The 54,885-nt window shown below is 33.9% G+C and overlaps 3 protein-coding genes across 4 annotated transcripts; 2 read left to right on the top strand and 1 right to left on the bottom strand.

The window, feature by feature from the left end:
* Positions 1-4,061: 4,061 nt before the first annotated feature.
* On the top strand, positions 4,062-7,594 carry LOC110095155 (probable glycosyltransferase At3g07620). Of its 2 annotated transcripts, XM_020820571.2 has the most exons (5): positions 4,062-4,229; positions 5,060-5,920; positions 6,017-6,147; positions 6,270-6,618; positions 6,805-7,594. In XM_020820571.2, the coding sequence occupies exons 2-5, from the start codon at positions 5,123-5,125 to the stop codon at positions 7,474-7,476; spliced, it is 1,950 nt and encodes a 649-aa protein (XP_020676230.1). In that variant the 5' UTR covers positions 4,062-4,229; positions 5,060-5,122; the 3' UTR covers positions 7,477-7,594. The 2 variants fall into 2 exon arrangements, with proteins under 2 accessions (XP_020676230.1, XP_028554147.1); XM_028698314.1 differs by lacking the exon at positions 4,062-4,229 and having other exon boundaries at positions 4,237-5,920.
* Positions 7,595-10,871: 3,277 nt separating this feature from the next.
* LOC110095187 (60S ribosomal protein L27-3) lies at positions 10,872-11,562 on the top strand. Its single transcript, XM_020820618.2, has one exon. It carries the CDS (start codon positions 10,937-10,939, stop codon positions 11,342-11,344), a length of 408 nt encoding a protein of 135 aa, XP_020676277.1. The 5' UTR covers positions 10,872-10,936; the 3' UTR covers positions 11,345-11,562.
* A 6,983-nt stretch (positions 11,563-18,545) lies between these two features.
* On the bottom strand, positions 18,546-42,853 carry LOC110095169 (glycosyltransferase-like At2g41451). The gene is made up of 12 exons (XM_020820589.2): positions 42,340-42,853; positions 41,791-41,940; positions 41,564-41,616; positions 39,420-39,528; positions 39,014-39,148; positions 38,892-38,936; positions 31,835-32,022; positions 23,288-23,429; positions 19,850-19,896; positions 19,394-19,481; positions 19,051-19,300; positions 18,546-18,957 (listed from the first exon to the last, which is right to left on the bottom strand). Exons 1-12 carry the CDS (start codon positions 42,706-42,708, stop codon positions 18,920-18,922), a joined length of 1,614 nt encoding a protein of 537 aa, XP_020676248.1. The 5' UTR covers positions 42,709-42,853; the 3' UTR covers positions 18,546-18,919.
* Positions 42,854-54,885: the final 12,032 nt, after the last annotated feature.

The following is a 54,885-nucleotide window of genomic DNA, read 5'->3' as shown; positions in this document are numbered from 1 at the left end:
CTAGGAAGCCGCTTTAAGAAGCGGGAAGAAAGCTGTCTCGAACGAAGCCTTATAGTAATAAGAAATCCATTTTAAGACTGTTGTTAGTATCAATGGACTTGCATTGGTCTTCAGCAAATATGCTTCATAAGTCTCTCATTATTCTCAAGTTCATGTGTCATTTGCTTTGTGTGCTACATAGTGCAAGCCTTCTAAGGCTTTGGTATCTTAAAAATGTGGCTTGGAGAGAAAATGTTATATTTGAATCAAGTTCTATTTTAAAGCCATATAAATAAGAGATGTAAGAAAACCATGAAGAATATTTTTTGTTCTTTGTTTTTTTATTTTTATAAAATGATAAAAATATTTTCTAGTTCAAAATTTTACTTATTTAAAGTTTAAATTACACACCAATTCATTACCATCTTATAGCTACATAAATAAGTGATGGAAGAAAGTAATGAAGATTAATTTTTATTCGTTGTTTTTAATATTATAGAAAAATAAAAATATTTTCTAGTACAAAATTTTACCTATTTAGAGTTTAAATTACAAACCAACAAATACATAACTTTAACATACATAAATACATTTTATATTTTCATATTTATGAGGAATACTCATTTATTTCTTATTTTTTAATTAGAAAATTATATTTTAAAATTTAATTAAATAATTAATATTTTTATTTCTATTATACAATAAAATTCATATAATACCTCTCCTCCATTCATATTATATATAGCATTCATCTCAATATAAATTCAGAAGCTTTAATCGATATTTCTACCGTGAGTTTAGAATGCCACAGAAATCCGTTCGAATTTCCGTTACTCTTATCCTCTTTCGCCGCAATTCCCGCTGTTCTCCTCACTCGCATAAACCATAAAATGAGATTCTTTTCTCATTTCCGCAGCTCCTCCAACAAACCGCCTCGCCGGAGAAGACTTCGCCGCCGGCCGACACTCCATCACTATTCCGCTGAGTACCGCGGTCACAATGCCGTCGCCAACAGATATCGCTTTCACCTTCCACACTTTTCCGAAGCCGGCTCGGGCCCTCACCGTTCATTCGAAGACGACACCTCTTGCAAAGCCAGCGCCGCCGCCGGATTACTTCGTCGTCAACATTCTCGCGCTGCTGAAGCTCATCGCCGGCCTCAAGCTGACGGAAACCGCCGTCACCTCGCCTGCGCCGTCAAAGGCTGTCAAAACCTCGCCCGCTCCGGCCCCGCCGGAATTCTCAGTCGTCGAAATTCCTAATTGGGAAATCTCTGCCACCACGTCAGCCGTGCCGGAGGTTTCCGCAACCACCCTTGTACCGTCGGAAGTTATCATCACCACCGCCCCGCCGCCGGCAAAAACTACAGATTCACTCAACGTCAGGAAACACTCAATGCGCGTAGTGCAGATTATTGTACGGAATCTCGCCGCCATGGCCACCCTCACCGCATCCATTATCATGCTCTTCAACGAAGAGCAGATCCATCTCTCTGGCTTTCAACTCACTGCAAATTACAAATTCTCACCAGCTTTCAAGTACCCTTTTTCTTTTATCAATTTCTTTTTACCCCAAAAAAAAACATAATATTATCAAATTCAAAATTATAAAATAAATACTCATAATTAAAATTCATTTAATTTTTTTATCAATCTAAAAATTGATACAAAATAAGTATATATGTGAAAAGGTAGGAGTAGCGCCAATGGCATATAATATTAGGAAGAGTCATAGTTGTCAAAAATCGACACGACACGATAATACGATCTGAACCTGATCAGAAATTTTCGAATTAGACCCGACCCGATTTTGAAACAAGTCGGGTTCTGGTCTACAAATCTAACCTGTTTGAAGTTTCGGGTCGGGTCCGGGTTAACCCTAGAACCCAGTATATGACCCGAACCCGACCCGTGACCTGATTTTGACAGATGTAATAGTAGATGCATTAGATTTGACATATGTTAATAAAGGTCGAAGTAGACCTAAAATGACTCCATAAAAGTATTAGAAATGATTTGATAAAATTCTTGATAATTAAAATTTATTTGCTATGATTTAATTATGTATTAATTTCAGGTTCTTTGTGATCGGCAATGGATTTGCGTGCATTTACGCCTTTGCTTCAATGATCATTATCATTTGCTACGGATCAAACCTCGCTATGCATTTCTTAGATACGGTAAGATTTAAGATTAATTAATTTCTTAATTACAAAGTTAATTAATAATTATTTGAATTATTTCTTTAGAATATCTTAATTGGAAATTTTTGAATTTGTGCAATGCAATATATTTACGGTTAATTATTGTAATTAGACCATATCAAAGATAATTAAGGTAGCGAAACTAAATTTATTACTTTATGGATTACTTAATTTCACATCATTTCTTTGATTTTTTTTTCTAATTTGATTAGGTTAGTAATAATAATATAATACAATTTGTATAATCATAATAGTAAAAAATAATACATGACATATATCATAAAAAATTTTATGTAAGAATATCCGTATCAGAAATTATTCTGTGCGGAGTCCGAACGTAAAATTTCGTCTGAAAACCAACCAAAATGTGCCACATTAGCGGTATCGAGCCGTAGTACCGAATGAAGAGGTGACGTGACATATTCTGATTGGTCTTCGAATGACGTTCGAAAACCGTTCGATTTGCATTGAGATTACTTCTAAACTAAGTGCAAATCGATGGTGAGCGTTGAAGCTCATGGTGATGTATTTTGTATGATGATATCATGATAAGCTCTTTCGTACGAAATATATTAAGATATTCTGATATAATTTATTTTATTTATGTGCAGTTAGTGATGGGATTGGTCATAGCGGCGGCGGCGGCGACGGCGGTGAGCTATATTGGAAATAAAGGGAATGCAAATGCATCTTGGCAGCCTGTTTGTAACCATGCTGAGGATTACTGCTATCACTCAACTGTCTCTATTGCCTGCTCCTACTTAGGGTTTCTTCTGCTGCTTTTGGTTTTCACTTTGACATTTATGAGCAAGTTATCAATATACAATCTGTCTATGGAGTAGATGTTTAATTTGTATTGAACATTTTATCTTAGGATGTCGAGCTATTTAGGCTTCCTCTGAGATGGTTTCTTACTGCTTTTTAAAGCTGTTTTTTAGTATAAAATTTTTAAAATTAAAAATATTTGTACTAAAAAAGTACTTTAAAAAGCAATAAAAAAGCTATTCCAAACAAACAAAGCCATAGTTTCTTTTTCTTTTTTTTTATTTTATTGAAATTGCAATGAAGCCTTGAAATTTTGGAATTGGATGAATAAATATAGTGCTTTCTTTTTAGGGATTTGTTGGTGTATGAAATATAAAGTCATTTGATTTGAATAAAAATTTGTAGTGCCTATTTTTTATATGATTTTATTTTGCTTTAAAATATATAAGAGAGAATATACTAAACAAATAAATAGAGAGATAATTTCTAAGTCATCTAACAAGTAAATATATATAACTTTTGATAGCACTGAAATTAAATAATTATTTTCATTATAAATTATGACATTTGACACTCATTCACTCTTTAAAATATTATTTTTTTATTACTCATTAGGGGGGTGTCAATAAATGGCCTGATCCATCAACCCAATCAGACCCAAAAATCAAATTCAGGTTGACCACAAATATATTTAATATATCTTTTCTTGAATTTTTTTACATGTAAGTATAATCATATTATTTTTTTATTAAATATCTTAAATTTTATAATTAATCATTTATAAAAAAATTAAATCAAAATGGATTAATGAATTGGGTTCAAGTAATTTGGGTTCTTCGCAGATTAGATTTGGATTGATATTTTTGAATAAACAGGTTGAATTCAAATCAAATCAATTTCAGGTCAGCTACAATCCAACCTATCAATCTATTTTTATAAGGAGAAACTATTCTGTGCGGACACCGGACAGTCCGGAGATCAACCAAAACGCGTCACATCATCTGATACATAGTGATGTGGAGAGTTCCCATTGATCTCTGGATAAGTTCGGACCCACAAAGAATAATTTTTATTTTACAAGCTACTATTCCTTTGTTTTTAGCGCTTGGACGTCTCCAATTTGCGTCAATGCATTTCCCTGTAATAATAATCCTGCCGTCTTTATTGTTGTCCTCACTTGAGTAGGACTAGTAGAAGCGATGTTGAAGAAAACCCCAAATCAAAACTTTTTCTTCAGATCCCAATGATTTTGTAGGCCTATATCGTTATTTCAAGCATGCCAGTAAGGATTTCTAGCTTCAAAAGCTCTGACTTTTTTCTTTTTATGTAATAAAGAGCCTGTGTTGCGGATGAAATTCTGTTCTAATCATGTTTTGATGGCATACAAAGCTCGATCGATTCTGTTAATAATTTCAAAATCGAAACCCTAGAAGTCCGATATTATTGTAGTTTGTGATTGCTAAACAAACCGTTCCGTTTCTTTTGAGGTCAATTTTATAGTTTCTGTTGCAAATTTCTTCAGTTTTTTAAGGTCCTGTCTCGGTTTTATGTTTGTGTTTCATTTCTCCATGTTTAGAAATTTTCAGTTATATATCTCGGTGAATTTCTTTGTTGTTTGCTCTTTAGTGGAAGAGCTTTAAGGGGGTGTTTGGTATAGGATTGGATTCAATTTTAGTAGGATTTACTAAATCCTGTAAATCCGGATTTAGTAAATCCTAAGCTCATAAATCCTAAAAAATGTTTGGTATGACAAATTTTAAATCTTGTTAAATCCAGAGAAGTTGTTTGGCAACACATCGCGACACGGGTGCCGCAGGAAGAAATTCCGCAACTGTAAGTCGCGTTAAATCCGAATAGGAATGAGATTAGGATTTAGACAGATTTACTGGATTTATGCCGTAAATCCAAAAATCCTGGATTATTTACTGGATTTATGCCGTAAATCCGTAAATCCTGGATTTACTGATTTGCCGGATTTACAACGGCCCGGATTGAGTTTGGCTGGATTTACGCTAAATCCTACTAAAAACGACGGACAAATCCTATACCAAACACCCCCTAAGAATCAATGGTATAATTTTTTTATTTTATTTTTTTTTTCTGCTGGCAAAGCATGTTCCAAGTTCCAACTAGGCTTTCTTGAGGGGAGAATTTTAAAGTTTCAGAGAATTGAATATGGAAGGTTGTATTGTTCAGTTTCAAAGGCTGTGTCAGAGCAGAAGTAGAAGGCTAGTTTCAGTTATGGCTTTGATACTGTCTGTTCTTTTGGTATTTCAAGCCTTCACACTTCCCTCTAAAAGAATTTATTCAACTCAATATCCTTCTTCAAAGCTACCAAAAGCTTTTGATGGGGGTTCGCTAAACAAAGAATTTTCCTCCCAATCCCAAAGAGTTGGAAAGCCATCTCTTTTCAGTAACTCGCATGGGTCTGTGAACTTTTTGCAGCTTTCTAAGAAACCAGATCTTGATTCAAGTGTCAGTGAAATAGATGGAGAGTTGCAGAACAATGACTCTGATGATGGTAACTGGCTGGATGATGATGAGAACCCTGATACCGAATTTTCCGGCGATCTTCGCAACGAAACCATACTAAAGAAGGATTTGGATAATGGCTTTCTTTTCATGGAAGATGGAAATAGCAAAGGAAATTCTCATTTAGCTGTTGAGAAAACAAGAATTCTAGATAATGAATTGATGAGCATGCAAGGAGTATCAAGTGTGAATTCAAGCAAGAATGCCATACTTTCAGAAGAAACAGAAGCAGATATTGCAACTTTACTAAATCAGCAGGGAAAACAAGAACTTAGTGATAATGAAAGCTTTCTGTCATCTGAGAGTTTCCTGGCCCAAGTAAATGTTAGTGCAAGCAATGTAACTATCTTGAACAAGAAGAATATATTGATGAAGCTTCCTCTATCCATGTCTGAAATGAATAGCCTCTTTTTCAAAAACCGTGCTTCGCGCCGCTCAATGGTATTCACATTCTACTAAAAAAATCTCAACTTTGGATAATGTATGGTTTCTATCTACTAGAACTTTGCATTCAAGTGAACTTTTCTTCAATTGCAGAGACCTAGATGGTCATCAGCACATGACAGGCAGATATTAGCTGCTAAAACAGAAATTGAGAATGTTCACATTTCAGAAAATGATCGGCAACTTTTTGCGCCATTGTACCGAAACATTTCAAAGTTTAAAAGGTTATCTGACCAGTTTTATGGAGATATCCTTGTGATGAATCACTTCCATTGCATGGAGATGCACTAATCTTCAACAGTTTTGGATGAGAGCATTATATTTAACAAACTCTCTCTTGATGCAGAAGCTACAAACTGATGGAAAAGACTCTTAAGATCTACATCTATCAAGAAGGAGAAAAACCCATATTCCATCAGCCAATTCTCAAAGGTATTTATGCAGCTGAAGGATGGTTCATGAAACTGATGGAGAGCAACAAGCACTACCTGGTGAAAGATCCAAGTCAGGCTCATCTCTTCTACATGCCATTCAGCTCTCGTCTCTTACAATTGGCACTTTATGTTCCTGATTCCCATAATCGAACTAACATGAGAAGGCATCTCCAGAACTATTTACACATGATTGCAGCAAAATATCCTTTCTGGAATAGAACAGGCGGCGCTGACCACTTTCTTGTTGCTTGCCATGACTGGGTATTCCAAGGCTTCGTTTGGGACGGCTTTTTTCTTGCTTTCCAAAACAGCTATCTTGTACAAAAATTTCAAATAGAAAGTCGTTTTAAAAAGCAGTACAAAAGCTGTCCGAAACAAAGCCCAAATCTTCATACAAAATGAAATATGCTTCTGAACTTCTTACTTAACAACTATCACTTGTTTCAGGCACTTAATGTAACAAAGATAATGGACCACAGCATTCGTGCCCTCTGTGTTGCTGATATAAGCATAGGATTTGAGCTTGGCAGGGATGTCTGTCTTCCTGAAACCAATGTTCGTTCACTGAAGAATCCTCTCAAAGATCTCGGCGGAAGGCCTTGGAACCGAAGGCCGACTCTCGCTTTCTTCGCCGGAAACTTACATGGCGGCTTTCGCAGTATTCTTCTGAAGCACTGGGAGAACAAGGACCCTGACATGAAGATTTTCGGCCCATCGACATTTCGTGTGGGGAGGAGGAAGATGACTTACATTCAGTACATGAAGAGCAGCAAGTACTGCATCTGCCCCAGGGGATATGAGGTCAACAGCCCAAGAATAGTAGAGTCTATTTTCTTTGAGTGTGTTCCTGTGATCATAGCTGACAATTATGTGCCACCATTCTTTGAGATTTTGAACTGGGAGAAGTTCTCTGTTATTGTTCCAGAGAAGGATTTGCGAAGACTGAAAGAAATACTGCTATCCATCACTGAGTCTGAGTATAGGGAGTTGCAGATGGGGGTAAAGAAGGTGCAGAGGCATTTTTTGTGGAGCAACAAGCCTGTGAAGTATGATTTGTTTCATATGATACTTCATTCTATTTGGTTGAATAGAGTTTACAACATAGAGTCAGATGATTGATTGTTGCTCATGTAATTGAACATCTTTTGCAGAGCTCTGAGCAGTTCTTCTGGCTAGATAGATCAAATATAAATATTGGTATATTTACTGAGAGGGATCAAACAGGGTTTTTTTTTTTTTTCAAGAAAAGCTGGAAAATGTACCAATGTACATTTGTATTGTTTTTAGATGGCAGATGCTTTGTTTGACTTCGATTAATTATTCTATGCAGATGCTGAACGTCATCCAAAGACCAACCAGAATGTGCCACGTCACCCCTTGCTTGGTATTGCTGACATGGCACATTCTGATTGGTCTCCTAATGACGTTCTGCGTCCAGTCTCCACACAGAATAATTTCTCCTGAACTTCAGAAGTATCTAAGTATTCTGACAAAAAAATTTCAAAATTCATTTTGTGATCACTTGAATTTTATTTTAGTAAAGTTATAGTGACAATGAGTGCTTCTATAAGATAAGCTCAATGATACTAAGGATTTCTTGATCTAAGTCCAAATAAGCTTAAATTAAGTACTCAAAGTTTAATTAAAATTTAATGAGATCATTAGGACAAAACTACTCTTGAATTTCGTATGTTTATTAGTCAAAATGAATGTCTGATTGAGATGAATTTTACAGCTTTATGATAACTTGTTTTTGATGTTATTTGGACATTTTGAGTCTCAAAATATTGGATGATTAAAGGGGGTATTCTGATGTATGATTGAAGCTTCATTTCATACAGCTTTTTTATTGTTTTTAAAAATAATTTTTTAATGCAAATATTTTTTGAACTAAAAATTTTTACACTAAAATATTGATTTAGAAAGTAATAAAAAAGCTGTCTTAAACGAAGTTTGAAATGATCCTAGTGCTCTTTCAAAAATAACACTGAGGGGCTATTTGGTAGCAAGATTTAGGCTGAATTTGAGGTTGATTTGAGAGAAATCCAGTCAAACCGCTTAACATGCAAAACTAAATCTCATAGCAAATGAAAGCCGCCGTAGACAGAAAATTCTCCTTTTTGTGCTAAATCCCGGAATTCCGAAATCCTCTTTTTTGTCGAATTTAAAGTTTTATGAGCGCAAGAGGGAGGACGCTCGTTAAATCTGCTCACCGGATTTAATCCGCTCTATACCAAACAATTTTCAGTATTTAGGCCTCCTAGGATTTTTGAAATTCAGATTTAGAGGATTTACGAAATCCTACTTAAATCAAATCCTAAGTGCTATCAAACAGCCCAAAATATCGATTTTAAAAAATGAAATATATTTTATCCCATAACATTTTTTTTAGATATAGATATTAAATTATTATTTAATTTAATATGAAATTTAGATCATCACGGGGAATTTCTTAAATATAAAAACAATATAATGCCCTCCTTAAACCCTCATTTCTCCGTACGAAAATCCTATCCAACGAATTCGCAGAGTCAGAGTGAGAGCGATAGCTACCCGTCCATAAGAAAAATGATGTTGCGGAACGCTACAATGGCAATGGATTCTGCGCATTCTCTTCTTTTGAACGCTGAATAAAATTTTCAATTATTTTACGTTAGATTTGTACATTTCTAAATTAACTATACATTCTCTATGGTTGGCACTGCTACTAATCAGAGCCCTGTATTGATTACCCATATTCACACCCAGCTATGTACCCATTCATACCCAATGGGTATAGGTGGATATGGGTATGCCCATGACCTTGTGGGTGGATATTGATGGGTACTAAACATCGAGGGGCTAAATCGCTTTTTATTGCTAATTATTGTATATCTTATATTACTGTAATCCTCACTATGTAGTGTGCCGCACTTAACCACGCTACGACTATGATAAATTCTTATATGCAGTTTGAAAGTTTGCAATCAAAGCAAAGGAAAACAAGCCTCAAGGCCATCAGTCGGTGGCAGGCTGTGTTCAAAAAGCATGAAAAGTTGGTAGGTATGGGTGGACCCGTCATCTCGAAAGTCACCATGGGTGGGCGTGCATGGGTATTGGGTACCCAACCAGGACCTCAATGTAAGGCTTTGCTACTAACTACTGCTTGCTGTTTTCAGCAATTGCAGCTAGTAATTGTCACCACTATCATCACGATTGTTATGAGTTTTACATTGCATTTATTTTACTTTAAATTAAATAAAAAAAATAAAAACATGTATTTATTTTACATTAATTCAATATATTTAATATACATTTTATTTCCAATAAATTGCACTTAAGTTTACTTAAAAAATTAATCACTTGTTTTTATTTCATTACATTTTATCAACTTTTAAAGACATTTAAGAGAGACAAAATAACTACAATGTGTATAATTAAAAAAAGTTAAGAATCAATTTTTATGGAGCTTTGTGAACACAATTCACATTTTTCAATTGAGTAAATGCCATAATGACCTTTACATTTTAATAAAATAAAGACAAATGAAACTTCTTCCTATGCCTTCATTATGAGGAGAAATTATTCTTTGCATTCACCAGATCATTTAGAGGTAAATCAGAGCGTGCCATGTCACCCGGCGCACATCGATACATAACACTGATACACAGCAAAAAAATGATGTGGCACTCTCTGATTTCCCTCCAGACGTCATCTGGTGAACGGACAGAATAAATTTTCTTCTAGGAGGCCTTAGTCAAATTTGTTAGTCTTATCACACGCATCTCCCATCACTACGTGTCTTTTGTTGCCTCCCCTTAGTAATTGCTCATCTTTTAATACATCAAAATCAAGAGTTCTATCATACAAAAAATAATAATGTAATCCCCGTCTAAACTCCTTATGCCTTGTTAGAGAAAATATTATTCACTTTGATACATCTTAGTTTGGTATTAGCCTATATAGAACTAATTCTACATTGTAAAATTATGGAGTGAAAAAAAAATTGTTTTTTTGAAAGTTTATACATATTCATATAAGTTTTTTTTTTTCATATTTAACATTTAAGTAAAATAAAAAAAATAATTTATATATTTATACATATCAAATTATTAAGAAATTAATAAATAAAAACAGGGTTATAATTTTTTTTATATTATCATAAAAAAATAATTTATATATTTATACATATCAAATTATTAAGAAATTAATAAATAAAAACAGGGTTATAAATTTTTTTTATATTATCATAAAAAAATAATTGAGCATTGGTAATATAAACAACTAATAAATTGAAGAACCAACACAAACTATGTCATAAATGCCTAAGTTTTATTTAATTTTTTATAATAATAAGAAAATAATAAAGAGAAATATGCCTTTGTTCTATTTTTCTTAAGTGAAATCAGACAATCAGAATACACTTAGGATAAGATTTTATGGGCTGGGCCTTCGTGGGCTTTTCACAACGAGGACAAATTCGTAATCTCGCTACATTCACCTGACCTCACCGCTATATATTCTCGATTAGGGTTTTCAATCGCTCCGGCTAGGAGAAGCAGCGAGCAGCGAGGCGCCGTCGAAGGTAGAAAACTCAAAGATGGTGAAGTTTCTGAAGCCTGGCAAGGCCGTAATTCTTCTCAACGGTCGATTCGCCGGCCGCAAGGCGGTTATCATCCGGTCCTTTGACGATGGCACACGCGATCGCCCTTACGGCCACTGCCTCGTCGCCGGAATCGCCAAATACCCCAAGAAAGTCATCCGAAAAGACTCCGCGAAGAAGACGGCGAAGAAATCGAGGGTTAAGGCCTTCCTCAAGGTTGTCAATTACACCCATATCATGCCAACCCGATACACCCTCGACGTCGATCTGAAGGACATCGTCACCCTTGACTCTCTTCATTCTCGGGACAAGAAGGTCACGGCCTGTAAGGAGACCAAGGCGCGGTTGGAGGAGCGCTTCAAGACAGGGAAGAACAGGTGGTTCTTCACCAAGCTGAGGTTCTAGGTAAAATGGAAGAGTCTTTAATGCTAGGGATTTGCTCTTGTAGTAATCCATCGGTACGCTTTTCGATTTTGTTTTTTTGTGTCAGTGTTATGGATCTGGTGCTGGTTGCCTTACATGATTTTATATTTTCTGTTCCGAATTCTTAATGATGTTGTGAGACAAATACTCTATGTTGTTTAATTTAGCTGTTGTTTAAATGCATTGAATGTTTCCTTACATTGGATGTTTTGTTTCATCGAGCTTTCTTTGAGCTTTGATTGTCATTTCTATACTTTATATGATTCGTTGAATATATCATCATTATTGCTGGAGGAAATACATGTCTCAATCGTTATGCTTATTAATCATAATGTCAGACTACTGAAGGAAAGTTCCATGTTTCATGCAGCTTATGCAATATAAGTTTATTTAAATCATGCTATTTTTGCAGTTTTCTGTAGATTAGGGCATCTCCAACCAAAAAACCCTTTTTCCACTCCAAAAATCCAGTCATTCTTCTCCAATCGAACGCCATTTATTCTTCTTGTGCGCTTGCAATCATCTTTGGTGCGTTTTTCTCTTTCGCGCGCTTCTTTAGCAAATCCCGCAACAAATTTTTGTGGCGTCAGTGAATAGCATCGCACTGTTCACCTACCGGAATTTGGTGTGCGATTTGGAGTTCGAATGGAGCAAATAACGGATGGCATACAGTGGTATGGAGTTTGGTTGGAGATGGTCTTAGGGAAAAAATGCAACTTGTGTAGTAACCATCTGTGATTGAAGGTATTTCTTTACAATAAACTTCATGCCTAATATATAAGATTTCCTGGTTATATATAGTTTTATTGCAGTTCCATGTTTAAATTTAAATATAAGGTCATCAATCATAATGCATATTAGTTGATTTCATTGAAATCAACTAGCATAATAGAATAGCTGTAGTTAATTGCTTGAAATTGATCATAATCTGATTGGACCTCGATGGACGAAAAGTTCTTGATTATATGGATTCATTTAAATGGGTTTTCTTTAAGTAATGCCTGTTTATTTTGTTTTTAATCATGCTGCTATGCTTGAGAAAGCAAGTACTTGAAAGTAATATGGGTGGAAGGATTTGGAAAGTTATTTACAACCACCATTATCATTGCTCTCACCTCAACTACCATGAATCTATTTTATGAATTCTCATTTGCAGTTCATTCCTTTTGAATGTTATCACTATTAATGTTATTTTGTGCGTCTTTCGCACAACTTATAGCCCTTAAGTATTTGTTCCACCATTTTCTTTCTTTCTAATTCTTTTATTTTTTTCCTTAACATCAATAGGCGTTAGGATTACTATCTATTTAATTTAATTATTTCTCATTTTATGCTTCTTAATTTTATCATACATTCATCTTAACCTTCTCATTTTTTCCACTCTTCTTAGTTATTGATGGTTGTTTAGCACTCAAATCCATATAACATAGTTGATCTGATTATAACTTTATAAATCTGGCTTAAGTTATCCTATCATATAACTCTCCTATACACTTTTTGGTTTAATCACTAAGCCTCTTAACGTTAGAAGTTCTATCCTCTTTTATATATATTCTTCTACAACATGCATATAAGATACTTAAAAATTATCACATTTAGGTATAATTATTCTTCTAACAATTTTGAATAATAATTATGTTTCATTATTATGAAAATTGTATGTTACAAACAAGGGCAGAACTGTGTAGTGTTGAGGGAGCGCAATTGCCAACCAACCTTTTTTTCACACAATTTGCGCTCCAAAAATCAGAGTCTCTTGGCCTCCCGTTATTTTCATCCAATTATGTTGAACTTTTCTAGCACTAACAAACAAGTCTGTGAAAAAACGATGATATGCAAAATAAATTATTTTTGCACCCTTATATTTATATTTTTATTTTTACAAGTTTGTCATTTGCCCTCTTTGAGAACTAGGCTGATTCAGCTTTTACAAACTCATTTTTTTTGCTCTGCTAACTTGAAGCTTCATATCCATTAAAATATTTTTATTCATTGTTTTCATTTTTCATTTTTTTTCCGACCATAGTTTACAAGTATTAGAACTATCTTATTTACAAATAGCATGCAGCAAGGCACCCTACTTTGAATATTTCATATTTGCTCCATAATCCATATACAAATATGAACTCAATTTTGTTCCCTGAGCTAGCTTAAATCGGGTTATGAACTCTTTGTTCACTCCACAACCGTTTATAATGATATCGAACTATTTTTGAAGCTTTTTGGCTGCTTCCTAAAGTAGTTTTTTAGTATAATTTTTTTTAAAAAAAAATTTAATAGAAAATTATTTAAAGAAATAATAAAAAAGTCATCTCAAACGAAGCCTCAATCACTCGTTATAGCATTTGATCGTATACTTTCATTCATTCATTCTCAATGGATATTAACATCGCCTGTTTGGATCAATATTTGATTTTGTTCATAATGTTCTCCTAAAGTGTTTCTTCATTTATTATCATATTTATTAATTTTTTAGAATATTTTTATATCTTTTTTGTGGTAATTAACTTGAATAGAGGCCATTTTTTTCTAACTTTTAATATAGATAACTTTATTAAATGTTGAATGTGACTTCCTTTGCCTTGGAAATCATATAAATCTAATTTTAGACTTTCTCTATATTTTATAAATCATTAGAAGTTGCTGTTTTTGCTTTAGTTTCTAGCATTTTAATGCAGTACCAGACATTGATGTAAATCCAGCAATTTTTTGTTAGGACAATTCTTTTTTAATTGTTTTTTTTTTTATACTTTAAGAAATGTATTTATTATTATTAATCTATGTTGTGTGATCAAAAAGATTTCTTTATTTCTTAAAATAAAGTTCGATTTTAATTTGGTAGTGCTATTTTTATATTGGAAATGATGGAGATAAAGAATTTATGTAGTTGATCTCATGTTGTTATATTAACTTTTTTTTACAAATTTTTAAAATGAATTTGCTATCATAAGATCACTATAAAATCAAATGGAAGTTGATCATATTCCTATCTCGTTTTTAATGAATTCTCTAATAATATTTGCTTATTTTAGTCAAACACTAATAATTATCTTCTTCTCTCAAGTATATAGTGTTGTCAATAAATGGAGAAATTATTACGTGCCAAGTTTGTACTGGAAGAGTCGTTTGAATTTGTTAAGTATTTATTGAATAAATATTTAGTAAATTTGGATGGTTCTTATTGTCCGAATTCAGCACGTAATAATTTTTCTAATAAATAACACGAGCCTTGAAAATTTTGAATTTTGGTTGATCTAATTAATTTTTGGGTAAGGATTGGTTGATTTGCAATTGATCTTATTAGAACAACATGATAAAACATCTCATGCTTAAATTCTTTGTTCTGAATTATGTATCGAACTGCTGTTATCTTTTCTTATAAATGGACATGTACACTTATGTACCTACATATCACTTCTCTTAATAAAGTTTTCTTACTAGCTTTTCTTCTTATTATACACTCCTGTATCTCTGGCATGACTTTCTTGAACACCTTGCGTTTCTGCATGGTATCAGACAAGACTCTATGATCCAGGGCTCCGATGGCGAGCTCATCTACCTCTCAGATCGGCGAACAGACGGAGACCACGACCTCAACAACTCTGATTATCTCTTCGTCTCTCAAGTTCGTTCTCTCTAATCTCAAAAACATCGTTCGAAACCCTCTCTCCCAACAATTACCTGTTATTGCGCTCTTAGATATCCAAGATCTGCCAATCAAACGGCTTTGAATCGTTTCTTGATGCAAAATCTTCCATCCCTGATAAATTTCTTACCCAAACTGACAGCACTAACGTTTCCAACTCAAGCTACGCACAATGGCTGCTCATTGATCAAAATCTTGCGGCAGCCATATGCGCCACCATACCTGCTTTGATTATTCCCTATGTTATAAATCTTGAATCCACATCGGCAATCTGGCAAACCCTTGAAATCAGATTTCAGTGTTCCAATAGATCCAAAGTTTATTCAACTTAAAAATTAGCTTCACCACATCTCGCTCAAGAATTCTACCATGATCCAATATCTAAATGAAGTTAAATCTCTTGTGGATCAAATCGTTGTTGCCAGATCGCATATTGTCTATGAAGACATAATTCTTCACATTCTTAATGGTCTTCATCTGGTCTAGCAATCCTTCAAGACATCCATAAGAACCATGGTTCACCCACTCAGTCTTGATCAACTTTACTCACTTCTTATAAGTGAAGAAATCCATATAGCCTTCGATACAGCTCCGATAGACGACCCTCACACGGCTCTATTTGTAAATCATGGGCGCGGTCGCAAGAACATAACCAGATCCTATGCTCCCAACACCTACAACAAAGATTCATCATCCACTGCTCCAACCATATGTCAAAATTGCTTAAAGAAAGGGCACACGATCACAGATTGCTGGCATAGGTTGAACACGTATTACGTGCCAAGATTCGCAAAAGCTCCGTCCAAAGCTCTTGTCGCTAACTCCTCTTTGGCGTATACAGATTTGTATCTCGATTCGGGCGCATCGTCTCATATTTCAAAATCGTTGGACAATCTCTCTATTTCTGCCCCGTACAATGGGACTGACGGTATTACCATCGGCGACGGGAGTTCGGTTAGCATAGCAAATTCCAACAAGGGATTTCTAGCGACTCCCTCTCGTAAGCTTAATCTTTCTCAAATTTTTCATACACCTGCTCTTCACTACAATTTATTATCCATTTCTCAACTAACCAAGGACAATAATATTTCTATAACATTTGATCCCTCTGGTTTCTTGTTCAAGGATCTGATGAATCACCAAGTCATTTTTCGTGGACCATGCTGTGACGGTCTGTATCCTCTTCAGGCGCCTGCATCTTCCTCTCCTCAACAAGCGCTCCGAGCTTCTACCAAGCGTCTTATCCCGTGGCATGATAGACTGGGTCATCCCAATCAAAGAACTCTTGCTTGCATTGCTTCTTGTAATTCGCATCTTCATATAGATACGCATAATTTTTCTTGCCATTCATGTAATGAATCCAAGAGTAACAAACTTGTGTTCGAATCATCTTCTAATAGAAAACACTCCATTCTTGCTTTAATCCATTCTGACGTGTTCGAATCATCTTCGTCCATGATTACTCGCGATTTACCTGCCTGTTCCCTATGCGCCAAAAATCGGAAGTTGTTAGCATCTTTGTTAATTTTAAAATGAATATTGAGACATCGACTTCCCATAAAATCAAAGGCCTTGACATCGATGGTAGCGGTGAATACTCAAGCATCTCAATCACTCAATTTCTTAAACAACATGTGATCTCTCACCAGATATCGTGTACGTATACGCCCGAACAAAATGGTGTCGCCGAAAGAAAACATCGGCACATCATTGAAACTACCAGGACCCTTCTCAATACGCATCTGTTCCTTACACATACTGGCCTGACTCGGTACTTACCTCAACTTATCTCATCAACAGAATGACGTCCTTCAATACTAATAATCTATCCCCGTTAGAACTCTTTCACAACATCAAACCTGACTACGGTCACCTTCGGATGTTCGGCTGAAATTGATGTGATTTTAATTTGAGTTCATATCAAATGAGTTAATTTTTAATTAAATTAGTTGTTTTTAGCTTAAGTGGGTGATGTTTAGGTCAAATGGGTTGCACTGATCTAAAAAACATTGTATAGTATATATAATAAAATGGATAGGGTGATTTCAGATTAGTTGGGTTAGGGTCAAAAATATTTGGGTTAGGCCGGCTTTATATTAAAAATGAACCTGAATTGATGCTAAAAAAAAAAATGTTTTGTTTTCATGTATAAGCTGTAGGACCATTTTTTATAGAGGTAAATTACCTACGGAGTTCAGACTCAGAGAATTGTTCAATTTTGGATTATGAAAAATAAATGTGCAGTAATGAATAGTAAAAATGCAATGGTGAACAGTACATGTGCTTTTATTGTTCACAGTCATAAATCCAAATGATTTTCTGTATCTGAACTTCTCGCACATAATAATCTCTCCATTTCCTACTAAATTCATTTGAGACATTTCTTGTAAGGTTTGTATCCAATGCCTGAAATATTTTGCACAATTGGTTATTTTAAATTTTCATGAACTCGAATATAAACATTTTGGCGGATTGGATTAGAATGATGGACGAATAATAATAATAATAAGTAAAATATTATTAATGATGGATGGAAAAACAAACAGAAAATACATTTGCTGATAAGATATAATAAAAGATATACATTTATTCATATTTAGTCAAGATTTTTAAAGTTTTATTAATTATTAGTATAACAATAAATGACACATTTTGAACTTACAATGGTATGAATGATTTTCCATTTTATTATTTATTATTTAAGTTTTTTGTCTAATATCAAGTAAAATGTTAAATTATGTATTATTTTTTAAAAGAACTAAAAGTATATATATTTGAATCAATTAAAATATATTTACATGTACATCACATATATAAATTTTGAATTTAATATTTCAAAATTTACTTTCAAATCTCTCAAACTGTTTTTATAAAGTTCTTCACCAAAACTTTTATCTAGATTGCTTAAAGTTTTAATAGGTTTTAAATTTTTAATGCTTATTTATTTGATTATATATTAATATGCATATTTCTATCCAAGAATGAAAATAGAGATCTCATTCTACAGTAAGCCTATAAATAAAAGAACTCATTTTTAATATTTTGTTACTGTTTAGCTTAATAATTAGCTCCAACTCTATTAACTTTTATCAATTCATTTATTGGAAGAGTCAAAAAATATGAACCCCTTCCATTCAGCTAGATATTATTTTTAATTAGATTTTATGCAAAAAAAGCTAACAATAATCTCCTAATTGTTCATATGTGGTCAATATAGTCCTAAAGTATCATATATCTCCAATTTAATCTCTCTGTCTATACAAAATTAATTCAAATAATCCTCAATTAGAAATTGATGAAAATTTTGATATAAAATTGATACCAATTTAGTCCCTCAACTATACAAAACTGACCCACTTTTACTCTACGGGATCATTTGAGATCAATTTTGATTGATCGCAAGTTAAAATTGGAGAAATATAATACTTTAAGATTGAATTGGCCATACTATTTTATATATTTCCCTTTTAATACTAAAGCAAACTTAAAAAGCATATCAGTGCCAAACATGTTTTCAAGTTATAGCCACTAACCATATTAAGTGTTAAATCTGCAAGAAATGGTTAAACTCACCAAAGAAAATCATAACAGAACTGTTCGAAAAAAAAAGCTTTACAATGTTATAATTCTACTGTTCATGCTGTCACTAATCTAATCTAACTATTTGCCATTTCATCTCTTAATTATGATAATATATTATACAACTCACTACAAGCGTAAGTTTTTTAGACTTTGTTTGGGATAGCTTTCTTACTGTTTTTTAAAACAGTTTTTTAGCACAAAATTGTACTAGAAAGCTGCTTTATGAAGTAGTAAAAAAGCCAAACGAACCCTAAATCTCTGTATAAAACAATACCTCATTCTGAGCTCATGTTCATCGACGATAATCAGAAAACTTGTCCCAGCTCGTTTCAATCCGGTCTGCTAAAGAGCTGATATCCAGTTGTTTCTGCTCAGTAGATATTAATTCACAAAAAGAAAGGCTCAAGAGAGAATCATAATCCAAAAAACCATTATGTTTCCATGAGAAGATCACCTAAACCTGGTGGAGATAATGGAGGAACTGCACCATCTTCGTTGCTTCCAGTTTCCAATACTTTCCGTGCCGTCGCCTTTGATGATTCCTGAGAAGTGCTTTGTTGAAGGAGATCATCCTTAAGTGGATTTTGTCCAGCAACAGAACTGTTTTGAAGATTCTCCATGGATGATAATAATTTCTGCTTGGATTGAGAACTTGCAGAAGCAATCGTTGCAGTGAAAATGCCGGAATCTCTCAAACCTCGAATGATGCTCTGAGGATAATAAGCAGTGAGGAGATTTTTTTTTTTTTTTGAGATAATCAATGAATTTCTTGCAATTGGAGAAAGAATTTTTGCTAAATTTACCATGGGTGCATATATACGGGTCAGAATGCCCTTCCTGAGGAGTTTCAGATTTAGTTGCTTGTCATCCCATACAACATGTTCATGGAACCTGGATAGATGGCAGAAATGAAATATCCATCTAAAGTGCAAGCAGAAATCACTCAGACTTCGTTTGGGACGGCTTTCTTACTACTTCATAAAGCATATTTTTAGCATAAAAATTAAAATTTTTATGCTAAAAAGCTGCTTTAAGAAGCAGAAAAAAAGTCAACCAAAAGGAAGCCTCAATTAACACTCAAATGTACGTTTCAAATTTCTTTGGTTTCTCTGCTTTCTCTTACTAATATAATTCAAACGAAAAAAATTTAACTCCTTTGGTTTTGCCGGTTTAACAATTTTCAACTATTCTAACTAGCTTTTGCAAAGTTACAGAGTAGATAATGATTGGTCATTTTAGTAGAAAATTAGTAAGTTTACCATCGCAACATTTCTTCCTTGGAGGCTGTTGAAGCAATCATGAAAGCCTGCATTAAAATTTCATGGATTAGTTTAGTTAGACAAGACAATCTTTAACATCTAATAAAATAGGAAATTTAATCATGTTAATTATATTTACTGTAATAAACCAAATACAAAAATCTTGGGGGTATAATAGATAGTACAGGTATTGATACCCTATACTTATTCTCTTTAGCAAGCAAATTCAAATCACTGATGAAACAGATATAATAGGAGAACAGGATAGGATGACCAGGATATCTAAGAGCCTAATGAAGCACTCTTAACTTCTAAGTTGCAAAAACACTAGCTTGAACCACAGGTACCTTAGTTCACGAGCTAGTATAATAAGAAAAATTAAATTCATGGAAGAAGCTTGAATTTCAGCTAGAAATTCTAGAACGGAACCCCCTTTAGCTCGAATTTTTATTGCGTCCTCCCACCTAACGTAGAGATACGTCCTCCCAGAGCTAAATTCGCGCTAAAAAACGAGAAATACCGAGCAAATACCGAGCAATACCAAACAATAACGAGGAATATTATCAAGTGAAGACCAATACCGAGTTATACCGAGCTATACCGAGCAATACAAAAAAATACCTAGTTTTTCCTAAAAAGAACTCGGTATTATTTTGTATTGCTCGGTACTGCTCGGTACAGCTCGGTATTGGTCTTCACATGATGATATTCATCGTTATTATCAAATAATACCTAGCAATACCGAGCAGAAACCGAGTTTTTTTGCGGTGGGAGGAAGCAATAAAAATTCCTTTAGCTCAGGAGGTAATTGCCCCCCCTAAAAAAATTCTTTATTATCTGATTCTTAGGTAATTTGTCATTCTCCATATATTTTTTTGGCCTTATTACAAGAATTTTTAGACAATTGCCCCTCCCTATAAGTTTTAAAATACTATGATCTTTAGGCACTTCCCTTGAAAACCCCCGCAGAAGCGCTAACCCTTAACCCCGCGACCTGACTGGACAGGTCAAACCACGCCAGGGAGCTTGCCCCCTTGGACCCCCGACATATCTACGAAGCGTATGGTGATAAAGGATATGAACAAATAGGGGTCAAACCAAATTCGAGGCAATACCAACAATTACTTATAAGTTTGCCCCCCTGAAAATTAAGGTTGATTCCACCCCTGACTATAATAAGTAATTAGAAGGTTGTTTAATGTACAAAACTGAAGTGTTGCAACATGTTCATATCAGAGATTTTTTATGAGATGACCAATTCTTGCATTCTAATAAATTATTATCAAGTACCCGCAATCGCAACTAGCACCGCAATGGCAGGCCAATTCTAATCCCGCTTTTACACGACCAAGCACTAGTGTTCAAAGATTCACACCAGTCACTCGTCAACAATGATGGAACTTTCATGGCTGATTAACTACATGTATCACAACACAATAGTTTACTTGCTAACAGTGCTCACAACACAATAGTGAACTTTACTTGCTATCAGTACAAATCATGATGTCTCAGGCCTTGATAAATGTGTCCAGTTTAATAATCTTTAATGGAATGCATGCCATCAGCAAAGCCCGGTGATTGTTGTGATCAAACTTCATTTGCAACATGAAGTCAAATGGCTCTTGGGCCCGCATTCCCTGGTCCCTCAGTAACTTTTCCCTTCACTTAGTACATTTTCATTTGATTTTGGTATTAGCGCTTTTTACAGCTTGAATATATAGCCTAAAGACGAGATGTTGAAATAACTGACCCATGGCACAACATGAAAATGCCTAACATGTTTCATATTCATGTGAACGCTTAAATGGCTTAATTTCATGTCACAAACAGATGCACTTGAGATGATTCAAAAATGCTAAGATTGCTACCCCCTCAATCATGTGCACCCTTAAAGGAATTGTGATTTTTTATTTTCAGGATCAACCCTATCATAGCCGACTTTGGTCTGTTTGTAAGGGTAATATGGTTGAACCACTGACTAAATTTAACTGTTTTCCTCTATGATGTACAAACACGAACGTGGCAATACGGACACGACACGACATGGACGGGATACATCAATTATTGGAAATAAAGAACATGAGCACGGGTTGGACACGGTATTACAATTTGTATATTTTAAAATAGTGAATAAAAATTGAGTAAGTTTAATATTTAAAATAATTTAGAAATAATAAGTTGTTTAAATAGAATTTATTCTTTAAATGATTAATATTAGGAGGTCGAGAGTCGGACGTCGATGTCGTGTACTAGGCATCGAGAGAGGAGACAATAATTTTGTCGAGAGTAAGGCACCGATGTTATGCAATAAGTATCGAGCGTCAATGTCAAGAGGGCGTTTGTTATCAATGTTGAGAGGGCGTTGGTCATCGATATTAAGACAACGTTGGACTAAAATGAGTTGTCAAACTGTGGGTGTAGAAATTGCTAGTGCCGAGCATCAATGCCAATATACTGTCAGATGTAGACAACGTTGGACTAAAATGAGTTGTCAAATTGTGGGTGTAGAAATTGCTAGTGCCGAGCATCAATGCCAATATTCTGTCAGATGTTGATGTTGATATGATTTTGAAATGTTAATATTGCAACGAAGTCAGACGTTAATGTTGAGATGACATCGAGTATTGTGAAACTAAAATTACGACCCGCCAAAAAGAAATGAAAATGAGAATATTTGATGAATAGAGTATTGAGTGCGGGTGCTTGATTTGATGTTGTGGATAGAAAATAAGAAATTTAATGTTTATATTTAAATAAATAAAATTTTTAAATATAATAAATTATATTTAAAAAAATCATAAAATATATAAAACACGCATGTGGGACACGTATGTCCAATTTGTATTTAATATATTTTTTTTAAGTTTTCCTTTTCTTTTAAAATGGTGGAATCGTAAGCAAACCACTTAACGACTTCTAGTCTTAAGTGCTACCACCTTGTTGACTTTAGTGCATTATGTCCAACTATTTTTTATAAAAAACTTACTGCCACAACCTGTTCCATGGTTATTATTATTATTATTATTATTATTTTGACATTTGCAATGGCATATTTGAGGATATAACCACCGAGTGAGACATGTCCATTACCACCACCAGCAGTGCTCTCACAACTATGCCCAGAAACACCATAATCATGAATCAATAGGTATAACACAGAAGAGAATGGAAAATAACTGCAATGAACAGAATATATCTGCAACAAAAGAAATCAGTACAAGAACTAAAACTGCTGTTTTAATTGGGGTAATTAATTAGCAAATACAAAAGCGGGTATGAGTAGGCATTTTTTAAGAGTGCAGCTGATTTGAATTAATAAAAAAAATTAAGAAAATATTGTCTGCATTTATTGGCAACGATGCAGTAAATCAAAGGAAAAGTTGATGCATTCTAGAGCCAATAAATCTATTATAGTAAATCAGATTAGAGAGCACTCACAGTTCTATCAAATTCTAGCATAAAGCACCTTTTCGAGTCATCTTTTGTTGGCTTGCAACCGCAGCGGTTGCGCCTTGATGTCAAATCTGAAAACTTTGAATATGTGTAATGTAGAACGGCAGCCTCCTCTAATTTGATCTCGCTGAAGGATCATCAAAAGAGGGATGTCATTTCAGAAACCAAAAGCAACTTTAGGTATTTGTTAAAGTTAACTTTCATCCTCTCACTATTTGGTCTTAATTGCAGGGTCATAAAACATTTACAATGTCAGCCAACACATTTTGTATAATAGATTAATAGTTTCTCACTCTAAATTAGATGCTTTTGTTTATCCAAAATTAGAGCTAATTAGTTCCACGCTGATTAACTAATGGGGTAATTAAACGAACTAAAACCTTGATTCACCAAGATTAGGCTCAATTAACCTTGTCAAATTAATTAAAAGCCTAATTAATACAATTGAGGCTTTGATAGCAAAATTTGAGTTCAAGATTGGCTTTCCGAAGACAGTTAAACTAATTAAGTCTCCATTAACCTACTTAAGATCCTAAGGTTAGGTTTGATTGACCTTTCAAAAACAACCTTAGTTAATTTAATAATGATTTTAGACCACATAAAATAGGCTCACTTAATAAGTCAGAGACTTAATTAATTTAATTAAAACCATAACATCTAATCAAGCTTAACACTTGCTAATAATCTGAAACTCAATAGGCTAAGTTGGTGCCCTAAATAAATGTCTCTGTTCAGCTACGAACTCTATTATTAATCCATGGATTTATATAGGACTTAAACCACTTGAAATGATATGAAAATACACTAAAAGTAAACCTAAAACCCTTAACACGTTGAATAAAAGATCAAAAAACCACCCAATAACCGTTTCATTTTCTTCCTCTTCAAAAACCGCAGCCCACATGCCACTTATGCACCGTGATCATGCATCTCTTCTCCCTTTTCTCACTACAGGCCTACACCCACTTGCTTGCCATTTGTTTCTCCGGATCTACCTCTTTCAATTCCATTATTGATGCCCACTCTCTCGTGCTTGCAACCCCTACCAATACCTCCCTCTCTTGTTCATCTTTAGATATCCTACCTTCTTCAATCAACGACACAATTTCCCATGTGTCCAATGTTACTCAATTTTTTCAATCTCGTGTCCCACCTTCTTCCTATGTGAATCCTAGTCATGCTTTGCTCCCTTCCGCTCACCTCATGATCTAGCTCTTGTCCTCAATTTCCCTCACCTCTTGCATCCCATGAAACCCTTTAACATGATCTCGCTCTCCCACTCATTATTTGCACTGCAATGCTCACCCTCATCTTCATCCTCTACTCCCTCTCTAGCAGGAACTATAGCTATTACCCAATCCTTGACCACACACATTGCTTGAAGCCTTCTTTCCTTGCCGCTTGCATCGCTTACTGACTCAACCCTTTTGCTCGTTCAACAAGCCTAAATGTGGAATGTCTAGCTCTCGACCTCAAATTCCCTCATCATAGCATCTTTCTTACACCTTGATTTGGGGTATCAATAATGACCCAACTCAAAAAATTTGGGTTCGGGTTGACCTAATTAATTTTGTGTTGGGATTGGGTTGAAAATCCTAACCTAACTAATTTTCAGGTCAATTTCGGGTTGACCCTAAAATATGAAATTATCTCGAAATGACCCAATTATCATTTGAGTTTGGGTTAAATGAGTCATGCTTGGGCTAAACAGGTCATTTTTTGAGTTAGATGGATCTTATTTGGGTTAAACATGTCCTGTTGATCTAAAAAAATGCAAGTTTATATGATAAACGAGTCAAACGTGTCGGACTCGAGTTAGTTATCTTAGATTGAGTCGATGCGAGCCAAAACATTTTGACCCGTATTATAAGCGAGTCGGATTTGAATTAGGGGTGTCAGTAAACGACCAAACCATAAAAAATCCGTGTTCAAATTGACCCGCGAATCCGATTTTGACTTGAACATGGCCCATTTAATTTTTTTTGCAGGTCGGGTTCGGTTCATCTGGGTAGCCAACGATTTAGGTTTGAGTCCAAATTTCTAACCCGTTTATTAAACAAGTTGGATTCATGTCAAGTTGATTCAAATCGGGTCAATTTTGGGTCAAACCCATACCCATTAACCTATTTTAACACCTCTAGTTGGGGTCAAGCTTATTTAGGTTGGGTCAAATTAAGACATACTCAAGCCTAACCAGTCAACCTAAATCAACACCCATTTCCTCGATCTCTCTCCCACTCACTCTTTGCGCTACAACACTCAACCCTTACCATCAACCTCTACTTCATCTCTAGCATAAGTTATTATTCGGCTGCAATCCTCAAACACACACATCACTACCACCTTTTCGCTCTCATTTACTTATTGACTCATCCCTTTTGCCTATTCAACAAGCCTAAAGGCGGAACTAACATTCTCGGCTCAAAAAAAACTACGAGTCGAGCTTCTTTGCAATTTTAATAAGCCCCATTAGTTGAGTTGGCCCACATCTAACATGGTTCAACAAGTCCAAAGGCTGAACAGACATCCTTAAATTACAATTCTACCAGTCGATCTCTGCATCAATTTGAGAAACACCAATATCTAAGTTGACATAAATGTGCTAGATTAATAATTCAAAAAAATCAAATCAAAACCCACACATATTTGATTGAATTATCTAAGGATAAAGCTAATGACACATAATATCCACATGCTAGTCTAGAGTTAAGATTTGCTACAAGGGGTGCAATGGAAGGACCCTAGTCGGCGGGCGACGGTGATCAGAGGGATCGTAGTCGAGCGATAGTGGTCGGAGGTACCGTAGTTGGTGGGCGATGGAGATCTGAGGGATCGTAGTCGGCGGACAACAAAGGTTGGAGAGGTCGTAGTCGGCGGGCATTAGATTATTTATAATTAAAAAATTATAAAAAATAATTTTTTATAGTACATTTATAAATAAATAAATAAATAAAATAGATAAAAATCAAATATTATTAACTAAAAAAAAATATTATTCACATTATAAAAAAATAATTAAATAAATCTATTTAAAAATATGTAGTGCATTTGTAGTGAAAATAAAACTTTAACTTAACTACTTAGTCTAACATCACTTTGTAACTTTGTCTTAGTATAGTTTATATAGTATTTTTGGTGTCCAATGCATGTATTAGGAACTCACATAGGATGATGGGGCCATGAGAAAATTTATGGTCGATACTTGTTTGGCAAATAATTATTATAATAATTTTATGCTCATTATAAAATTAAAATATGATAAATTATTAACTTTAATATTTTATTTAATATTTCATGCTAAATTTATTAAATTATTTAAATGGAATAGCAATTGAACTGACCAGTTCTAAGAAATCAAGATTTATTTGACAACTCACTAGTTGAACCAACAATTCTGACCTGCTCTTACTGATTTGATGCAAGGGTGGTTTTGAAGGTGGATCGCACTAGTCATATGACAAATCCACAGTCAAACTGGTCAGTCTAATCTGATTTTCAAAATCTTGTCAAGAACTACATGTTCATGTAAATCACCATGGATAATTAATCCATTTCAAACAAATGTTGTAGTAGTCCAACTATTAATATTTCAACTTCATTCATTCTAATAATAATATATAACATTCCCTACTATCTTTAAATTTACAACTTTCTAATTATTATATCTACACGGTGGGCCTTAAATCACTAATGTAATTAATTAGTGGATGGGGGTACTTTTCTTCGATAATTAGAAGAGTAAGGCTTAATTTGAGTAAGGGGATAAAATTTATAGAGTCAAGACAGTAGGCCAATTCTTCATGCAATCCATTTAGAACTAGAAAATTAATCTTCTACCTAGTGTTCTTCCTCTCCAGAACGCCATATCCAATAAACTTGTACTTAATTTGTAGGTAAGGATATTTGCTTTAATTATGGAGGGTTTGGTAAGGTATGGGGAGGATTTGGTAGGTCTATTTTGTTCTGGAAGTGATGTTAGTAAATTTTGACCAAAAAAGAAAAAGACCAAGATTGAAAAATTAGGTGTGGTTTTCTATGGATAAGGTGGAATTCAAATTTTTCACTTAGTTCAAGGATACTCCCTTAATGAGATTTGGAAGGTTTTAGATTTATTTGTGAAATTTTGATTTTTTTTTATTTTTTTATTTTTTTGGATTGGAAACAGGTTACATGACATAAACAACAAATTGGAAATATGACTAGGTCTGGTTTGTTCTCCAGAATTATGATTGGAACATCCTCAAATAAATTTAGGATTATTGAAGTATAGTATAATGGGTAGAAATATAGGATAACGAGTAGAGATCTAGAGATTTTGGTGGAGTTTCATGGGGTTTAGAGTGGTTAAATGCTTATGTGAATAAAACTAGTCCAGCTAAAATAGAAGTTTTGGTCGGCCCTAGATATAGGGATTTGACTTGGATTTTAAGGGAGAAACATGTCTTTGATTTTTCTAAGATTAGTTACAAACACAAAAACACACTACAAAAGTTTGCAATAAAAAAAAACACAAAAATTAAACTCTACTCACCAAAGTAAATGATTCAAGAGGATCCTAGGTTGGTCGGCCAGTAAGCCACCAAACACCTTAGAATTTCTTTCCAAATATGTCACACAATCAATTGCTTCATTTCATTCCAACAAAGAGAGGTTTATACAATTAACGCAAGTCCAAGAAACACATTGATGTAGAACGGAGGGGTGTGTAATAAAAAAAATTAAATATCTAATATTCATCATCAATTTCCTTAATTAATGGATTTGAATTTGAAATTTAAACAACAAAGAAGGGATGGAAGAGGGGAATTAATTAACTCCTTAATTGAGGCATTTAATTAGGAAGGAAATCATTAGGATAGAGGGGAGAGAGGGGCGGCCAAAGGAGGAGGGATGAAAGATGTCCATATTCGATGTATGTGGATCATAGCATTAAAGTCGATGGGGTAATTAAATCTGAAATTAATTTCAGATTTGGAGGGATTGGAGGGGCTTTCTAAATTAGATCTATTGATTAGGAAAGAGATTTGAAATTCAGATTAATTTGGATTCAAATTAGATACTTTCTAAGTTAACAAAAGATTAATTTAGGAAGGTAATGAAGAAGCTATTTTGAATTTGAAAATTCAAAATTTGTGCATGAAGAGGAGGGCCGGCGATTTCAAGGAGAGAGTGTGAGGGAAAATAATTCAAAGGGGTTTCCTAAATAGAACCAATTAAATTAAAGATGTGATTTAACAATTTGTTTTAATTTAATTCTAATAGGAGATTGATTGAAGAATTGAAAACTTTCAAAATATAACTTATATTAAATTAGGAAAGATTTCAAATTTGAATTTGATTTCAAACTTAGATTAATAATCCTTCCAAATCTAACACAATCTATATTAGGAAAGGAGTAAGGGCTAGGAAAAATTTTGTAAACAAGGCTAGGGGAGGCCGGCGGCTAGGATCTAGGTTAAGGTTAGGTGGCCGTGGCTGTGAGGTTCAAGGCTGAGCTAGCCGGCGGTTGGGGTGGGGGTGTGGGGAGGAGAAACGAAAAACTTGTACTAGAGAGGGGATTGGAGCCGGCGGTAGAGAGAAGAGGAAGGTGGTGGTCGGTCGAGAGTTGGGATAAGGGGAGAAAAGAGAGAATGAAGGAGATAGGGAAAGAAGATAAATCGTGAGCCCAGACACATCCTGCGACTGACGAGTGATGTGATGCCCTCACCTAGGGACTTCAACCACGAGCCCGGACACATCCTACGGCTGGTGGGCATTTCATTGCCCTCACATAGGGACTTCCACTCTCCTAAGAACTCCCATAGCTCTCAAGAACAAAGTGTAGAAACAATTTTTGTATTAATCCATCATTGTCTAATATAAGAGCAAGGGCCTCTACATATAGACCTTAAAAGAAACTAAAAGATAAATTTGCCCCTTGGGCTTACATAAGACAATACCCTTAACTAAGGACAAAAACAAAAAATGCAGAATTAAAAAAATATATAATTAATAAACTAAGATAAAATGGAGGGATCTCGGTCGTCGATCATCGTCTCTTCCTTTGATTAACGTCCATCGTCGAATGTCCGCATCACACATCTCCTGGCATTCAAACTCAAAAGAAATTGGGAAAACAAATGAGGGAGGGACAACCCCTTGCTCCATGCATGGGCCCACTAGAAACTACCTACAATCACCTAACTCCTTTCATGTACGCTAGCATGGCCGGTCCTTACTTCCTTAACCATGATTTAGACTAAACGTATTAAGCACTTGCAAAGAAAATACAACATTAGGTAGCCCAAACAACATCTTACAACGCCATATACATGAAAATACATAAAAACATAACAAAAAATACAAAAAAAAAAACACAAGATAATGTAAATGTTCATGGTTTCTTCATGGTTTGAGGTTCTAATAGACTTGCTCTTGTTTTAGTAATAGGATCAAATCCATGGGCTACATCACAAATTCTCTAGCTTTGCAAATTCCTCAATCTCCATGAAATAAGTATGTTCTTAGTTTAGACCTAATCAACCTTGCCCTCTTTTCATCATAATTTGACCAAATTGAGGTGGTCCACTTGCAGCTAGCATCCTCATAAATTCTTGTTTAATTATAACCAGAATTGTGTTTATTGTAACATGCCATCTACCGTTGACATCCCATTCAATTATTAACCATATCTCACCACAATCAAGTTAGATTGTTCCATTTTAATTTTGAGGAATATCTTATCTAGCAAGCATCAAATTAGAATTAATTATATATAACTTTTATAATTATCCATAAACCTCTTCAAACTTCAGCCTACCCTAAACCCTAAACTTCAGCCTTGTGATTTGAACTTGTTGCCGACAAAATTAACTATCTCAGAATTTGTGTGACAGCTTCTCACTGTAAAGCACAAACTTTGAAATTTTTTTCTTTTAAGGGCTCATTTGATTTGAAGTTAGAAATTTGTCAAGATAAATGGTGAAATTTGTTAGATCCATCATTTAGTTGGATGCAGAAATTGATTTTAAATGCCACAAATCAACTCAAAATTACAACAAATATAATTATTCCCTTTTCACATACAAAAATGGTGAAAACGAAATAAATCATTTTCCAAAGCACATTTTCTGTAAGCAACCAAATGAGCCCTACGATGAAAAGAAAGCATGTTAGGTAATGATGATGATGGTAAGATGACTCGTGGATCATTTCCCCGCAACCAATAATAAAGGCAATGCTGGAAGAGAACCCACATGCATGATTGCTTCCAAGGCTAATTATGATCATGCTGGCAGATATTAAAATTAGCAAGGTTCTGCTAATAAGGAAGCGTAACGTATACCTAAAATATCAATAACGGAATAACCAAAGGAAACCAAACTAGCCCAACCACAACCATGATGCAGAATACTACCATTACTAACTATACTTTTATCAATGCTATATTAGGGTTCTAAGGCATTCTCTGAAACCTATAAAACTCTATAAATTTGACTATACATAAAAGACAGGATAAAAATATGATATGTTGAGCAGTGCTGCACCTGCCATGTGAACAAAGAAAGAAAAGATAGCATGCTTCCTGTCGAGTCAATGCGAACAGGGCCCAACTTAATGTAAAATATTGATTCTTGGATGTCCAGAACTCAACAAATTTTACTCCTAAGATAAATAGACATCATCTATACATTTATTTAACCGTAAAGCTTAATGGAATAGGTTTTGGAATTCAAACTGAAAAGATAAATGGCATTCAATTTCAAATAGCCATGAACTGAAGTGCATATAGATCAGTTTTTAAACTTCAGCTTCATTTGGTAATGCATTTCAATAGCATTTCTTTCAAAAAACCTGTCAAATCACTATTTGATTTGTGTAAAACCACAACAAAAAATTTTCCTGCATATGTATGTTACGCGTGAACCGGCCCAGGAGGGGCCGGCTGGACCCGGTTCAGCCCGGGTCTACACCAGGCGGAGGCGGAAAAGCCCAAAGGAGGGGGCGGACAAGGTGGACCCCACTTGGGGCTGATTTAATGAGGTGGGAGGGAAATTTTTGAATGCAAGGGGGTGTTTAGGTAATTTGTAGGAATCCTTTATTGTTAATTAGGAGGATTAGGAGGGAGAGAGGATCATCTTGAATTTGAATGTAATTTGAGATCTAGGGTTTTCTGGCTTGGGCTCTTGGCGTTGCCGGAGAAGATCGGAGAGTTGTTCTTCCTCTCGAATCGAAGAACATTGTATCTTGCTTTTGCTTTGATCATCTACTAGTGGAATATAAGTCCATTGAACGTTTTCTCTCAGTTTTTCCTACGATTCTCTACTGTTTTCATACGTTTTGGGCTGAATTCCTATAGAAAACAGCAACTTTCTTGTTGTTTTCTCCACGTGGAGAGATAGGAATACTTGGATCTAAGTATTTCCTATCAATGTACTCCCTACACCACTTCCTGAGCAGCTCGGCCATCTCCATACGAGTAGCAATAATTTCCAGCACAGCAAAAAAAATATCAAACAAAGCTTTAGTGATGATAGAAAAAAGGTATCTTACTTTGGAGTTTTCATATAATTGTGCCATCTATGAGCTCCATTAGGACGTAGATGATCTTGAATCCGTGCAGCAGATTTTCCATTTCCATAGGTGAGAAAGTAGTTGGGATTGCCGCGTGTTGCTTCCTTGTACAGTCCAAAATAAGTTTCCTTTGGTAGATGATCATAGTTTTTCTTGAACATGGAGATCTTGGGGCAAGGACCATATACACATTATTAGCAATATAAACATAAAATTTATTATCAGTAAATTAGATAAATTGCGGAGCATTTCATTTCATTCAATAACTGAAAACAATAGTGTCAATATGACAACGTACAAGCCCAAATCTAGTGCTCACATTCCCCTAAAAAAAAGAAACATGTGAGCCTATAGGACCTACCCTCAAATAAAACAACTAAAGGATCCAAACCGTTGACATGTAACAGGTCCTACTTTATTGCAAGGTTCCAAATTGCATCATAGGCACTCCTTGCTAACACAAGGAAAAAAGATTGATTAGAACTACAGCCAAGGACCGACATGGTACATTGGAGGAATTGAACAGTAAGAATAAAAAATTAAATACTGAAACAACATGGAATTATTGGCCCTAAAATGGTTCATCAATTTATCAAATAAATGAGAATAATCGTATATCTAGCCAGCAACAGTAGTATTAGGTATATTTCTACAATCCCCGTTGTAAAGAAGTATCACTGATGGGGACATCAGCAGGAGATTCCGGCACGTCTATCATCGGAAGAATCGTTGATCGATGGTTACGATTCGGAGTCTTTATTTATGAAACATTTTATGTATAATTTTATTTTGTGTCTTAGTCTTTACCATTGTACCCTTATAAGGGCTTAGTTCATGATGTAGCCCAAAGGGCATTTTAGTCTTTGCATCTCTTTTTACTTTAAGACCTATATATAGAGGTCTTCACTATTGTATGAAGTTAATGATTGATTAATGAAAATTTTCAGACTTCTAGTTCTCTTGAGTGTTGAGATCTCTGGAGAAAGAAGAAGTCCCTAGATGAGGGCAAAAGCAATACCCATCAGCCGTCGGAAGAATCCAGACTCACAATCTACCTCCCCTTCACTTTCCCCACCACCGGCCACCCTCCCTTTGCTTCCAACCGCCGGCCTCCATCCATCTCCACCCCTACCTGCCGGCCAAGACCTCCCCTCCATCCAAACCTGCCGGCTAAACCCTTACCCCAACCCAAACCGCCAGCCAACCTCCACCCCTCACCCCACACCGCAGCCATTTTTCCACCAACCCCTAGCCGCCGGCCCACCCATCCATTACCCCTTGATTCCAAGTCAATTACATATTTATTACTTTCCAAATATAGCTTTTATTTAATTTGGTAAAGTTTCTTGATGAGGACATCGACAGACGCTACCGACATGTTTATCGACGAAGGAATCGCAGATCTACGGCCTACTTTTGATTCATCTTTCATGATATGTTGTTTAGTTATTGATCGTTTTCTGTTTTTACCCCTTTGAGGAGTTGTCATGTTATTGTAGCCTAGAGGGCAATTTAGTACTTTTCTTTTCATGAGTGGAGACCTATATAGAGTGGTCTCATATGTTGTAATTGGCTCGATGAATGTTTAATAAAATTTCTTGTGTTTCTTCTTCTTCTTGTGTGATCACTAAAGAGAAGGGAGAGAGCTCCAGGTGAGCAAGTGCAAGGCCCACCAGTCGTTGGAAGAGTCCACGGCTCATGGTAATTTCTTTTTTTTTTTTTGTGTGTTTCTCTCATCCTCCTTCCCCTCCCCACCCGCCAGCCCCTTCCCAAGCCCACCTCCACCGGTTACTTAACCACTTCCACCCATTTCATCCTCTAGCTCCCCACCTCAAGTCCAACCACCATCAAAGCCCACCCCAACCCGACGGCAAATTCCCCTCCACCCTTGGACTGCCAGCCCCATCCTCATTAGCCAAATCATTATGATGATTTCAATCATCATAATGAGTCCTTAATTTAGATCTAACATTAAAGGAAGGAATTGGTGAATTTTGAAATTCAAAAACTTTCCTTATTTGTGAAATCTAAATAAGGAAAGTTTTCAAATTCGAAATCCAAATTTATTTAATTTTAGGACTCATTATTTTCCCTCCTAATTGTTGAAGCTCGTTTGGAAAGCACTTAATTCCCCATAATCCCCTCCTCCCTCTCTCTCTCCGTGACACCGGCCCCAACTAGGGCTTCTCCACATTAATTCTCATTCAATGCCTTAAGTGCAATTAATTTGAAATCAAATATCAAATTAGTTCCCTCCAAATTTAATCAAAATATAAAATTAATTTCAGATTTGGATTAAAGCCCACCTCCATCCTAACCGAACCTAAGCTCTTTCAAACCCTAGCCACCTCCCCACCTCTTCAAGCCGTCCCACCCCTCTCCCTCCTATTCAAGCCGCCGACCTCCCTCTCCACCCCCACTTTCTCTCCTTCTTCTACCTCCTTGTGTTCTCTCCCCTCTCCGTGTGTGCCTCCGTTTCTTCCGGCCAACATGCATAGCGGATTCGGAAATTGATCACGGGCTCGTTCTCAACTCTCGAGGGGAGGTTGACATCATGTCACGACCCGACCCGAACCGTTCTTTGATCCCGGATTTGGAGCCGAAGCCACCGTCAAGAAATATGTGGATCGTATCCTTCCCCGATTAGCGGAATTCCTCGACGAACAAAGGTCTCTTGAAGAATGGAAGATCACTAATCGACTACCCATTTCTCCGTCCGTGGCTACCTCTCCATCAACGAAGACGTTCGGTACCATCTTCCTAGTGGTAGTTTCTTTCATCGTATGCTTCGTCTTCTTCCGCTAAAGCTTACGAGTGATTAAGTGAGAAGGTCCCCTAGTCGACGAGCACCAAATCTCCGGACAGTGGCGGGTTATTGTTCATCCACCGACTTATTTCCCTCCGGCTAAATTTTTGTTGGGCAATACTGCAGGCGTCTTCTGTCTCTTAGTGGTGTCATTAGGTTTGCTGAATTTATTCTTCCGCTAAGACAACCCTCAAGAGTGAAATTGAGAGGCACTCAAGGTGAAATTTATATTTGTTAACTGGTGGATTTATGTTATTTATGCATCAAGTTTTATTTTAATTTTGTTGTTATTATAAATTGCCCTGCTAATCTAGTTTGTACTCACATGCCAAAGCACATCGACAACTAAAAAAATCCTAGAATCTAATGTTGTGAAACATTAATTTTAAAATTAGCAAGTTTAACAATTTTTTATTAAATTTTTGCAATCCCTATTATGTTTCACATCAATCTCATTACCCATGAACTAAAATAGTTATTTCAGTTTTTCATTGTTTTTCCAAAGGTAATTTCGCCAAGTTGGCTCCATAGTTGATTTCCTTATCCTTTTGAAAAGAAAAAAAGAACGACTTTGCATTTTTCAAAAAAGCATGCATAAGGTTGAACAATAGATTCATGTAAAAAGTATGCCCAAACTTTCCTTCTTGCTTAGGGTGACTCAATTCAACCCAAAAAAATGTATTAGGGTTGTGTCAGCCAACAGTTGGGAACTTCGACTAGCCAAACCTGACCCAAATCAAGGATGTAGGAAGTTCACCAAACTTAGGCCGGCCACCCACAATCCAAGGAGTGGTTTGGCACATCTTCATTTCCCAGTTCATGAATGGACGCCTATTAGTTTATTTTCCCAGTTCATATGTGTTTTTTCCTTCTTTTGGCCTGAAATGGTGCTTATATCACCCCTCTACGATTTAACCACCCTCTCTCCTCAACCTATACATAGAGGAGGGCCAAGGGGGAGGAGAAAAGTTCTTAATGCTGTGAATGCTGGTATTGAAATTCCAAAGGTTCACACAACCTTTATAAGCATGTATAGTGTTTATATTAATTTTTGTGCATTTGCTTCTTATTTTAGCCTTGGCCAATGCCTTCTCTCTTTGTTCCTCTTCAAAGCATTAAAAAGCTTCTTCCAAGAGCACATCACTCCTTTTAAAGGGCTCTCTCACTCATTTTCTTCTTACGCTTGTCTGATCACTTATCGCTTCTTTTCTCTTCCCTAGAACTAATTAAAGGGGTTATTGGAAAAAATTAAACACTAAGTAGAAAAGGGTTCCAAGAGGGTCATAGTCAAAGGGTAAAATGGTTTTTTTTTTTTTTTTGTGAGATGCTAAGCTCACTGATTAGGAGTGCAAAAACTGAGAAATTCAAATCAGAATATCATAGACAGTTACAAGGTCTTCAATTTAGCTTGCTGAGTTGGCTGACCCTAAGGGAAAATTTATGATGTGCGATGGTAGCTTTAGTGGCTTCTCAACAACATGGGATGAAAGCCCGTTGCACTAATAAGTCAGACGCAGTTGAAGCTCACTGATACTAGGTTTTAGGAGTTAGCTCATGGTGTTGAAAGCCACTGAAATGGTCATCAACTTTAAGGGTAGTAGTCATGGAATTTCTTGTAGTTCTCTGAGTAATGTGGATAAGAAATGATGATGTGTGTACTGTGGATCGCTAATGTTAAAACAGAAAAGGTGCGGCTAAAGCTCAAATCTTGTATGGTGTCATCTAATGGCTTGCTAACTATTTTATTTTAGGCCAACCAATTTTAGCAATCATAGAGATGAATATTTCACTAAGCTTGCTTAGATATTTGGCCATGACACGCTCAAGATGTCAACTCAATATATTTAAGGAGGGGCAAAGTGAATATTTTAAGGTCTATTTAGCTTAGTGTATGTTCCTAGTTGATTTCACTGTAAATTGAATGACAATATTTATCAAAAGTTTTAGGAATGGTGAACTTAATATTAAAATTAATTGGTTATTATTTAAGTTTATTCAAAATTTATTTTAGAGCTGATAATACAATTCACGTTCCTCTAGATATGCGCATAAGCACCAAGATTTATGTCAGATCATGCCAAACAAAGCATGCAACTCATGCCAACTCTGAAAATTGCATGCATATTTCTTTTTTTAATGAATAATTCCCAAACTCGTTAATATTCCAAATAATGATAAACTCTACCTCCTGAAGGATATCAAAGGCAATAGCCACCACATCATAGCTGAACATAAAAGAGAATGGTAGTCATGCCCAAATCTAAGAGATCCTTGACACATTGAGGAAGCATTCTAAAGAAGCCTTAAAGAGGCTCATGTTATCCTTTACATTCTTTCCTTTGGGTTTCTAGAAGGGGAAGACAATCATATGTTGGCCGTGGTTGTAGTCTTCAATTCCATCATGCTAGAAAAACATGTATGGGTCTTCAAGGTGCTTGTCTGTTCAGTCTGAGCTTGATTTCCTGGCTTCATTTAAATTTCCTATGCATTTGCTCGAATTCTGCATTTGTGCTCAAGTACAGGTCCTCTGTTTGCTGTAAATTTTGGCAACATCCCGAAATATCCCCTGTTTGTGAGAAATGTGGGGAGCTGGGTCTTCCCACCACGCTGCAAGAGCGTGTATGGTAGGTGTCCGTAGACACCGCGGCCGTAGTCTTCAATCCCACCAGGCTACAAAAGCGTGTATGGATCTTTCAGGTAACTGTTTGAAAATGCACAGTTTTCTTTCCCTGCAGGCACTAAGGAGCGTACGGAGCATACGGGTACTTAAGATTATCCCCACCTCGTTACAAGAGCATGAATAGAGCCTAGAAGAAGATCATTACCCTTTAAAAGAACACCGTTGTTGACTTTCTCTCTTCTTTTTCCTATTTTAATCATTACCATCCATCTTGTATGGCCTCTTCAATAATGCCTAGAAGAAGATCATTACCCAGCATCACTGTTGCTACTGGTGAAGTATAGCTTTGTATATATGGGGAGTCTTTTGCCAGGTGCATTAAAGAATATAGATATATTTTGTGCTTTTAAAAAATTGACATCCTTGTATATTAAAGCCTTTCAATGGAACTCCACTCCATCCAACTTAATAAATTTATATGTCCATAAAAATTGTATCTGATATTCTCCTCTTTGTTTTATCTATTCTTCTAAAATTTTCATTGCTAATCTTTGTACTGAATGAAATGCTTCTCCTAATGAAACTATGCCCTTTATAACTTAAACCATGGTATTCTAAATGTGTAAAACAAATTTTATAAATAATAGCACAAGAGGAACGATATACGTAAAAGAAGAAGAACACATGCCAAGTGCCACTGAACTATGATTTTCTACTAGCACAAAGTTCCAATTTCTAGAGACACCTACAAATGCTAGAACGGGAACTATTGCATGACAAAGCCTCATGCCAAACTAAACAATGTACTGAATATTTCAGATGTTCTTCTACATACAGACTCAATTTAATGGATAAAGCCAAACCATTTTGAAATTAAAATAGGCAACATTATAAAGCAACCTTCCCATATAATATTTATAAATAATTCAGATCCACTCTTAGCCGTCTTATTACTTGGTAAGTCAAGATAGCCTTCATCAAACATGGAAGACAACTAGCATACTTGGAGAGAAGGGAAAATTGGAAGCCATAGATTGAAAAAGGCATTGACATTTTTGGTTAGTGAACACAACATTCAATGGAGAATTTGATTCTTAATAGGAACAATAGATAAAAAGAATTCATGTAGCCAACGCCACAGTGGGATAAAGGCTTGTAGTTGTTGATGTCGTTATTGAACAAAACATTCAATATTATTTTAAACTGTCTACTGCATTTCAGAATTTATATCAGGCAATTCATTTAAAAGATTCAAATGTTTTGTTCTTGTTATCATTGTTTAAATAGGACAATGCCTGGAATTGAGTAATGGGCAATGCCTTGAAGTTTCCCATATCGAGAGCAACCAAATTTGTTCAAGGCATCTTATATGGTCACAGCACACAAGGTTTTCTTCTTGTACGAAAACAGAAAAGTCAGCTTCTAAGAAAAACAACATTGCAGTTTTTCTAATTGTACAACAAAAAGTGCACAATAAAATCATGGAAAATACTCTCACTAGAAAAGATGCAGAAGGCTATCAATTTATCCATCTTAACCATATCCAGGCATTATAGCTACAAAAAACGGCTTACTGCATATATTCTGCAATCCAGTGCAAACTCACTTACCTCACTAAATGGGTCTTTGATGTCATCTCGTTCGATGCTACTTTCCTGGAAAAAGAAACAAAAATCAGATGCAAAACAAGTTAATTCGCATAAATAAATAATTGAAGGGTTATTAAACTCACATAATTGGGAAAGATAACCATATCAACATTGCTAGGAACATCTGAAAGCAGCTGCCTTAATGAGTATTCTTGGGCTCCCACTGGATGTAATAATTCATCAGTGTCAAGATGGATAATCCAATCCATTCCAACATCCTTTTAAAAAATAAAATAAAATTTCATGATATCAGAATTCCATTGAATCCATACAGGGAAGTGAAAACTGAAACTTTTTTCCACTATTCACAAGCAATAAGAAAAGCAAAAAGTTTCAACTCCTTGAAGAATCTTGTGCAAAACAAATAAAAAAACAAGAGAGATAACAGCACAACATATGAACATACTGACTCGATGTAGATGCAACTTCTACAATGATATGAAGGGAAAATTGAAACTATAACCCTAAAAATATTAAAATTGTTCATACCCGTGCCATAACAATTGCCATCTCCATGTTAAGCGATTGTTTAACAAATAATTCATAGTTACATGGTTTGTAAAAGAAATTTGACAGCCAAGTCTCGTTCCATATGCGGCTGCAGCAAAAAAGAAAAGGAATTTTTTTATCAAACTCATATAAGGTTCATTAGTAAACAATATAAATATAAATGCATTTTCCAGTTTCCTTCTACATAATAATGATGCATTGCATAAATCTAATCTAGCTTAAAAGAAAGTGATTATGTATCAGAGTCTTCTAAATCAGAGTATATAATTACCCAACTTGTAAAAGCATGTTTCACCTAATTTTTAAAAAGTTCTTTGGCAATGTGATAGGCATAAAGTATGTGCAAAAAACAAATATGATTAGGCCAAAACTTTATTGCTTTTTCATGTTATGTCAAACAAGAACAAATTTGCAAAACTCAAAAACCATCAATGGAAGAGATGTCCAAAATTGGCAAACAACATGAAAAACAGATAAATCAATTTAAGAAGAAAATCCAGCAGAATGAAAGTGAGGGTTAAACATTTGGGCCCAAGATGAAGCCCTTGGCTTCAGTGTTCTCTTCATCTTTCAAGTGAGTTGAAATCTTCTTAGTTCTTTCTTCACCGTACAAATAAGCTAATGATCCTCCTCAAAAAAATAAAAAAATAAAAACTTAATTATATGAAAATGCATGTCTCTTCTAAGAAACTTTTTAGTTTTGCCCTTGATTGGAACAATTGGGCTATAACATGGCGACACTAAAACTGTAGCACTTAATAGTATGGTATCAATATTAGAATGTCATTTTAAAAGTAGGCAAAAAGACAATCATTGCTGATATAAAAATGTCTGAGAAAGATATTAGATCAGGAATATTTTTTGCAATTAGATGCCTGCTTCATCCCTCTTCGCTAACACCTCGTCCATAATGCACAGAATCTTTCACTCTTAGATTACAATTATGTACATATGGATAAAGTACAGAGATAAAATAAATAAATAAATTTCAAGATCCCTGATGGTTGTTGGTCCCAATGACGCACATATAAGTCTTCTTGTGCATCCAAACGCAAATAAAGGAACAATCAAAACATAAAAGTGGATCAACTAGCAAATCATAATAGCAAAAGGAGGTAATCCAAACATGTGGCCATAGTTGTGCAGGTTCACTGCAGTATAAGCCATTCAAGAAGCACTATTTGCTAAATCATGTTGATGGATGAGAAAAGGTCTAAGAATTTAAAGGATAGGCTATGGCAACTATGTTGATATCATATGAAAAGAAAAAAGTTCACTATCTGATTAAATTTTGACTTAGTAAGATAAGTACAGTTTTAAGTCTGCGTACTGATGTGGTACAAATCCTTTCCAGGAAATTACCATAACTACAGTGAACAACTTAGTAAACTTAAGACCCTAGTACTTTCACTATCTTTCCGTATCCTTTACTATATACATTCCTCACAAAAAAAGGAGTGCATGCATGTTTGTTTATAATTCACATGGAAGAAGAAGGTATCTCATTTTCCTTCTTATGGTTAATATAATTAAAACTTTAAAACTATATAATGGGGAAAGCTTCTTGTTTGAATCCTATCTTAAAGGCTTTTATGAAAAAAAAATCTAAAATATTAATAAGATTTAGAAGGTTAAGGAGGATATCGAGGATCAGAAGGCAATACAGGTATGTTTCAGGTGTCAAATTCAGTTGTACACTAGTACTTCCATATCTTGTAGCTTATATTTGCTTAATAACTGGCCATTAAACCATGCATCCAAGTAACTAAAGTTTTAGCATTTAACCTTCCATCCTACAATACATCAAAACTATTCAATATGTACTTTTCCAGATTTTTATCTCAAAAGCATGAAAACTTTAAAAGGTTATAGTTTTCAATTGTAAGCTTCTAAGATCCTTTGAGCAAGATTTCCTGGTGCTAGTAATTAGTGTTTTGAATGAATAAAGTTTATTTTTAACAAGAAATTAAGTATGATACATCAATGAATTTGATATAACAATAAGGCGAAACTAAAACTACAAATGTATGCTACTTATGAACAGCCTACAGATACTCTAGAAAGCTTCCATAATATTGTTTTAATAAAATGGATTCAAAGAATAAAAAATTGGAGTTACTAACCTTTTAGCCTGCTTATCTTCAAGTTTAGCAGTTCTGTATATCACTTTCACACCCTGCCATCAGAAATCGAAACGTTCAAAAGATACATTACTCAAACCTGTTTTAGTTTCCCCCTTCTCACCCAACCAGCGGTCACCCATCCCCACCCCACACACGCACACATACAAGGTAGATTAAGATGGCTTAATCAAATGAAACCTAATTAACAAATAGGTGCAATAACTCACAGGAATTGATTCAAGGACTGCTGAAACATCAGGCTTCGCAGCTGTACCTTCCACAAACAAAAGGAACTTGGAAACCCCAATAACTTTATGGAAATACAACCATGGTAAAATCTGCTCTAATCCAGCAGACGTGCTTGATGTGATGCAGATCTAGAAAGCGATGTCATATTAAACCCAAAATTAGGTATCTAAAATACGATCTAATGTAGAGTATTACTTCTTCTTTGGATTTGTCAGATGTGAACAAGAAAAAAGTTGATATTTATGGAAAAGGCTAATAACAAGAATCAAGCAAAATTCATTCGTACACATTAATCTCCCGGTAATATTAAATTATTAATTCATACTGATTAGCAGGGTACTGGTCGGCATGTGATATACAACTTCAGAGTAGGAATTTATGTTCCATCAAAATAAACATGCGAAAAAGGTGCAGTTATACGAAGAACCAATTCAAGCACACAAACAAACAAAGAAATTTGCAGGAAGTTAAGAGCAAAACAAGCAAAAGTGAATAACCAAGGCATAGGAGGAAAAAACTAATCTCACTCTGGGTCGCAGATTAAGATCAGAATCATAGCTCGATCCGTGGTAGTAAGGCAGAGATCCAGAGGAACTTCGGCTGAGAATCTCTACGCAATCAGAGGATGAGGACGACGAAGAAGAGCGGGAAACTGAGGAAAAGGTGGAGGCGCCCGAGGATCCGATTGGGCTATTGTCCATTCCGGGGAAAGTCTGCCTGTCGCTAGGCCAGGCAGAGGAAGGATCGTTGATCTCACCGCGCCATTGGAGCATAAAGGCAAATGCCGCAAGAGCGAGGGGAAGAGCCGTGAGGAGAAGGACTATCCTCGATGCAAAGCTCGCGCTGGAAGTGGTGGAGGAGGCCTGCAGCCTCAGAGGGCCATTGAGACCCGCCATGAGAAAGATCGAATCTGGGTGAAATCTATGGGAGTTGCAAGCAGAGTACGGACATCAGAGGTGAAGACGGCAGGCGTTAGAGAGCTTTCGCGGCGACTTCAAGTTAAAGATACGCTCCTCTCATAATTCCTCCATAAATGACAACGAGAAGTAACTCTGAACTTTATCTAATAATAAAAATATGGGAAATTTATATATTTTATGTTTTTTTGTTTTTTCAACGATGCTTATATATCCAATATCTAAAATATTAATATTATATATCTATCAGTCATATACAAATTTAATATTAAATATATCACACCTCTAATTCTTTTCTATCATTTATAAATAAAGTGATATGTATGTAAATCTTTGGCAAAACGTTGGATTGTTTAATTTTAATATTAAGGTTCATTTGTAAGAATTTTTTTAATATTTTTAAAATTATTTTTAGTATAAATTTTTTTAGTTTTAGAACTTTTATATTAAAAACTATTTTAGTAAGTTGTATGGAAACCATATAAATCATATTTGGAAAAGATGCTCTAATTTATATAAGCTATCTTTCACACAAAAAACCCCTCATATTTTCAATATTTTCTTTTTCTATGGCCATTCTCATTTAAGAGTGATCATTTTGACTTTTGAGGCAAATTTCAATGCAATATTTTCATTTTTGCCTCCATACTTTGTTAGCTGGTGATGTTTTTCAATGTTAGTGATATTATATGGTTGCGCTCATAACCTTAACCCAAAAAGGATATTAGATATAAAATTACTAGCTTCAAATATTTCTCAAAACTTATTTTGACCCTAATCGAAAAGTGTTTAGCATATGATTGAACATTTTTTGAAGCTTATTCGAAACTTATTTGTATTCTGAAACCATGATCAAATAATTGTCTGTAATAATCTAAATTTCAGCGTCGTGCTTTGCTGAACAAGAAAGAGGAAAGATAGAGAAGGTCGTTCAGGTTTTTTACATTCGTCAATTTTGTTCAAAGATTTTTTTCTATTCTTTATAAGTAACACAAATATAATTTTAGTTTTCAATTATTTTAAGTATTATATAGATTTTCTTATATTGAATAGAATTGATTATTTCTTACTATATTTTGATTTTCACATTTGCATAAACAAGAAAGGTAGTTGTTAACATTATAAAATGAGTTGATTATTGAAACATAATACCTTGCATAGCAGGATGGTCGACGAGCTTTCCTTTAAATATGATTTGTGGCGTTATTTTCTATTGTTGCCTATAATAAATGAATGATTATGCCAACGGACATAGAGTAATAACTCTTTGTTGATTTAATGAATCCGCATATAATGATAATTGATTAAATGAATATGATAATTGATTGATTGAATAAGTGATAATTGGTATGACTGATAATCAACTAGAAAATAGTTTGGGTAAAAGATATTGAAAATAGCACGCTAAAGTTGAATGTCCTCTCTTGATAAATCATACATTGATGCATGCATACAATGATAGCACTGATGACATTGATATATACATATTAATATTATTAATAATATTTGATGCATTGATACTATATAAATAGATGATGTATATGAATAAATAAGATAAATTTCTGTAGTGATATATAAATGATTTATGTAACAATGTTTTATCCATTTATTGAATTTTAAATCAAATGTTGATTCTCACATTCATTGCAATGATTCTCTGCTTTTATTATTGATCATTTTGAGTTATGTTAATAATATTTAATCATTAAATATATTGATTACTATTAATTATATTAGACAAAGCATTTTATATTATTTTTTTTGTCCTTGTGTTGAAAGTTTTAGCGAGTTTTGGATTACTGTTAGGCTTTTAAGCTCATTATGTAGATTTTAATGACTTTAGGTCTGAGAATGGATTAGGATCAGGTTAAATGAGATTGTTAGAGATCCTCATATTTTCTTTTAATTTTATTTATATGTTCTTTTATTCTTTTGTAGCTAGGAGCTTGTGATAAAATAGTAATTTCACTGATCTCATTACTATAATATATTAATTTTGATAGAATGAATATAGTGCAATATTTTAAACCATGCAATTCTTAGTTTCTTTCACTATATATAGATTTATTATTTTGGTAATTTATAGAAGCTCCAATTATTTAATTAAGATGATAAAATAGAATATTCTTTCAAATTTGAATATGGGATAGCACAATTGTTTTCAGAGCAATTGTTGGAAGGACTGATTGAATAGATTGAATGAACTGTATGAGCTTACAAGAGCTATAGGAAATTGATTATGAGTCAAATAGATTAAGTAGATTAAGATGCATTGGTTTGCATCCATAATTAATTGCATAAGTGAATGATATGTGATTGAATGAATTATATGAGTGTATAATATAAATTGATTAAGTTTGTCAAGTTATGATTTGTGATTTATTTCGATTCGATTTGAGTTTTGATTTTACAGATTTTCTTATATTGATTTTGTGCCTAAATTTTTTAGTGAAATATAGGTGATGATTTTCTTATAGTGGGTAGATTGTAATAATCAAAATTTAAGTGATGTGCCTTGCCGAAGAAGAAAGAGGGAAGAAAGAAAAGGTTGTTTAATTGGGGCTTTTACATACATCAATTTTTTTTTTCAGATATTTTTTTATTTATTGTAACCCAAATTTCATTTTAATTTTTAATGATTTAGAGTACATAATTGATTATTTCATACTGCATTTTGATTGTAGCTGTTGCATAAGCAAAAAAGGCTTATTGTTAATACTATAAAATGGGTTAGTTGTTAAAATATAATATCTTGCAAATGAAGATGGGCTGACGGATTTTCCTTTAAAGGTGATTTATGATTTTATCCATGTTGTTGCTTGTAACAGATGACTGATTATACAGACGGATAGAGAGTGATGACTCTTTATTGATTTAATGAATCCACGTATAATGATAATTGATTAATCAAATAAGTGATAATTTATATGATTGATTATCAATTGGGATGTAGTCAGGATAAAATATGTTAAAATTACCACATTAAAGTTAGATGCCATGCCTTGCAAAATTATACATTGATGTATGCATACAATGATAGCACTGACGATATTGCCATATACATTAATATCATTGACAATATTGAATTCATTAATAATATATAAATAGATAATACATATGAATAGATAAGATAGATTATTTTAGACGTGATTTATGAATGATTTCTACATCGTTATTTTACCAAATTATTAAATTTTGATTGATGCTGGAATATTGTTCAAAAAACTTCTAGCAAAGTTGATCAAGATTTGATCATGCGATTTATGAAACTTCAAGAAAGTTTTAAATTTATTATTTTGGACTCCACTTCTTTTTTGCGATTAACTTATTTGAGTTATCTTACTTCATATGTATATATATATGTTTGGCGATATATAAGCATGTAGTTGTGATGGATAAAATAGTTAGGCATTTGAAGTCATTTGAGGTTAATGATATCTTTGTGTTGAATATGAGGGAGAAGCACACAATATTTAAATATGTACATATTAATCATATTTAGAAGCATTACAAATTGCTTTTCAACATAAGTGTTGTTTTTGGTGGATATGCTCTTGAAAATCAATGCAAAGTTTAGTGTCTTTATTTCATAATTACAAATAGAAAATACATTTTCTATTCTTTAATAAAATTTATTACAATCATGATGATCTTCAATGGCACATTTTGTGGTGATATATATGAGGTCAAATTTGTGCATTTTGTGGTCCCATGCATTTGGTAATATTCAGACACTTTATAGTAATTTAGTTGTGCGATATATGATATTATTATATTCAATTATATCAAAGGTTTTGCTATAGTTAATGTGATTGTATTAGCATATTATTGTAAAAAAATATAATTGATTTAGTTTAATATAAAACATTTTATTAAAAATTTATCTTCCATTGTGTTTGCCTTATAATGTATTGTCTTTGTTCAAACATTGAATGGGCCTTATTCAAATCCACAATTAAACTATTATATATATATTATAATAATGTCACGTTTGAACCATATTCAAACTATGATTGAATTTTTTTTTAATGAAGGGTTAATTTTAGAGTATGGTTCAAATAATTTTTATCGTGAATAGATTTTTTGTATAATAGATATTGTCAAATTTGTTCGAATATTATTTAAATATTGTTTAAATGTTATTTGAATTAAGTTTTAATCTAACAAACTTACAAAAGTAGTTTGCAGTTCAAAGCGAGAGTATTTTGATTCAAACAAAACTTTTTGTCATTTTCCTCCAAGAAACAAAATAGCGGACATCTTTCTCCAATTATAGGAATTATGGGACATATAAAGTGTTAGTATATATGGAATATGATTGTGTCGATCAATTGGATAGTACTTTTGCCTCAGATCTTAAGTCAATTGCTCGTGCTTGCTGGGGGTGCGGGAGATTCTCTCCGTGTTTTTGGGTTTGAGTGCTTCACACCCAAAAAAAATAATAATTTTTTTTTCAGGAAATACCCCAATGTTTTATACCCAAGTGTTCCCGACGTTGTGTTCCTGAGTATCCCAGTGCTGCAAAAGTTTGTGTAAGAAATGACAAAAAGGGGAGCGCCGCAGCGCTCTAGATTTGGCGTCGCAATTATGTGTAGTGCCACAATGCTACAGGTTTGAGCATCACAGCATCCTCATATGGATCGAGATAAGAGGTTTGAGCACAACAACGCTCCAAACTGGCATCGCTGTGATGCGGACTTGACAGTTTTCTTTCTCATTTTTTTGTAAGGTGGCGTCCCTTGACATTATTTACTTGTCTTTTTCTTATGTTTTATTAGAGAGAACGGTTCAAGAGAGAAGAAAATCAAATAGAGAGTGAGAGAAAATAGAGATTTGTTCTTAGTTCTCCTCATTTTTATAGTAGATTCTTGGTGTGGTGTAGCTCCATAGTTTTTCCCCGATTTCGGGTTTCTCCACATTAAATCCTGGTGTCATTTTACTTTTCGCTGCTTTTCTATTTTTCTTGATTTTTTCGTCGTGGTGTTTACACTTCGATCCCCCACATAAAGTCAAATTTTCCTTATAAATGTAATTTATGATTGCTTTTATTTATCAATTTCAATCTTGATTAGAATATTTATAAAGAATTTTTATACCTTAAAATTTTCGAACTCTTAGCATTATGGGTTGCTGCCCACCGCTGCCACTATCATTAAGCTTTACACCAAATTTTTTTATTCAGAACAAAATAAAAATATAATCATCAACATTTATTTTATACTCATCCAATTAAACTCTAAATGTTTAAAATACATTATTTTCCTTTTACTTCTTATTATATGTTAGGGATTTTTACATACATAAAACTTCAAACTATTATAAATATATATTCAACACTTAAACTTTTGTATTTACTAATATACCACCTAAAACTCATCTTTTCATCTCTTTTTAACACTGTTTATAAGCCGTTAGAAATCCCTATCCTCATTTCCGTGTGCAGACTCTTCCGCTCATTTGTGAGAAATCCCTATCCAACTAGGATATACCCGCCAATTTTATTTTCCATTTCTTTTTCCTTCAAACTAGAGGTCATTAATTCCTCTTTCGCAATGGAGACATCATTAATCAAACATTTTTCCCCTTTTATATGTTCCTGAACCCAGAGACAAAGCCAGGGAGAAACAAAGACAGAAGACATTGCAACATAAAAAAGAAACAGAATCTCAACTGCCAAAACCAGAAACTGGCAAGCAAAGTTTTAAACTTGCTCCTACATTGGTTAGAAAGAAAATTGGAAAGCAACCAAAATCCATTCGAACAAAACAAGACGATGCAGAATTGGAACGCGAGTACCGGTTATTGAAAATTAAAAGACTCAAGAGAGCCAGAGAGTGGCTATTGATGAAAACGAATTTGATAAACTTACTGGGTTCATAGGTTTTGAGGAAGAGGATGAGGATACTGAGACTGAGATATTCGATTCTCACAACAAATAAGATATTTGAACCCCACGAACTTGATGTAGAAGGCGTGCAAGATGGTCCAAGGCAACACATGCGATGGAGAAGGCGAGATGGTCTAACACGATGTAGATGGGGTATGGATGGCAAACACTGGCTCACTCGACCGAAGGGAAGACGACGCGACGCTGATATGGTTTTCTCACGGAGCATAAACAGAGTGCTATAAGAGATAAAAAGAGGAGTTTTAGGTGGTATATTAGTAAATATAAAAGTTTATGTGTTTAATATGTATTTATAACAGTTTGAAGTGTTATGTATGTAAAAATCCCTATATGTTATTATGCATTTTATTTTTCACCAAAGCAATTAGCCCTTAAATAATTTGATTTTATGTAAATAAATATTTTATTTTAGATATTGCATATATAAATAACATAACGTTAAGTGTTATGTAAGAAAACCTCCAAGAAAATAATAGTAAGAAAATTATCAAAATTAAATCCTAAGCACAATTTTCCTCCCTCTTCAAACCGAACAAATACTTTTTAAGAGAATCAAAGTGGTGAAAACAAATAATTAGTCCTCACAAAGGTTTTTAGGCCAAACAATTTTCTTCTCTTTATCCCTTTTGGAGGATGGCAATTTGGTTAAAAGTATTTAGTACAATCACAATAAATTTTATTAAATCATATAAAAAAATTATTTAACTAATATTATAAATTTATTCTTATATGGCCAGACTTGCCAAATGAAGAAAATGATGATTAGAGTTTGATTTATTTCTATGATTTCATACTATATTATTTTAAGTATCTTTCAATTGGTCTTTGCAGAATTTATTGTCCAATAATGTACCTTGCAAGTTTGAACTAGGTTATCTATGAAAACAAAGGCCTTATTTCATCATTTGCATTGTTGTTTTTTCAAGAAAAGTTATGCAATTTGGAACCAATATTAGTTTTTGGCCTTTGAAATTGTAGCTCATTAGCCCTTGTGGCTATATATTGTTTGTTGGATTGATTGGTTGCCCACCATGAGCATAGAAGAAGCTGGTTTAAGAGAAAGGAATACAAAGCTTATGGAGGAGGCTAACTCTTCCTTGACAATGACGAGGAGCATGATGATGAGGCTCCGGAAAAGGCACGAGAGCATGGGATGATGGGAAGGATGATAAAATTTTGCATTTGATAGAGCTGATATGTCGGAAAAAATAATAATTTTGTAGTTTTATATTTATTTGTATAAATTTTTTTAAAAAAGATTTTGATGATAATTAGATGTTATAGCTGATCATTTTATAAACGTTAAGATTTTATGATTAATGACTTTTGAGATTATATTTTATATGCTAATTGATGGATATATTTGTAAAAGTATATGAATGAATATATTTTTTATTTTTTCCTAGCAAATCCTTGATAATGATATTGATGAATGAATATAATTTTTGGATTTTATGCTTTTTATTATTGTTACCTCAAGCTAAAAAAATTTGTGTTATTTCACTAATATGGAATTTATCTAGCTAATTGCAGTACAAAGGAGTGATGGATTGATCTTAATTGTTATAGCCAAGGCATAATAATTGGATAATAATTATTTTTACTAAATATCACCAAATTTTATATCCATAGATATATATATCAATATTTCATAAAATTAAAGGGGCATGTGATTTATTTGGTTGATCATTTTGCGTTAATTTTTTTTGGTCTTATTTGGTTGATCATTTTGCGTCCTTTTTTTGTCGCTATAGAAAAAAATGTAATAAATAAAATTAATAATTAAAAACATCCAAATAAATATATATTAGCGTTAAAAAAATGGTTGCTAATATGTACAATTTTAGTGACCAATACTAATTAGTGGTAACTAATTTAGTAACCAAAAAATTTTTTGGCCGCTTAAAGGCTCAACGATGAGGCTACTGCGACAAATCAGCGACCAAAATATTTTTGGTCGGGATTTGCTATATATAGCAGCCAAATAATCATTTTTGTGACCAATTTTGATAGTTGCTAATTACATATCTTCTTGTAGTGAATTTTTGGAATTAAACCTATCTTCTATGTCAGAAATTATAATATTTGGTATTCCATATAATCGAACAATCTATCCAAAATATTTGACAGTAAAATTAGAATGAAATAAGCCAACTTCATAAGGCAATCTACTATCACCTAAATGACATAATGTCCCAATATCAATATGGAAAAACTCATAGCAAAATCCATCATCACCTCTTCCCATATCCACTGTGGAATGGGTAATGGCCGTAAAAAATCTCCTAGCCACTGATGTTATGCTTTAATTAACAAACAGGCTTTACACTTATATATAAAAGTTGTTACATCCTTTTTTTAAACCGGACTATCATAATATATCGTTTAAATCACTATATATTTTGCTACTTTATGGATGAATAATATAGCCCAGAATAATGAGCCTTGTGCAGAATTTCTCATCTTAGATTTTCAGAAATAGGAAACCACAGTTTATTCTTACAAAAGATAACACCAAAATCAAATGCTTGCCATATTTCTAACCGGATTTAATTTGATGAATCAACTTCAAAAATTTTGTTTGATTTCTAAAATTCCTGAATCATTTTTGTAAAGAAGTCTCAATAATCATCATAGCTAAAACATCAAAATCTAGTTCATTAGGAGAAATCACATCCAACTGGAGTTTCTCCATATCCTAAATCAGTTGTTCATTAGATGTAAGTCATGTAAGAGATGCATAAAATTGCTTGCTTATATCGTATTCTGCCACATTAGTCTTATTAGTCTAACATTGAATAGTCAAATCATAGTCTTTAATCAACTCAAGTCACCTCCTTTGCCTTAAATTTAAATCTTTTTGAGTGATTATATACTTCAAGCTCTGATGATCAATTAATATCTCTCACCTAACTCCATATAAATAATATCTCCATATCTTCAAAGCAAATACCACATCAATAAGCTCCAAATTATGTGTCACATAGTTTCTCTCATATGGCTTTAATTGTTTAGAAGCATAATCTATGACTCTCTTGTTATGTATCAGGATACATCCCAATCCTTTCAAAGAAGCGTCATTGAATACATGAAAGCCTTTTGTACCTGAGGAAAGTGTTAGAGCTAGAGCAAAAGTTAATTAATCCTTCAATATCAGAAAACTAGTCTTACACTCAAATATCTCGACAAAAGCAACTTACTTCTAAACCAGTCTCATTAGAGGTGTAGAAATATAAGAAAATCCTTAAACTAACTTTCTATAATAATCGGTCATACCTATAAAACAACATACTTCAGTTATTGTAGTATAACGACTGACTAGCAACAACCAAAACTTTTTGAAGATCTATAAAGATACTCATACTACTCACTACATGTCCAAGAAAAGAAATATTCTTCAACCAAAATTCACACTTAAAAAATTTAGTGAACAATTGATGTCATCTCATAGCCTCCAGAATAATCCTCAAATATATGATATTCTTCATAAGCAGAATAAACAAAAATATTGTATATAAAAACAATAACAAATTTATCCATAAAATCTTAGAATATTATATTCATTAGATCCATAAAAATTACTGGTGCATTAGTCAACCTAAGAGGCATTATTAAGAAATCATAATGTCCTTATCTAATACTGAAAGCAATCTTCATCACATCAGCCTGTCTTACCTTCATCTGATAATGACCAAAATGCATATTATTCTTGGAATACACAAAAGATACAACATGTTGATCAAACAAATAATCAATCCTTGACCAATGATATTTGTTCTAAATGGTGACTTTGTTCAGCTCTCTATAATTAATGTATATATGCATCATTTAGTCATTTTTCTTCACAAATAAAATATGCACTCCCTCTAATGACACACTAGGATGGATTTCTACTAACTCTTGAAGCTACATTTTTAACTCCTGAATATTCTTTGGTGCTATCCTATACAAAGCCTTGGATATAGGGGATGTATCCATAAATTAATTTATACAAAACTCAATAACTCTATTTGTAGGTAAACTGATTAACTCCTAAAAATAAAAAATAAAAAATAAAAAAAAAAGGAAAAACTCTTGCTTTATCAAGACATTAGAAATAAATCCATACTCCACTTTGCTTACTCGTAATAATGACAAAAATACAGTACAATCCTTCTTCCATAGTTTATTCACTTTAATAACTATAATGCCCCAAGACCTAAAACAAGAATTTAAACCCACTTTCCTTAAACTTCTAGATTTATTAGCATACACCATAGCCAACTAAACAACCCAAAGAAAATACACTATAAACATTTAGAATGCACAAATCATAATTTCTTCCCAAAATAAATAAATTATAGTAGATCATATTATAATATTTTTAACAAAATATAAATATATGTTGAACTAGAAAAATCATAATTACCTTTCAAAACCAAGCTTCATGTTGCTTACTAGATTTAGCCTACTTTGCATAACTCTTACCCTTTCCTGAAATATTATGAACAATGGGGTGAGTATAAAACTTAGTAGGTTATCACCAATTCCCTATAACCGAGTTCAATTTATAATAAAATTGCAATTAAAATAAAATCATAAAGTACCATTTAACTTACAGTTTTATGTATATTAATTCACATATGAATATAGAAATGGACATACATCAATGCCCCTTATAACTCCCAAATTTCACATCCCATCTATTGAATACAAGTGTAGAGCAAAGCCAATACATAACAAAATATAGTCTAATACATAGTCATCATAGAGTTAAAATAATGCAGAGTAATCCAACACAGAGATATAATCATCTTGGGCTCAAGTAGAGAAATTTCCACAATAAAGCTCTAGGTTACCATGAAATGTATGATAACGAAAATACATTATGCAATTGAAGAATTTAAAGTAATTAGAGACTAATTACCAGTAAAAAAACCCCACATTTCAGTACCTACACAATGTTGATTAGAAATTTACCAAATTCACGAAGATAGTATAAAATACTAAATTAACATACTTTACTAATTATATTGAGATTCAGAAATATCACTATTTTCTAGAATAGGTAGAAATTCATACAAAGTAGATCGACATGTGAATTTTTGCATTCTTATAGTCAAATTATTTAGAACGGAGAATATAATTGTTTACTAAAAGTTACATATTGAAATATTTCCAAAACTCAAGATAAATACTTTTCAAAATATATATTTCATTATATACTGTACAATTGAAATACAAAATAGGGCAAGGATTGCCTACTTTAAGCCTGACAACTTTTCTAACTGGCAAGATGGATAATTTTTTTATTCTCTCTCTCTCTCTATCTCTCTCTCTCTCTCTCCCTTTCCTTTCTTTTTTATTCAACAAACTACTGGTCGAATGAGTTTTGACTAATGATTTTGGTTATTTTATATTTAAAAAATACTAATTCGGCCTAGACCTTGATGCTCTGACCTATGGTGCTGTTGTGCCTATGGATAATCTTGTAAATTCTCCTAAAATTTCATAAATTCCATCCCCAGCATTGTGGCGGTGCTACTCGAAACTATAAAGCTCCCTCAAAACTTAAATTTTTTTTCCATTTTCTTGAGAGCACAATGCCAAAGCACTGCAACGCCCAGAGTTGCAAGGCTTGTAGAAGAAAAAAAAATCTAAATATTGAATTTCACTTTCTAAGACTAATTTCTTAATCACTTTAAACTCAATTCAACATGATAACAATCATAGCTACTAAATCGGTCAAAATTATAATTATGAGCAGATAATTACCTGGATGTTAGACAACATGTATTACATTCTTTCCTCCTTCGAGAAAATACATTTGTACAAACGAAATGCCGTACTGGGACACTAACAACGCTTCATTTTAGTTTCTTTCTCCCAAGTTGTATCCTTTCATCTGGTGCTTCCAATGGACTTTAACAATTAGGATTTGCTTATTCTTTAGCTGCTTAACATCAAAGGCCATAATATATATACTTCCTTCATCACGCTCCGTAATGTTAGGGTAGACGACCTTCTAGACCCGAGGTCACATTATGACGAACATTGACAAATACAATAATATATGAGGAAGAAGAGAGAGTTATGAGATATGTAATGCCAAATTAATTTGAAACTATTCAAAACTCATTCAAAATTTAAATAATAATTTGAAAAAGTTTTAGAAACTTTGATTTTGCAAAGCATCAAATACGAGTAGTTATCTTTTATAGACATAAACCTAGGCAAAAATAATTCAAATAAATAAAATGTATATATAT

This window comes from Dendrobium catenatum, unplaced genomic scaffold, assembly GCF_001605985.2.
Source record: "Dendrobium catenatum unplaced genomic scaffold, ASM160598v2 fragScaff_scaffold_1063, whole genome shotgun sequence".
NCBI lineage: Eukaryota > Viridiplantae > Streptophyta > Magnoliopsida > Asparagales > Orchidaceae > Dendrobium > Dendrobium catenatum.
The sequence above is the reverse complement of the archived record's forward strand: the minus strand, read 5'-3'. Positions and strand labels throughout refer to the sequence as shown.

Bases quoted from the DNA above. Each gene is read 5' to 3' on its own strand.
- LOC110095155 (XM_020820571.2), top strand. From the start codon at position 5,123: ATGGAAGGTTGTATTGTTCAGTTTCAAAGGCTGTGTCAGAGCAGAAGT. The intron at 5,921-6,016 runs GTATTCACATTC...CTTCAATTGCAG, and splicing joins GTGCTTCGCGCCGCTCAATG to AGACCTAGATGGTCATCAGC. The intron at 6,148-6,269 runs GTTATCTGACCA...CTCTTGATGCAG, and splicing joins AACATTTCAAAGTTTAAAAG to AAGCTACAAACTGATGGAAA.
- LOC110095187 (XM_020820618.2), top strand. From the start codon at position 10,937: ATGGTGAAGTTTCTGAAGCCTGGCAAGGCCGTAATTCTTCTCAACGGT.
- LOC110095169 (XM_020820589.2), bottom strand. From the start codon at position 42,708: ATGGCGGGTCTCAATGGCCCTCTGAGGCTGCAGGCCTCCTCCACCACT. The intron at 39,529-41,563 runs GTTAGTAACTCC...TTTTTGCTGCAG, and splicing joins GAAGATAAGCAGGCTAAAAG to CCGCATATGGAACGAGACTT. The intron at 38,937-39,013 runs GTGAGTTTAATA...TTCTTTTTCCAG, and splicing joins TGGTTATCTTTCCCAATTAT to GAAAGTAGCATCGAACGAGA.